The sequence below is a fragment of the Durio zibethinus genome, chromosome 17, assembly GCF_047325235.1.
Source record: "Durio zibethinus cultivar Kanyao isolate XHJ-2024 chromosome 17, ASM4732523v1, whole genome shotgun sequence".
NCBI lineage: Eukaryota > Viridiplantae > Streptophyta > Magnoliopsida > Malvales > Malvaceae > Durio > Durio zibethinus.
Genome location: NC_143178.1, coordinates 9503258 through 9556671, shown reverse-complemented (window position 1 = coordinate 9556671; position 53414 = coordinate 9503258). Strand labels below are relative to the sequence as shown.

The 53414-nt window shown below is 30.6% G+C and overlaps 3 protein-coding genes across 3 annotated transcripts; all 3 read left to right on the top strand.

The window, feature by feature from the left end:
* Positions 1-11237: 11237 nt before the first annotated feature.
* On the top strand, positions 11238-14475 carry LOC111281529 (Double Clp-N motif protein). The gene is made up of 7 exons (XM_022869270.2): positions 11238-11669; positions 11768-11803; positions 11956-12065; positions 12757-12936; positions 13947-14074; positions 14161-14196; positions 14395-14475. The coding sequence occupies exons 1-6, from the start codon at positions 11467-11469 to the stop codon at positions 14191-14193; spliced, it is 690 nt and encodes a 229-aa protein (XP_022725005.2). The 5' UTR covers positions 11238-11466; the 3' UTR covers positions 14194-14196; positions 14395-14475.
* Positions 14476-14618: 143 nt separating this feature from the next.
* Positions 14619-16983, top strand: LOC149514015 (cleavage and polyadenylation specificity factor subunit 1-like). Its single transcript, XM_022879310.2, has 2 exons — positions 14619-16088; positions 16676-16983. Exons 1-2 carry the CDS (start codon positions 15764-15766, stop codon positions 16732-16734), a joined length of 384 nt encoding a protein of 127 aa, XP_022735045.2. The 5' UTR covers positions 14619-15763; the 3' UTR covers positions 16735-16983.
* A 2925-nt stretch (positions 16984-19908) lies between these two features.
* LOC111288419 (cleavage and polyadenylation specificity factor subunit 1-like) lies at positions 19909-27737 on the top strand. Its single transcript, XM_089746447.1, has 6 exons — positions 19909-20524; positions 22103-22256; positions 22891-23026; positions 23460-23605; positions 26290-26370; positions 27469-27737. The coding sequence occupies exons 1-5, from the start codon at positions 20520-20522 to the stop codon at positions 26317-26319; spliced, it is 471 nt and encodes a 156-aa protein (XP_089602573.1). The 5' UTR covers positions 19909-20519; the 3' UTR covers positions 26320-26370; positions 27469-27737.
* The last annotated feature ends 25677 nt before the right edge of the window (positions 27738-53414 follow it).

Below are 53414 nucleotides of genomic sequence, written 5' to 3'. Positions count from 1 at the left end.
CAACAGACAAGAAACCATTGTCAAGTGATTCCCAAGAATTCCATAGGATAATTTCAGGCATACGCGGGAGAAAGCACTTCAATAGCTCCAAAACAGTAAATAAAGAAAATCCAATTCTCAAGTAGCGATTTGTAACCTAAAAAAATTCAAGAAAAAATCCCAAGTGCCCATTAACTAGTGGAGCCCTCACCAATCCTCTATTGTTGAACCTAATACCATTTCTTTCATCATCATAATCCAGTCCTAAAACCACCATCACCCATCTCATTTTGTCTAAACCTTTGAACTATCGAAACCGAAGCTTGTCGATAATGAGGTCCCTCTCCCCAAAGTCACCAACAAAATCTTATCCAAGGGTTTTAAGTATTACAAGAAGCACGTTAATGCCACATCCACCAATAAGGACAAAAACACTGACGATGAACTTAAAGCTTGGAATATTGATTTTGTCAAAGTGGTTAAATGTAAACAATTCAGAGAAAAGCTCCATACTACAATAAAGATAAGATAGAATTAGTGGCAATTTTGACAAAGAACCAAGACTAGAAAAAGAATTAAGAGAAAGTTGGTCTGAAAACTACATGTGAGAAATACGAAATTGAATCAACAGTATTAAAGCTTGAAGTGATGGAGGAACATAATTAATAAATGGAAAAATCTTCTTCCCCTAATTTGGTATATATCATCGTGTGCTTTACTTTTAGATTTTATAATTTTTTTTTATCATGATGCTTTATTATTATTATTTTTACTTTATAAGATGCTAAATGGATTTTTTTTTCTTTTTTCTATATAGTTTGATCTGAATTTATTCTTTTTTTCTAATATGATTGTTTATTTATTTATTTATTCTACAAAATGATTGGAGAATTTTTATGGATTTAATTTTTAAAATGGAATCTACCAAACTATTGAAAAATTTCATAAATCATTTTCTTTCAAAAAAATAATAATAAGAGAAAAAAATAATTTTTATCCTCTAAACTATTAAAGGATTGTTTTCCAAATTAAGTCCCACCAAACTATTGTGAAACTTAATGAAATTCTCAAAAATCTTTACAAATAATTTTTGTAATAAAATCTCATCAAACTATTGGGAGATCTTCCTCAAAATAAGTCATACCAAACTATTGAGAGATTTTACTAATTTTTTAAATAAAATGAATTAATAAATTTGACAACAAAACCTTTTTTAGAGTGAGACACTAATCTTTATGAATATTCTTGATGTGCAAGAATTATCTTAAATTGCTACTCAACTATTAGGATAATTTTAAGACTAATTTTCAATATTTAATATTTTGGTAAAAGTATAAACCTTTTTAAGGCTTGGATAATTCAGAATCAACTGATACCATTTTTGGATGGGTGCTATAGAGGTACTGTAACTTTTCCATGCATAACCATACTCCCAAATCTAAACTTTAGTTTCATAAATTAGAATCTACTAGTTAAATATACCAAAGTCAATCTTGAAACTCCTCTTTAAATAGAACAGATTCAATTAGGTGACCAATCGTACCTAAACAAAAAAGATTGGTGGTGACTTCTCCAATCCATGTCTAACAATAAGTCTATAGTCTATACATTATGATAGTTTGGTGACTCCAATAGGGATATTGAGAGTCAAGCCAATAAATTATTTCTTATTATCTAAGCCTTACTTAATAAATTTGAAACTATTTTTTTTCTTTCTTATTTCTGTTTTTTCATTGCTTATATTATGTTAGTTATTCACCTGTATATATGTATCATTTATTTGCGTATACATAACATACAGCTCTATACCCGAGCTTTACCTATAAAAGAGAGTGAAGTAAATATGCCCTCGTAAGATTTTTTATCTTCGTATGGGACTACGAAATACTCTCACTTAGATTGAACCATTTTCACTTGTAGCCTATGATGGGTGAAGATCGGAGTGCTTTACTAGTCTATGATGGACTATGATATAAGGAACAATTTAAAAACCTTTTAGAAGTAATTCAAATAGCATATAGTTAACTTTAAGAGCCTAACCATAGATAGAGCTATTTCCTTCCACCCTTTCTAGTTAACCAAAATTTAGGGTCATGTTGTTAATTTACTTGCTTTGTAGTATTTATTCTTTATTATTTTTTTTAGTGAGGTGGTTAATCGATTTTGTTATCTTTTTTTTTATTTCTTTTTTTATGTATATTCATAAACATACATGCAAATTACATATTATGCTTACTAACCCCTTTTTTTTATTGTGTATGCATGCATTCATGCATCACTACATTCATTCTCATGCATAATCTGATAGGTCCATAAACATTATTCTAAATTTGCACTATAATTATAGGAAATTAAGGTTAGAGGATAGCTCAATACTAATACTACACTCTGGCTAGAGCTAGAAAGATGGAGTAAGACAATGTGGACTAGTTTGAAAGGTTAGAAAAGACCGAAAAAGTAATTGAAGGGAAGCTAAGCAAAATCCTTGAAGCTTTGAAAAAGATAAACACAAGAAAGGCAATAGAAGAATATATCTCACATGAAGATACTGAGCCACTATATCTTCTAGGTTTCACTCCGCATCAGGCCCAAACCATTCCAAGCTTTTAACAACAACAAACCACATTACCAAATTACAACCAAAGGAATGTTCAGAGCTATACCAATCATGTCTTTGCTGAAAAAATAGGTGAGCCCATGTAAATTTTCAAAATAGATGAAATTAAAGAAAAAGTAAAATTACAGATGGTTGTGTCCCCGAAAGACTCTAAAATCAATCAAGCTATAAATATGATTGAGGATAGATTATAGGTTGTAGAAGGCATTGATTTTTATGGATCCATAGATGCTATAAACCTTTGTTTGATTTCAGATGTTGTGATTTCTTTAAAATTTAAAGTACCAAAATTTGAGAAGTACGACGATACTAAATGCCTCATTACACATATTATAATGTATTATCATAAAATGATAGCATATACCAATAATGAGAAATTGCTAGTACATGTATTTTGGGATAGCTTAACCAGGTTTATTGCAAAGTGGTATGTTTAGTTATACAAAACCCGTATTAAGTCGTGAAAAAATTTAACTCAATTTTTCATCAACCAATATCGTCACATTATAGATATGACCTCGAATCACCTTTCATTATAAGGAATGGAGAAGAAAACATCTGAGTCTTTCAAAGAATATACTCAAAGGTAATGAGATATAACTATTCAGGTCTAACCACTCTTAACCAAAAAAAAAAATGATGGTTTTGTTTATAAGCACTTTGAAGTCACCTTATTATGAAAAAATGATAGGAAACACAACAAAAAACTTTATTGATATAGTGATCTCATGGGAGATTATTGAAAAATGTCATCAAGAGTGACAAGCTTGAGGAGAGAAAAACTAATAGTGCCAAGAAAGGTGAGATGCCTAAGAGAAAAGAGGATAAAGCCTAACCGATGAGTCTTAAGGGGCAACAACCCATAAGTTATGCTTTATATTCATCATATGTTTATCCTACTTACTATCCAATAGTCAATAATGTTGCATAAGTTTCTTACCAGCCTTATTTTTCAACCGTGAACAACATCACTCAAAGTCTTCATCAATAAGCTTTTCAAGCACCTGTATATGGGCCTAATCCTATTACTACATCAGTTTTGAGGTTTAACAATCAAGCGAGTGGTTTGAAAAGATCTTGGGATAATTAAGAGAAAGCTCGCATTGATCTTATTTTCATAACCTATACTGAGCTATTTTTAGAATTGGTCAAGAATGACCTAATATCCCTAGTCTTTTTGAAACCATTGAAGCCATTTTATCCTAAATGGTATAATGTTAATACCACATGTGAGTACTATAATGAGAATGTGGATCACTCCATAGAAACCTCTATAGAAACCTGTCATGCTTTCAAACAAAATGTGCAAAGTTTGATTCAAGCAAGCTTGATGAGCTTCAATGAATTAGGTGAGCTGAATATCCATAAAAACCTTTTACCCAACATCCAGAGGCATGACTTTGGGAAGGCTAATTAGAACTAATTATCATTTTAGGATTCTTTGAGAATATGGATTTCTTTTATGTACTTGGATTTTATCTTATTTTTCATCATTTTAATAAAAATGATAGATATGATGCATTTTCATAACATTCTTCTTTTATGTGAATCATCATTATTTACTTTTACCTTCTTATATCTTTTTTCATATCCATTCTTTAATTCTAAATAATGAATGTTCAGATAGTTATGACAATAATTCAGGATTCGACTTTGAAAATGCCATTTGATTGATAGATGAAAATTGTTGATTCATTAGAATTGCTAAATAAAAAAGACAATTCTTAGAAAAAATTTTAAAAGTAATGCAACACATGATCTTTGCAATTGTCTATTCACGAATTTGCTTTTAGTCAATAAATATTCTTCATTGAGAGTATTCATATTCGAAATAAAAAATGACCATATTTCTTTTGTCATTAAAAAAATAAGTAAAATTATCTTTTACTACCCCATTTGAGCCTGTTAAAAATTTCTTTCAAGGAACTCTAACCAAGGATCACTCTCACATTAGGGACTAAAAGTAAAAAAGTTTGTTTATCCTTAGCAATTTCAAAGGTAAAAGCCTTTTATGCTCAATTTTTTTTTTAAATGATGGACCAAAAAAAAAAGAAAAACAAAAGAAAAAAAAAGGGAAAACAAAGAAAATGAAGAGAATTTGTTAGGGCAAAATGTCAATGTGCTTCACATAAAGAAATGATCCTTAGTTTGATTCTCTTCAAATACAATTTGGGCTTGTTTTATCCTTTTTTTTGGCACTTTTTACCCTGGCCTATATTACGTTCATTAAAAGTCTATTTTGATCAAATGTGAATGCTCGATTTAAAGAATCATAAGTTGAATTAAGGTAGATTTGTTATTGAATTGAGACTTTGATCAAAGTGTCATTGATGAATAAAAGATGAAAGAGAAATGAAATGAAAAAAATAAAAAAAAATGTGAAAAAAAAAAAGAACACTTAAATTAAAAATCTGAAAGGACAGTTTAAGTAAAGATAAAAACTAAAAAAAAACTTCATGTGAAGATCCCAAAAACAAAGATGATGTTAATGGTATCATATGTTTTAAGGAGAATTCTGAATTGAAGTTTAAAATTATCTGAATGATCATTATTTTGGATGTTAATATCCTATTTGAATAAATCATAGCATTTTACCTTGGTACATTATTGAGTTGTTCTTGACCCTACCTTTTGTTTTTTTAATAATAAAGACCTATTTTTCTTATTTTTCATTAAATGAACATTCCTTGAATGAACCAAAAAAATGTATCATGTCTGTGACTGGTTTGAATGATGGCAAGTAAATGAATGACATTGTCATAAAGAGTTCTTTATTCTTTTGAAAGAAATCTAAGATGAGATAAATGAAAGAAGTATGAGAAAATGATTTATAAGGGGGTAAACAAAATGACTCAGTGATGAATTTGGTAATAAATTAAGTAATACGACCTGTGAGTTATAACTAGATAAGAAAATTGACATAGATTAGTTGATAAAATTTACTTTGAGATTATTAATACTGAAAAGCTAAGGACTGGTGAAGTCTTGAGAACCTTGTCACCATAATTGAAATTTTATGACATCAGCATTATATACATTGTGTTCACATTTGCATCCTAGATAAGACATGTATTTGTATCATTACAATATCATCATCACTCATTTTCGATCTTGGTTCTGTTCAGATCATTTTTTTGACTCATGACATCATCTCAATAATTCATTTTTTACTTTGACTCTGTCTTGGTCGTTTTATCTTTAGACTCTGGCATTGTCTCGATCATTCATCTATGGCCTCAATTTGATCTTGTTTGCTTTCAAACTTGTAACATTGTCCTAGTCATCCGATCTAAGCTCAATTCAGATCATTTTCTTAACTCATAGCATTGTCTTAGTCATTCATTTTTTACCTTGATTTGATCCTGGTTGGTTCATTTTTCTAACTTTCAACATCATCTTGGTCATTCATCTATGACCTTGACTCAGTCTAGGTTACTTTAAAACTCGCAGCATCGTCCCAATCATTTATTTTTGCCCTCGACTCAGTCCTAATCACTTCATTTCCTAACTTGCAGTTTAATCCCGTTCACTCATTTCAATCTCGACTTGGTCTAGATCATTTTTTTGACCTTTGCAAAACTTCAAATCTTACGAATCTTTCTTTCTTGTGAACCTAAAATCTTTGTGAATCTAGAACCCTTGCAAAACTTGGAATCTTGCAAATCTTTTTTTCTTGCAAATCTGAAAGTCCTTACGAACTTAAGATCTTTGCAAATCTAGAACCTTTGTGAAACTTTAATCTTTCTTTTCTGTGAATCTGAAAGTCCTTGCAAACCTGAGGTCTTTGTAAATCTAGAACCTTTGTGAAACTTGGAATCTTACGAATCTCCCATTCTTACGAATTTGAAAACCTTTGTAAATCTTAAATCTTTGTGATTTTGTTAAACTTGAAATATTGGGATCTTTCAACTCATGTTATGAAACCTCACAAATTTTTAAATGTCCAAATTGTGAATCTTGGGATTTGAGTTGAAATTTTAAACTTTATATTTTTTTTGACTCGTAGTTCAATCTCGATTACCCATTTTGATTTTAGCTCAGTCCAGATCATTTCATTTATTGTTTTGTAGTCCAGTCTCAATCATTTTCCTATTCTAGTATACTTCGATTACTTTTTAAATCTTGACTTTCAAACTCGAACAAAATGGATATCTTTTATCTTTGCGTAGTTCTTGTTTTATAGAAAATGCATAAAGAAGGATAATTGTAGTACCCTATTTTGTCTAATTTTTTTTTTAAGATTGGAAATAGACTTTCGGTTATGAATTGAGCTCAATTGGGAAACTTTGAGCCTAATAAGAAAAGTTTTTAATTTTAATTTGATTTAATTTTATTTTTGTTTAATTTTACTTGTCTAAAAACAAGACAAATGGGGAAGTTTGAAAAAAAAAACGTTGAAGATTTTGTATAAAATTTGGTCTTGATTTATGCAATTACGTTGAAGATTTTTCAGGAAATTTCAATGCTTAATTTATGCAATTAATTCACATTCAATTTATTGACTAAAATAAAAAAGGATTGAATCATATAAAAAACTAATCGAAAGCAGAAATGGGGCAAACAAGGATCAACAGACAAAAAACAATTACCAAGTGATTCCTAGGAATTCCACAAGGTAATTTCAGGCATATGTAGGAGAAAACATTTCAGCAACTCTCAAACAGTAAATACGAAAAATCCAATTCCCAGGTAGCAATTTACAACAAAACAAATATTCAATAAAAAATCCCAAGTGCCCACCAGCTAGGGGAGCCCTCATCAAGCCTCTATGGTTGAACCCAATACCATCTCATCCATCCCCATAATCCAGTCCCAAAACCACTATCACCCACCTCATTTTGTCTAAACCCTTGAACTATCAAGACCCAAGCTTGTCGACAATGAGGTCCCTCTCCCCAACATCACCAACAAAATCTTATCTAAAGGTTTCGAGTATTGAAGCACGTTGATGCCACCTCCTCCGCAAAGACAAGAACACTGATGATGAACTTAAATCTTGGAATATTGACTTTGTCAAAGTGGTGAAATGTAAACAATTCAGAGAGGAGCTCCGTACAATAATAAAAATAAGATAGAGCCAATGGCAATTTTGACAAATAACCAAGACTAGAAAGAGAACTAAAAACTGCATTTGGGAAATATGAAATTGAATCAGCAGCATTAAAGCTTGAAGTGACGGAGGAACAAAATTAATAAATGGAAAAATCTTATTCCACTAACTTGGTATACATCATCACGTGCTTTACTTTTAGATTTTATAATTTTTTTATCATGATGCTTTATTATTATTTTTTTTACTTTTTAAGATGCTAAATGGATTTTTTTTTTCTTTTTCTATATAGTTTGATCCGAATTTATTCTTTTCTTCTGATATGATTATTTATTTGTTTATTTATTTTACAAAATGATTGAAAAATTTTTATATATTTAATTTTTAAAATGGAATTCATCAAACTATTGAAAAATTCTATTAATCATTTTCTTTTAAAAAAAATAATAATAAGAGAAGAATAAAAATAATTTTAATCCTTTAAACTATTGGATGATTGCTTTTTAAATTAAGTCTCACCAAACTATTGGAAGATTTAATGAAATTCTCAAAAATCTTTACAAATAATTTTTATAATAAAATCTCATCAAACTATTGAAAGATCTACTTCAAAGTAAGTTCTACCAAACTATTAAGAGACTTTACTAATTTTCTTAAATAAAATGAATTAATAAAGCTGATGATGGAGCTTCTTCAGAGCAAGACACTAGTCTTCATGAATACTCTTGATGTGCGAAAATTAACTTAAATTACTACAAACTATTAGGATAATTTTAAGACTAATTTTTAATAATTAATATTTTGGTAAAAGCATAAACCTTTTTAAGGCTTGAATAATTTAGAATCAATTGGTATCATTTTTGGATAGGTACTGTGGAGGTGCTATAATCTTTCTCACGCATAACCGTACTTTTGAATCTAAACTCTGGTTTCGTAGATTATAATATACTATTTAAAGATACCTAAGTCAATCTTGAGACTCCTCTTTAAATTTGACAGTTTCAATCAGGTGGTTAATCACACCTAAACAAAAAAGATTGGTGACGACTCTTCTAGATCATGTTTAGCGGTAGGTCAACGGATCTATACGTTATGACATAAATATGATACAAATACATGAATTTTAATATCTTATATGATATAAATACACTCAAGTCTAATTTTAAGCTTCAAAGTTGGGTAAAATATAAAAATGACCAATGTAACATAAACTTTCTGTCAATTTATTATCTAAATAAATAAAATTTTCAATTTGGTACTCCGACTTTCATGATGTCATCTACTTTGATACTAAGACTAACGCCATTATCCAACTTATTAATGTTGCATAAATATCCAATAATATGAGTAAAAAAAGTTTAATCAGTACCATATCATCATCAATTACCACTTCAATATTAAAAGAAAATTTTTAAAAAATTCTAAAAAAATCACAAAAATTCAAAAAAAATTTTCAAAAATTTTAAAAAATTGTTAAAAATTTGACATATTTAAAAAAATTATAAAAATTTAAAAATATTTATATAATTAAAAAATTATAAAAAATTAAAAAAATCTTAAAATTTTAATAAAATCCAAAAATCTTTCTTAAAACATTCATAAAAAAGAAAATTTTTATAAAATAAAATTTCCTAAATTCCAAAAAAAGATTCGCTAAAACTTAAAAAAATCTAAAATTTTTTGAAAAAATCTAAAATTTTTTGAAAAAATCTAAAATTTTGAAAAAAATTATAATTTTTTTTTATAAATTATGAAAATTTTTCATTTTTTTGAATCCTACAATTTTAATTTTTTATATATATTTTATGCAATTTTCAAAATTTTAACAAAATTTGGATTTTTATTAAAATTTTAAGTTATTTTTATTTTTTATTTTTAAAAAATTTTTAATTTTATATTATTTTTAAGAATATTTTAGATTTTTGAAATTTTCTAATTTTTCAAAAAATTTTAGATTTGTTTAAAAAATTAAAATTTTCTAATTTTCAAAAATTTCCAAAAAAAATTTATTTTTATTTTTAATTGTTTTATGTTTTTTTTTTAAATCTGTTTTCAAAATTTAAAAAAATTTTATTTTTATTAAAGTTTTTTTTTTTTTGAGTTTTAAGATTTTATTGGATTTTTTTATTAAAATTTGGAGTTTTTTTTTTAATTTTTTAAGCTTCCATTTTTTTTAAGTTTTATAATTTCTAAAAATATTTTATATTTTTTATAATTTTAAAATATTTCACATTTTTAAATGTTTTTAAATATTTTAATTTTTTTTAGAAAATTTTTTAAAATTTTTTAAAATTTTCTTTTAATACTAATATAACTATTAATGATATGACACTAATTAGATTTTTTGTAATATGTCAACATTTTATTGAATATTTATGTCACATCAATAACTTAACTAACGACATTTGTTTGAAATGCCAAAATGGATGAAAAAATGAAAAGTCAAATATCAAACTGCTAATTTTATCTTTTTAGGTACAAAGTAACAAAAAATTGTGTAGTATATGAGCTATTTTTATATCTAATCCTTCAAAGTTCAAAATTTCTATGGGTCTATGCCAAGTGGGCCAAGGGCTAACCCCCACATGTAGTAAATATTTGTCGGTTATTGAATTAATATTTGATATAAGGTGACTATTTTTAAAATTATAGTGATTTGCTTATGATAATTATATTATTGTATTTTGTAAGCATTTGATGATTTTATATGATGATTTGATTTCCATGTAAAATTATGAAAAACTTTCATTACCAATGTGAGGTGATATGTAAAATTAATAATAACCAATGTTATCTATTTAATATGTATTAAAAATTTGTTTCCTTTTAAAATTGTAATTATTTTATATCATAAATTTTTATATTTTGAAATTAATATTCATTATAACAAGTTCAAAAATAGTTTGTGTATTTTACTTTTTTAATATTTACAATATAATTTTTTTTGGTTATGATTTTAATAGATTAGTTGTTTTTTAATTGAAATATTTTTACATAATTTGTATTATAAAAATTAATTTACTTTATAAATAAACATATTTATTAATTTAACAATTTATTATATTTTATTATAAAATAAATAAAATATTGCTATATTTTACAAATTAGTATTTTTAAATAACATTAAAATCATTAACTTATGTAAATATTACAATATTAATAGTTACTTTCAAATTTTTAAATAAAAAAATATTTAATTTTTAATAGACCAAATACAATAATTTTTAATTTTTCAATGATTATATTATCATAATAATCTTAAAAATGATATCAAATATTACCTAAAATCATTTTTGATATTCCACAATTTCTTTTTATTTCTAAGTGGAGATTAGGATGTTTAGATTTGAAAAATTAAGATGGTTTATATTATTTAAAAAATAAAATCTAAAATAGTTGAAAATGAGAAGAAATAAAAGTTTTATTAATTTAAAATATTATTTATTTAAGTAATTAAAAATAAAACAACTTATTTTCTATTTTAAGATTGAGAAAATAAAAAATTTGAATCAAATAATCCCAGACAAACTCAGGAATTTCACACCATCTTACTCCAGTGGGTCATAAAAACTATTTTAGTCCATTCCAACATCAGCCGCCAAGGCCTACAAACGCTTTCTTTCCCTTTAATAGCCCCCGGAAGCCTAATATCCAAACTCAACGTCCATTTCCTCGGCTCTATCTATACGCACCGAGAAAGTGAGTGCTCGCTTGTCTCCGCCGAGAGTCCGATAATCTGAGGCGCCACTCAAAACCAAATTCATACTACTTTCACCATTCCTCTCAAAATCTTGAATATCATTTTTTTTTAAAGTTTTAAATGGCTACCCAGAGGCTCTCTTTTTTCCCAATTGCGATTTCTACTAGCCAATCTCTACCTTCCAAACGCCACGGTTATTGTCTCTCTCTTCCTTCGAGCTCTCTCTATGGCAACAAGCTTTTACTTGAAACCTCCAATTTGAGCCGTTTCGTCGCCAAATACCATCCCTCAACCACTGCAACGGTGTCGTTTAGCCTCCCAGCGTATGTTCCAACCAACTTCTGCAAATTACTTGTTATTATATTTGATAATTACCGATTATTTTGAACCTTTTTTTTTTTTTCTTGATTTTCTTTTGCAGGAAACCAGAGAGGACATCTTCCGAGAAATCCCCAAAGTGAGTTAATACTATTGAATAAAGATATGCTCATATCTGTCTGTTTACGTATTGTACGTGTAAATATTCGCGTAGATTTTATTTCGTATTAATGGTTGAGGTTTTGTTTACGAGTAATTAATTGTTTGGAATTGGGTGATTCCGATGGTTAGATGGTCTGCCAGATCTATAAAGTCCTTCGCAATGGGGGAAGTGGAGGCAAGGAAGCTCAAGTATCCAAATACGGGGACTGAATCACTTCTTATGGGAATTCTGGTTGAGGGTTAGTGATTTCTTTTAGTATTTCAACTCACTACGTGCTGCTGTATGCCATCATCGTATGTCTTGCTTCAAAAAGTAATTTTGAAAATTTTCTTGCGGAATTCTATGAAAACCTGTTTTTGTTGGGGACTTATGGTGAAGAAGTGTTGCTTGGTAGCAGCCTTATTTGTGATTGATTCCCCTAAGAAATTACATAATTCCGAAGGTGAGTTAGTGTATATTCAAGGGGGACTCTATTTTGAATAAATTTAGCAATTACTCCCTCAATTCAATTAGCAATGGTGGCAAACAATTATTCTCAGTTTTTCACTACTGCAGTGTCCATCGTTAATTTGTTTGGGATTATCACAGTATGCATTTTGAAACAGAAATGTAGTAATAAGTAGGTGCTCTTAATGCTGTAGAGGTATGTAAGAAGTGTGAAAATCTTCTGCTTAGGAATTTTAATTTGATGAGGGTAAACCCACCTCCTCAGCCCTCATCCAGAGAAATGGAAAAAGATATCTTAAATGAGTTAAAATGGACAAAAAACGTGTATTATCTGTGAACTTAAAAGATGTTGTCAATGCAAGGAAGTCGTACTGTATTACCGTTGCCCTTTTAATCTCTTTGATGGTTGAAAACTTTTCAAATGTTTGTGTGACACTCTTTTTCCTGGTAATGTGTCTGTAATGCCTTTATTTTATGTACAGGAACAAGCCAAGCTGCAAAATTTTTGAGGGCTAATGGAATCACACATTTCAAGGTGCGAGAGGAAACAGTGGACTTACTTGGAAAGTCAGATATGCTTTATCCCGGCCCTGTACGTCCTCCATTAACTATACAAGCTCAAAGGGTCCTTGATTGGGTTGTTGATGAAAAACTAAAGTCAGGTAAAAGAAAATTTCTGATTCTTCATTTGTTATATTTATCATGCCATACAGAAGTTTAGACATAGAGTTGGTTACATCATATATGTAAGGATAGATATGGAAACATGGTGTAGCATGATAAATGCAAATTAAGTATGGTTAAGGGCCCCACAATATTGTGGTGTGGAGTTGATCTAATTCTTATAGGTTTTATTTTTCAACTTTCAACTGGAATTGGTTTAAAAGGGAATTATATTGAACTGATGGAAGATTGTAAGACTGATTTGAAAATTAAAACTAATACATAAGTATTAAATCAACAAATGTCATGTGAATAAGTGGAATATTAGTCGCTGCTACTGACCTATGGAGGTGATTTGTGGAAATTATAGATCTTGGGTTCCATAGGAGTCAGTTTGCCTTCACAATTATGGTTTTTGACATTTTCAGGAGAAACGAGGAGGTTGCAATAAAATATTTAGTTTCTTTTTAAAGAAGTTACAGATTGCAAAAATTTATTGTCAAGCTAGAGAAATGACCCACGCGCCTGCGCTTCATGTTTACTAATTTCCTGACAGTTGAGTGGAATCTAAGTCTCTAAAGAACGCAGATTATGATTCTTAAGGATAACTGTTCTAATATTAAAATTTAAGGATGGAACTTGCACTTGTGTATCCTTTTTGCATGATGTGTACAACAGGGTTGGCTTATGATAATTTTGAAGTTCATGATGTACTTGTTTTATAAAATTATGCAATTAACAGTTAACACTGACCCGAACCATCCTATCTGCCACAATAAGATCTCTAAAGGAGGTAATATTTACCTGTGACAAACTCCACACTTCTTCAAGAGCTTCGTTCTCCTCCTTTCTACATGTTTCTAAATGTTTGAGATTTGGTATGAACTGAGCAGGCTTTTGCGAATAATGTAGTTTTTTTTTTTTATATGTTATTCCTTATCGTGCCATTATCTCATCATCTTTGAACTGTAATTCCTATATTTAATCAAGATAATTGTGCCAATTTCAGGTGAAAGTGGGGAAATAACCACAACTTACTTGCTTCTTGGTATTTGGTCAGAAAAACAATCAGCAGGCCACAAGATCTTGGCCAAATTAGGTTTTAACGATGAGAAAGCCAAAGAAATTGTGAAATATGTAAGTCAAAATGCTTCTCTTTAACATCATAGAGCAATAGCCTTAGTGGCTTTGTCATTGACGTGTTATTATTTTCTTTCGTGCAGATTAATGAGGAAATTGTTTTGAATCATAAGTAGGAGGTAAAAAATTTTCTGCGTTTTCGAAGTTTGTACCATCTTTTTGATGCATCTTCCAAATGCTAGATGCTTCTTGAGGGAGCAAGTAATGCAACTTATGAGGGTCTTCTGCCCTTGTTAGTGGTTCAAAGTTTAAACATGAATACTTATTGTTTTTTTGGGAATTAACTGAAAATGTTCAGAGCTTTAAACTTTTCTCAGGAATGTGTGCATAACTGTTGACGAGGCATTTTCAAGCTGCTTATCCAATTTGTTTAAGCTAGATGTTCATCTTTGCATCAATAGCGGATTGTATTCACAACCTTTTTTTTCCTTAATTAATCTGAATGACTTGGCGGAGGAAAAAAAATGTTCCTAGCTGTTGAAAGAACTGCTCTTGGTCTTGGGAATATCCTAGGAAGGAAGGCAATCTCTCCTCCAAGATGGATGGACTTAATCCAATAGCCGAAATAGTCAAAGAAGATGGCATAGAATGAAAGCTGGGAGGGAGGTGAAGATCCTTTTCATCAGTATTTAAGATAACCAGACGGACAGAACAGAATCCCTTATGAAAGAAAAAGCTTCTCATGAATCGGGATAGGGTGCAGGCGATGCCGAATTGAGAAACCTTCCTACCCAATAATCTTTCTAAAGTGCCTAAGGTGCCTTTCTTACCCTGGCGAATCTTTTCCCATCTCTAAATAAAGGGCGTGCAGTAACTTCCCATGTCTGTAGCCGATAGCCAATTCCTGGCTATCATGATTGACTCTATGCCTTGCCTTCCTGCTGGCTGGTTAGCTGTACCCCGGCGATCTCTTATTTAGTTGGTTGGTCTGTCACTGTCTCTCGACTCTCCGGTTAGTAGGTCAATCAATATCGGTTCCTCTCACCAGAATAGAGAAATGGTTAATGATACAATCATCTAATTATATTATTTCATCATTAAGATTCATCCTGTCCAAATAACTAAAATCTCCAAATGGAAGTGAAAATATTATTGAACCGTCAGAATTATTTCAATATCTTTTTTTTTTTTTTAAATTCTTATCCACTGGATGTTTGTGAATAATCCCCTTAGTTTGGTCATGGTTGCTCAAGTTCTTGGATTCTTACAAATTAGAGGCTGTAAAAAAAACGATAAAGTTTAATCCATTTTCTTAATCTAATTTAGGTAGCATTTTATATATTTTAAAGATGATCGTGATAATTTAATTATTAAAATAATTTTATTATTCATGATTTTAAATCATTTTATTTGATCCATAATAATTAAATATTATTGTGCTGAAAATCAAATATAATTATGTTACAATAGATACGCAAATGAATAGTTTTAATATTATTTAGAGATAATAACATAGCTAGTAAATGTAAAATATGAAATGTAAAATAAAGATTCCGTGAACTGAGACCATCCGTCCATCCCTTCTCCGGCCAAACCCACACTAAATCAACAAAAGGGTTTAAGACTTGTAGTTCACTCTACTCTTCCCTTCTCACTTCCCAAAAATCATAATCCCTTCTCTATTTTTCAATCTCCATCCCTCTTCTTTCTTTGTTCCCAAAACCCTACATCTCCTCGACATCGACAATGAGCTACGCGACCTACAAGATGATGCACTGGCCCAACGGAATCGAGTACTACGCCTCCGGCTTCGTCACCCATTGCATTGTGGATTTCACGTCCCAAATTCCTCTCAACCAGACCGAACATCTTGAATCCGAATGGCCCTCAAGGAGCGGCATTGGTACCGTTTCGAATCTCATCGTCACCGCTGCTAACATTCTCAAAATCTATGCGGTCAGGGTTCAAGAAGAGGGCAGCAGGGAAGCCATAAACTCTACGGAAGTCAAGCCTGGCGGAGTTATGGATGGGGAGTCTTCAGGGTTTCTCTCGAGCTTGTTTGCAGTTATAGGTTTGGTTCCAAATCCATAAAACCTTTAAAAATATGTACTAATGCTATATCTATAAGATCAGCCTTTTCTTTTTCTAAGTAGTACTCATTTGTTCCCTCTCTCATGTTTTTTATAGTGTAGATGCTGGTTGCTCAGGGAGTTTTTAGAATGAATTGGATAAGTAGCAGATCCCTTATATTGTGTCTGGTTATTATATTTGCTGCTCTATCTTTTGGTTTCAAAAGCTAAAACAAAACAGGCTTTAGGATGTAAAAGCAATTTTGTATGAATAAAAATATTAAAAAATTTGACTTTCATGGATAGTCAAGACGCATGTGACTTTACTTCTCTATGGAACTGTCATGTTTGAATTGCTGTTACTTGTTTACCATATCATATGCATTTTAATCAACATGGTTTTGCTTTTTCACGATTTGCTTTTACCTTACAGCAAAATATAATTGATGAGAGTACCAAACAACGGAGCATGAAAAATTTTCCCTTCTTTCTCTTTTTGTGTTGTTTTTAAGGTCATGTCTGGTTGTGTGGTTGCTGACTTGCTGTACTTCACTTTGCGATTTTTTTTTTGTTTAAAATTCCATTGCAGATTGCACGGTAATGTTGAATTCCTGGAGGTTTTATCTTCATGAGGTGGTAATGGTGTGAGAAAATACTTATTTATAGTTGGTTGTAATATTGTAATATTGTATATTTATATTTGTATCTCTAATATTAAGTATTTGTATATCTAGAATTAAGGATATAAAATTAGGATAGATAATCCTTTAATTATAGATTCAGTTTTAGGAAGATTTAATTTTTTTGTTTACCCACTAATTAGTTGCATATAAACCTAAGTGCTTGTATAATTTTTTTATGAGCAGTTTTTCAATATACATTCAATTTTACTTTGAATTTTTCATATAGTTTTATTTCTTAGTTTTTTTCACATGGTTTCAAAGCTTTAGGCTTCTCTTGGGAAGAAAATTTTTTCAGCCTTCATTGTTGAATTCTATTTTAGGCTTTTTCATAGCCAAATCTTGTTAAATTTTCTAGTCTTATTTTTTCCTTCTTTGGCCTTCATTGCTTAGAATCGTCTTTGGTTAAACCTTTACTATTAAGACTTATTTTAGTCCTAAGAAAGATAACCATGCCAGAGATAAGAGAATCTGCCGCTATTACCCAATTTGAGGAAGTGACAACTGGTAAAACCATTGGAGTACTATAGAAGTCTTGGGAGCAAAGAGACTTGGATAGAGAAATGATTGAGAAACTAAGAAGTCTATTGAAAACTCTTGAAAAACCTATTGAGATATTTTCTTTGGGTAAGATCACTGATTCAAGTAAAACTTTTGGATCTCATGGATTAAATGTCTCGGTTAAGCCTATTATGAGTTCTTGGGTCATTGACTAAAGGATCACAGACCAAGACACATTCTTCATAAAAGTTTAGCATATATACCCTTTGTCCTAGTAATAAGAAAATTATTATTGCAAATGGTTTACTTACTACAATGGTAGAATTAGGAGATGTTCAAATTAATCTCTCGTTTGTTTTTTAAATGTTTTTCATGTTCTTGGATTGTCTACTAATTTGATATATATACAAAAACTTACTAGAGACATAAATTGTAAAGTGACTTTTTATCTTTCCTATTATGAATTTTAAGACCAGAGTTCAGGAAAGAGAATTGGATTTGCTAAGGGGAATGATGGACTATACTATCTTAAGATATCAAACAACACAAGTTATATCAAGAATACTTTACCTTTGTCATTTATTTCTGAAAAATTTCTCAATAAAGACAAAATCTGGCTTTATTATTTTCGTCTTAGACATTCTTCTTCTGAAATTTTGAAAAATATGTTTCCTTCTTTGTTCAAAGGATTAAATGCTGAAAATTTTCATTGTGATATTTGTGAACTTGCAAAGCATAGATGTGTGTCTTTTTCAGTTAGCAATAAAAGAAGTTCTACTCTTTTTCAAGGATTTAATAGCGGTCGCGATCACATTTTCGATCTCTTCGCGTTTATCACATTTTCGGATATAACAAATATCATTACGATCATCGAGGTCATCGCGATCGTGAATTTTTTTTTTAATTTTATACAATTTGTTATAAAATATAATAATTATAATTATAATCATAAAAACTCTTATTTAATGATTTTCAAAATAGTTTATGATACTATATTTTTTTAAAAAAAAAAAAAATTATTCACAATTTTAGTTAGATTATAATAAATAGAATATCCAATAATTACACAAAAATAAAAATAAATTAATAAGAATTAATTTAATAGCAAAAGAATTGATAACAATATAAATACCAAAACAATAAAAAAATTATTAAATTTCAAATATAAATTTATAAATTAATAAATAACAAAATCAAAATATAATGTTTAATTTTAATTATTTTTCGTTTAACTTATACAAAAAAATTTATTAAAATTTTTCATCTAAAATCCCTATATATATCATATTAAATTATTAATCTCTTAATTTTTTTAATTATAAAATATCAATCCTTCTAACTAAATTTTATCTAAAAAAATTTTAAAAATTACAAAATTTTAAATTTATATTTTAATAAAATTAATTATAAAATTAAATAAAAACCACTATTCCCCACCATGCCACCAATGCACCCCACCCCCCACCCTACCCCCAACGCACCCCACCCCACCCAATCCCACCTCTTCACCCACTGCCCTATTTGAGACAAGACCTAACACCCCACTTCAGTCCCTGATTCTCTTTCAAACAGTCCCCAAATTTTCCTTAAAATTTCCCTTGTTCATCTTCAACATTTTTTATGGCGTCATTCCCTCAAATCAACTCAATCAATTCCTCTTTTTTTCTACATCTCTCTCATATACCTTGATCTTTCTCACTTAGATTCTCGCAAACATAAAGATTAATATTATTCTACAAAAAATTTATAAAAAAAATAGGTAATTTAATTTTTTCATACCACCTTTGATTTTGATTGTTGATTGAGGGTTTGAGGTTGATTTGAATTTGGGTAGCTGTCAATTGAATGGTTGATAATTGATACTATTTTCTCAGATAAATTTTGAAACTGAGAATATGAGAATGAGATTGACTAATTGAGTTATTTTTTCTTTTGACTTTTGTTTTTACTTTTGCTTTTGCAATCTTAGTTGTTTTATTCTGATTTTTGAGAATATTGATAGATTGGGTTGAAACTTGAAAGTTATTTTTTTAATTTGTATTGATGAAAAAATGAGATAGCAGTAATAATGGTCTGCTATGGCCGCTATTCTTTGTTACACTATTTTTTAGCGACCGTTACACATCGTTTTGAGCGTGATTAAATTTTTCAACAGCATTTTTCTTGATAACGGTGGCGGGTGGTGGCACTGCCGTAATTTCGTGATCGCTATTCCATTATAGCACCACTATTTGAATCCCTGCTCCTTTTTACTTGATTTATAGTGACATATAAGGTCCTTCTACAATTTTTAATATTTTTGGTGCAATGTGGTTTGGTTTTTTCATAGATGATTATAGCAAGGTCTCTTGATATTGTTACTTAAATCCAATTAGATGTCAATAGTGTATTTTTAAACTTCCAAAACATGATCCAAAATTAATTTGGAGTGAAAATCAAGAGATTTAGGTCTAATAATATAAGAGACTATTTCAACAAGAGTCTATCTACCTATTTCCAAAATGAAAGGATTATCTATGAGTTATCTTATGTTAATACTCCATAGCAGAATGGAGTAGCAGAGAGAAAAAATAACCATTTATAGCCTTAACCTGAGCTTTACTTTTTCAAAAAAACATACTTAAATCCTATTGGGGGGGAAGCTATTCTCACTGCCACACACATTATAAATAGATTACCTTCAAGGGTTTTGGGATTTAAAACTACTATGGAACTACTCTCACAATTATAACTTAACGTTAATACCACAATCAACCTCACACCTAGGATATTTGATTGTACATCATTTGTTCATGTTCATAGTCATAATAGGGGAAAGTTAGATCCTAGAGCAATTAAGTGCATTTTTGTGGGATATTCATCAACTCAAAAAAGGTGTACGTGCTATCATCCTTCTACCAAAAAATTCTATGTGTTCACAGATATCACTTATGAAGAAAGTAAACCATTTTTAACTTAACCTTATCTTTAGGGAAAGACGTCATTCATGGAAGATAAGGATAAAGACTTTTTTTTTGCTTAACTTGTCATCCTCTTCAATATTTTCATCCGTTAATTTTTTTGAATGTAAACCTGTTTCTTTTGAGTCCAAATCAAACACTGAATTTGAGTCTGAATCCATTCCAAATACAGAAGATGTGACAAAAGATAATATTGTTCTTGATTCTATGAAGGAATTACAGGTGTACTAAAGAAGGAAAGTTTCAAATCTTGAACCAGTACAAGTTCAAGAACTTGATCCTAACTTTGAAAATGAGGTAACTACAGTCTTTGACTCTGTTTCTCAAAATAAGCATGAATATCTTAAAACTATAACTAGTGATTATAATCTACCTATTGCCATTAAGAAAGGAATTAGAGAATTAATTAAGCATCCACTATTCCCAATCTCTAATGTTGTATCATTTGAAAAATTCTCACCATCCCACAAAAATTTTCTTGTGAGCCTAAACATTATTTCTATTCCAACTATATTATTCGAGGCATTATCCAGCGAAAAATAGAGCCAAGCCATGAAAATAGAAATGAAGGCCTTAGAGAAAATTAAGACATGGGAACTTGGAGAAGCTAATGAAGATGCTATTGTAGATAAAAAGATGTACCGGAGATTAGTTGGAAAACTCATTTATCTCTCACATGCAAGACCTGATATAGCATATGTTGTGGGTGTAACAAGTCAATTTATGCATAGTCCTAAAAAAGTGCACCTACAGGCTGTCTACTATGTATTACACTATTTGAAGGCTAATCTTGAAAAGGTATCTTATTCAAAAGAAATTCGGGGTTGGTCTTAGAGGCATATACAGATGCAGATTATACAGGTTTAGTAACTGATAGAAGATCTATCTTAGGCTACTACACTTTCCTAGGTGGTAATCTTGTGACTTGGAAGAGTAAAAAACAGAATGTGGTGGCAAGATCAAGTGCTGAAGTAGAGTTTAGAGCAATGGCTCAAAGAATTTGTGAACTACTATGGGTAAAGATTATCCTAGAAGACTTGAAGATTAAGTAGGATGGACCAATGAGACTCTATTGTGATAACGAGTCTGCAATAAACATTGCACACAATCCTATACAGCATGACAAAACAAAACACATTAAAATAGATCGACATTTCATAAAGGAGAAACTAGACAGTAGGTTGATTTGTACATCATATGTATCAAGCAAGGGTCAATTTGCAGATGTGTTGACTAAAGATCTCAATAGTGCAACGTTTCAAGAAATTATTTCCAAGCTGGAAATGAAAAACACCTATTCACCAGCTTAAGAGGGAGTGTGAGAAAACACTTATTTACAGCTGGTTGTAATCTTGTAATCTATAAATTTATATTTGTATCTTTAGAATTAAGTATTTGTATCCCTAGAATTAAGAATAGAAAATTAGCATAGATAATCTCTCAATTATAAGATCAATTTTAGGAAGATTTAATTTCCTAGTTTACCCACTAGTTAGTTGTATACAAACCTAAGGTGCTTGTATAATTTTTTATGAGTAGTTTTTCAATATACATTCAGTTTTACTCTTAGTTTTTCACACAGTTTTATTTTTTAGTTTTTTTCACAAATGGCTTTAGGAAAAGAGATTCGATTATCTTAGCCTTCCAAGATGCCAAAATTTCGGTCATGGATTTCAATGATTCAATCCATGGACTTCGAACAACATAAGGATATATCTTGAAAAAGGCTATTCATACCCATACTGATGTGTGGAAGCTTTGTCATGCTCCTAGTTTCTAAATATCTTATCTTAGGACTATTTATCCGTTTTATGGTCTGTTTTCCTATATTGGATGCTGACACTCACTCATTGATGATGGTGACTTCTTTTCCAGCTCAATGCATTGTTTTGAGGCCCTAGAGTGGCTACATTTGAAAAGAGCGAGAGAATCATTTGCAAGAAGTCCGTTGGTAAAGGTTGATCCTCAAGGCAGGTGTGGCAGCGTTCTTGTTTATGATTTGCAAATGATAATACTTAAAGCTGTTCAGGTCTCTTTTTGCTTTCTGTATTTTTGACTATTTTATATTTACTTTCTCTATGTCTAATAATGCTATGAAAAAGCATTCATGTGAAGGGAGAAAATGCTAGGTGTTGTTTTTTTTTTCAGTTAGTGCATTTAATGTTAGTCTTTACAATGTGGATTGTTGATTTATAAATGATAGAAAAAGTTCTGCTGTTTGTTTGACAGCATCTTGAGAATAGTAATTGCTACAAACCCTATATTCTGAGAAATTTTGTATATTCAAACTACTATTTCTGTGGATTGGGAGTATTGGTTCTCATCATCATGCTTTAACGAGAATTTATTCCCATAATACAAAAAACAGAATAACTCATGAATTGTTGGCTGGCCTGGACAAAAAAAACTAGCATCTTGTTTTTCGAAAAAAAGGTTTCTGTTAAAAGATTATATTCTTAGCAAATTCTGTGCACAGGTTATTTAAATTGTTTGGAAATCGCACACTTGTACATTTAAAATCACAAAAATCAACATTTTAAATTTAAATTCTCGAGAAATGGGAGGATCCTTGTGTTTGCTGATGTTACAGGTGTAAAGCATCCTTGAGAAAACTTCAGTAGTTGTCTTTTTTCAAATTTTGATATTGGATCTTTATTTATCAGGCTGTTTCTGGGTTTGTTGGAGAGGATGATGCTTTTGGATCTGGAGGTGCAGTTTCTGCTTATGTTGAATCATCTTACATTATCAATTTACGAGATTTGGACATGAAGCACATAAAAGACTTTATATTTGTGCATGGTAAGTTTGAAAAACTATGTCTCTTATTAATTTTAAGATTGTCCTGAAAGTATTTGAGCTGTAACAAGTTAGTGCCCTATTTTTGGATTAAATTTCAAAAAAATCAGTTAGTAGTCTGGAATTTGTTAACTGTCCATATGGACCTCTTTTTTCCTTTTGCATTGTAGTTAAATTTAATGACTTTATAGTTTTTATTACACTGTCACTTTTATATTGGCTACTTGAAATTCCGTTTCTCGGAATACTTGCTAGAATTCTTTTTATCATTCATAATGTCACAATTGAAAGGCTTTTGGTCATGCTAAATACAGCTGATTTGTTTTTGAGACTTTGGCCAATTGCGTTATACCTTTTTTTTTAAAAAAAAAAAAACTTTATTTGAGCTACTTTTTATTTCCTTAAACCTTTCTTTTATTTAATATACATCATCTAGGTTATATCAAGCCGGTGATGGTTATCCTTCACGAGTGGGAACTTACTTGGGCTGGGCGAGTCTCCTGGAAGCACCATACTTGCATGATTTCTGCACTTAGTATCAGCACAACTTTGAAGCAGCATCCCCTCATATGGTCAGCAGCTGTATGTTCTGAACATGATTAGTTCTTCTGTAAGTATTTTATAGCTATCAACAGATTAATATATTTTATGGACCCTGAGCTACAAATAAAATTTTCTAAGGTAAACTACTATTGAATAGTCTTTTGCAAAAAAATCCCTGCTGCCTTGAATCCTTGCTATCTTAATTGAGCTATGACAGTAGTAAGTTCAAATAACTGTGTTTACCGTGGAGTTCAGATCTTGCTAGTAATTATTGATAACAAAATTTCATATAAAACTGACATCATATATAAATCAATGTCTTCCTTCCCTCCATAAAAAGGAAAATCGGCTCCTGGATATGTTCCCAAGGCATATGTGTATGCTTTGATTGACTGCCTTTTCTTTGGTTATTCATTTGAAAAATCGTTGGTTTGTGCGTAATTCCTTGAATGGCGAAAAATTCAAGATCAACTGAAGTAACTTCTGTTATTGAAACCATTATCGGTGGATACCATAAAAGCATAAGGTCAACTTCTTTATGCTAATCTATGATAACAAATTTTGAGGTTTAAATTAAGTGTAAAATTCTAAAGTCTTGTATTTTGTTGTTGTGTTGGAGATTTGTACATATTCTTTCTTGTTATAATGTATAAATACCTAGATTTACCGTTAGATATAAATTAAAGGAGTCATTATTAATTTTTTTTGTTAAGGTATGATTGATCACTTGATTAAATTTATCATATTTAAAGGGAAGTCTTAAGATTAATTTAGGTATTTTTAAATAGTATATTCTGATTTACAAAACCAAATTTTAGGTTCGAAATACGGTTACATGTAAGGAAGGTTATAGTATTTTTACAATGCCCATCAAAAAGATGATATCAGTTTGATTTTGAATTATCCAAGCTTTAAACATGTTTATAATTTATCATAATATTTAATATTAAAAATCAATCTTAAAATTATACTAATAGTTTGATAGTAATTTTAGATAATTTTTTTAGATAGTAATTTTAGATAATTTTCTTACTTTAGGAGTATTTATGGAGACTAATATCTCATTCTGAAGAGGTTTCGTCATCGAATTTATTAACGCATTTTATTTAGGAAAACTAGTAAAGCTCTTCAATATTTTGGTAGGATTTAATTTGAGGTAGATTTTTTCAATAATTTTGTGAGATTTTATTTGAAAGATATTTATAATTTTTTTTTTTTGAGAAAGTTCATTAAATTTTTTAATAATTTGGTAAGATTTAATTTAGAAAGTAATCCTCCAATAGTTTGAAAAATAAAAATTATTTTTTGTTATTGTTTTAAACTTATTTATGAAATTTCTCACTAGTTTAGTGGATTCTATTTAAATCTATGAAAATTCTCCAATAGTTTGATAGAATTCATGAATTAATTTGAAAATATTTTATTTATTTATTATTATTTTTTTAGAAACAAAAAGGAATTTTTGCAAAATATTTAATAAATAATAAGTTACTCAATGGAAGTAAATAAATGATAAAATAAAATGAATAAAAAAACTAAAAATAAAAATAAAATAAAAAACTTAAAATATAAAATAAAATAAAATTAAAATTAAAATAGAAAAAAAATCTATGATTGGGTCAGGTCAGCATGTGGGTCGGTACGTGGGTCAACAAGTCTACATACGGGTCTCGGTCCTTCAAAACGATGTCGTTTGGCACCTTATAAAAGTCAACTTCCTTTGTTTTTCTTCAGAAGCCCTTTGCTCTCTCTTTAGCCCCAATTCTCTTTCTATTCTCTCTAAAATCCCCTTAAGAACATCATTGAAAATTAGAAAAGTTTGTTGGTTTCTAGAAAAATTATCGGAATCCCATTGAAAAATTCAAACCTCGTTGGAAAACTCGTTGAAAAATTCAAATGTTCAACCAAAAAACTCAGTTTTCCCAAAAAATCCCAGAAATTTTTAGATTTTCCTAAAATTTTTCAGATCCCTTCAAAAACCTCCCATAATTTCAATCATAACCCCAGAAATCCAAATCAAAACCCAAAATTCCCAATAAATTTTAAAATCAAAATCCCATACTTCCCAGAAATCTATTTCCAGAGTTGTAACAACCATATTTTTTTTCACTTATTCTCCTCGTGTCCAAAAATCAACCATGTCTTGTTCAATCATATTGCATCCAATTTATAGGCATCTTTAGTCAATTTTAGGAATCAAGCAGCACCAATCTAAGCTTGAATCATGGGATTGAATTCTGTCCTAGCATGATTCCAAGCTAGGTTTTTCCTGATTTGTCTGGATTGAATTTGAAAACCTTTGATTGTGAATTAAACCTTTGATTGTGTATATGGAATTCATTTAATCAAGATTTCAATTTCCTTAATTGATCGGTAGTTAAAAAAAAAATTATGATGATAATGATGATGATGATGATGATAATATAACTATAATAATAATAAAATATAATACAATACAATATACTATACTACAATAATATACTATACTAAATGCTATACTATAATAACAATAATGTAATATAATATAATAATATAATACAATATAATAATATAATATAACAAATAAAAATAATACTAATAATAAAAATAATAATAATAATAATAATTGATCCGATTGACCTCGCACACAGATAAGTGTCTACACTTCCAAAAGTCATTCTTATGATTATTGATATTTTTCTTTTTTCAAAATCTTTCTTATGATGCTTATAAGTTACTTGCAGATCCATCAGCAATTGAAGGTGTTCTTATGATTAGTGCAAATACAATTCATCATCAAAGTCATGAAGATGCCTTCTCATTGTGTAGGCACTTAAACTAGTCTAGCACCTTTTATGGGATTATTTTTTGTTTCATTCCCTTTTTAGATTTTAATTTAGTGATGCATGTTATCTGGGATTTCAAGTTCATTTTTAATACTGTTATAACTTGCAAGTCTTTGTTTTTGCAGTCAGCATCGTGCACTCTTGCTTTGAACAGTCAGCCACACACTCTTTTTGTGATTATGCGATTTTAATTAATTGGTTTGTGCATGTGTATTTGTATAGAATCTAGTTTTTGAAATTGAAAATCTCATAACATTAGGATCTTCTTTCTAACTTAGGCACCATTTGTAATCTCAAAAAATGCTCTTTCTTAATTTAGGCTTTAATAATGTGTATTATAGCTTAAATAAGTTTCTAATAAGTCTTATATCAAATAAATACCATAATCCAAAATGTTCTTGGAATTTAATCTTGACTTCTCTTGAAATTTTTGTTGTTGTGTCACCTTAACAGTTGCAACATTTAATATGCTATACAACAATGTTGAAAATGGTTAGAGTGTGTTGAATCATGCTTATGCATGGATGTGATAGGATTATAAAGCATGTCCAAGTATCTTGTCAACATCACTCGATTTCTATGAGAAAAATGGTGGATTGTATATGATGGTATATCAAATTAGTGCCTTAAGTTGTTCTCATTTTGTGTGAGCATGCTTATCACTAGGTTATGTATACTTATCTAATCAATCTTGAAAAAGAGCTGTTTGACTAATGTATATGCTTTAACTTTTGCTTGTTGGTTTGACAATAATGACTAATCACTACATTAATTGATTAATACCTCACTTTTTTTCACAATGGTATATTTTATTATAGTGGTTTTTTAGATAACGGTTAAAAATGTTATGCATCAATATTTTTTACATTTGATGTCTTGGGGAGAAAGAATAGTTCCATCTTGTTGTTGTAACTGTTATGTAATTGTTTGTTCTAGTTAAATCTAGAGGACTGAGATGTGGTTGTATTATGTTTTTATATTGATGAATCAAGTTCTGAAATGTTGATTCTCTTTAGCTTTTTTTTAAAGTCCTTTTTTGGTTTTTCACACTGATTGTGGTTTTGTTTTTCATTTCAGTCAAGAGCTTTCAAGATCAAGTTTCAATATAAAACTTGATGATACTAATGCAACTTAATTTGTGGTTATTAAATGATGTATCCTTGTTGTCAACAAAGACTGGAGAACTATTACTGCTAACCCTTGTTTATGATGGGCGGTAAATGTTTTTCATTTGAATTTTTTTTTCTGTATTAGTTTCCTTAAAGATGTAAAAAAGAACTCAAGTCTTTTTGGGTATGATGTCACAATTAATTGAATTGGTAGCTAATCATGGTTTTGCGTAGCAATCTTCATCGTGGTGCTAATAAGGGAAACATAGATTAATGAGGTATATAGGTTATTACATTGGTTGATAGTTAAAATTATGAAAATCTAATCTTCATTATTTCTTGATTAATTGACTTTGTTTATTTTAGTTAAATCTCTTATTTTTATAATAAGGAGGGATTTGGGTAATTACACCAAATCCATTAGATATTTTCTCATAATGTGTAAAGAGTAAATTACTCTTTTAATTAGCTATTTTTAATGCAGGAAAATCTTGGGTTTTAAGGCTAAGAATATTTAATCTTTAGCTTATATATTTTTATGCAATTCTAACATGGTAATAAAAAAAAATATAGAAGAATAAAATGGTTTTATTCTAAAGATTTCCTCATAGTATCAGAGTACGATCTAAACTTTTAAAAAATTTCAATTGGAGTCCAACATGGCTAGTGGAAGGGAAAGCCCAACATCGGAGGTTACCTCTATCCTTGGAGCTAGCATTTCTCAATCATTATAGAACATTACCATTCTTATTTGAATATGTTCTTTAGCACAAAAAGGTAATTTTTGAAGTGCCTTGAGCATAAAACTAAAAAAATTAAATTCATGGATTATGGATTTAGGAGCTTTCAGACATATGATTAGGGTTGCATCTGTATTTAGTAAATACAACCTATGTCATAAAAATTTCATAGTTTAAATTGCTGATGGGTCACTTACAAAAGTAGCCAGAATAGATTTTGTTATTATTTTCAAAGAGATAATACTTGATTCTATTTTGTTTGTCTCAAATCTAAGTTACAATCTATTACTTATAAGCAAACTTACAAGAGACCTTAAGTGTATTACTAAATTTCTTTCAAATATGTGTGAATTTCAGGATTTGGACTCGAAGAAGATGATTGGCAATGTTAAAATATGTGTAGGACTCTATGTCCTAAGAGCTAATAATTCTAAAAGATAACATCAGAATACTTCTTATGTGGCTCCATCTTGTAGTAATAATAAAGATAGAACTATCATGTTATGCACTATCAGTTAAGTTATCCAAATTTTTTGTACCTTAAAAGGTTGTTTCCCTCATTATTCAATAAAAATCCTAACAACTTTTATGTGATGTTTGTCAACTATCCAAACATATCCGTACCATATATCTTATTCAACCTTACAAATCATCCCATCATTTTTCAATGATAGTGACTTTTGAAGTCTTTCTAGAGTAAATAACATTACTGGCTCTAAATAGTTTGTCACATTTATTAATGATCACATTATGGTTACTTGAGTATTCCTTATGAAAAAAAACTTAAAAGTGGGCCAGCTCTACTAAAACTTCAACAATATGATCCAAACTTATTCAAAACCAAAATTCAAGTGTTACGAATTGACAATGGGAGAGAATATTATAATTCAATCCTTGGATCATATCTAATGAAGCATAATATAATTCATCAAAGCTCATATGTTAATACTCCTCGGAAGAATGGCATTGCTGAAAGGAAGAATTGACATTTGTTGAAAGTTGTAAGAGCTCTCATGATGGCAGTCCATGTACCTAAGCATTTTTAGGGTGAGGCTGTTTTTACCGCTACATATCTTATAAACAAAATACCTTATCGAGTCTTGAAATTTCAAAGTCCTTGCCAATTCCTTCTCAGTTACTATCCTCACATTCGATTCATCTTGTCTATTCTCATTAAAGTGTTTGGATACACTGCATTTGTTCTTACCAGTCAACAAAACCAAAGCAAATTAGATCCCAAATCCATCAAACGCATATTTCTTGGATACTTGTTGACATCAATTTTGTCCCCAAAAATAAAAATAATAATATTATACGAAATAAAAAAAAATAAATACCAAAAAAATAATACAAAACAAAAAAATACAAAAAAAAATAAAAAACAAAAAAAAAAATCGAGGATGGCAGTGGTGCCATCCCCGGCACCACTGCCACTAGGCCCATCACCCATCCCTTACCCATACCCTGTTCATCCTACCCTATTATCAGAAAATATAGAAGAAATAAAAGAGACAGCATAAAAGTAAAACGACGTCGTTTTGAGCATAGGATCAAAACGACGCCGTTTCAAGCATTAGAGGATCCGCGCGTGGACCAAATTCGATCCGAGATCCGCGTAAATCGACCCGCCAACCCGCATCAGTCACCCTCCAGTCGGTTTGGACGAACCGCCAGTGAACCGATCTGAATCGCTGGATCTCCCGAACCGTCCATTGAACCGAACCGGTCAGATCGGTCCACACCAACATTGACCGGACCGTTGACTGATCCAGTTCAGGTAAATAAATTTTTTTTTTTTAATTTTCTAATATTTTTATATATATTATTATTTTTGTTCTTTTAGGTATTTTTACATATTTATGCATGATAAGTTCTTAAATTTGTTATGATAGATTTTTAATTGTTTTAATAATAATAAAATTGAAAACAAGTAATAATTAAAAATACATATTAAAAATGCTAAAAAAATTATTATTATTTTCCTTGCTTAGATGTTGGAAGGAGTAAAAAATATTTTTCTAAAGAAATAATTTCTCCTAGATGTTGGGGAATTATTATTAATAAATTTTCATAAAAAATAAATATAAGAAAATTTTAAATTAATTTTTAAAAATCATTAAAATCGAACTTGCTTCGAAAATTCGCTTAAATGTTGAAGATTTTTAGAGATGTTCGTATTTTCTTAAAAACGAAACCTTAAACACTAATTTTTAATTTTCAAAATCCTAGGTTTCTAAAACCCCTAAAATCCAAAACCTGCTAAAATCCAAACCTCTAAAAATCTAAAATCTCTTAAATTCGAACCCTTAAAATTCGAAACCCCTAAAATTCAAACCCCAAAATTCAAAATCCCTAAAATCCAAACCCTTAAATCAAAACCTCAAACCCCAAAACCCAAATCCTAAAATCTCCGAACTCTAAAATCAAAATCCTAAACCTTCCATATCCTAAAATTCAAGCCTTAAAATCTTATAAACCTTAAAACCAAATCTTCAAAACCTCTACTCAAGCCCTTACTCAAAACCTCCTAAAAATCCTAAGGACACGTGTGAAAATTCCATTTGAAACAATTTATTCCCAAATGTCGCCTAGATGATGGGGTATTTAGGAAATTTTACTTCGTTAAGTCTTCTCACACGATTTTTTAATTTGCATTAATAATAAGATTATTAAATAAAAAGTATAATAGTAAATTAGGATCTTAAATATAAACAGTCACACCTAAGCTCTGTCAATATGTTGGAGAGTTAGGGTGGTTTCATTATACTTAAGAACCCAACTTTAAAATTGCATCTCATTCTACATAACATTCATTGGCATACATCTGTCAACGTGTTACCATTGGTAATTATTTACATTATTCTGTCTTTAATTTTCATTTACTATTTGATGATAAAATATTAATACTTTTAAAAAAAATTATGATATTATAAAATAAAATAAAAATAACATTTCGAAAGAAATAATTCTTGGTATTCTGCCTAGATGTTGGAGAGTCACTAACAATTATTTTCTATAAAGATTGTTATTTCTTTTTAAGGATTATTGTGTTAAATCTTAAGCGAAAAGAGTTATTTTAAATTCTGCCTAGATGTTGGAGAGTTTTAAGATAATTCTTTAACTTGAAGATTTTCTCAATATTTCTAAATAAAAATTTTTAGCAAAATTTTATTTTTCCAAATGAAAGGAATTAGTGTTAAATTTCAAATTGAAACCATTTTTATCCAACACCGAAAATAGCGCGTAATTAAATGGTACCAATTTTTGGGCGTTGTGGGGGTGCTAATCCTTCCCCATACGTAACTGACTCTCAAACCCAACTTATTTTTTCGTAGACTGAAATTTATCTTTTTGATAAACTTTAAACTTCTTTTTATAGTTTTATTAAGAAGATAAACTTTTGGGTGGCCAATCACACCCTAACAAAGATTGTTGACGACTCCTTCATTTATTTCGATTTTAAAACACCATTTATGTCTAGCGGTCCCAAAATCATTATGACAGCTTGGCGACTCCACTGGAGAAAATTTGAGAGTCAGGCTAAAATTTTAATTATGCGCTATTAGCAATGGTTGGATTTAATTGGTTTTATTTAATATTTAGTTTAATTCCCTTTGTTTTAATGTTTCAAAATATATATATATATATATACAAGTTAATAAATAGAATAAATTACATGTTAGTTGTTATTTTGATTTTGTTATTTTGATTTATTTGGATTAATACATTGTTTCACACACGCTTTGCATATTCGCTTACATGCATGAACTCTATACCCGGGCTCTTCTTTTTTAGGAGGAAGTGAAATAGCTATGCTCTCGTGAGGTGATAACGCTAGTGAAACACTTTCACTCAGATTAAACCCTTTCCGTTAGTAACCTATAATGGGTGAGGATCGAAAAACCTTATTAGTCTATAACAGACAACGATGTGAGGAATAGTCTGGGAATTGTTAGATGCATCAACCTTAACCTAGCATATCGTAAGCCATATGAACCTTGCCGATCTTTTTATAGAAATAACCAAAAATGGATAATGAAAGAAAAGCATTTTCTTAAATAAATAAATAAATAAATTTTCTCTTTACATGTAGTTCATTCATTTGATAATTGTTCAAATTTTACAATTTCATAAAATATTTTAGAATAAAGTGATTTTTTTTAAAAGCATTATCCAACAAGCCAACAAAAAAAAAAACAAAAAAAAAGGGTTTTCAAAAAAATTAAAGATTTTTCTTAAATTCTTTGTTTATTGGCCCAATAAAAAAAATCAATTTTCATGTCATAGTTATTTTGTTTTTCCCTCTAAATTTTTTTTATTTTGTTTCATCTTTTACATTCATACATCATAAAAAATAATACATGTATCCCATTCCATATGCATCATAAAAGGTAGTGTCAATTTCACTAGGTTGATATAATACAAGCATTGTATTCCATGTAAAAATATAACATGCACTTGATAGGTTCATGCATTCTATACAAGTATGCTGTATTAGTCATAATAATACATCTCATCATTCATGTAAACATGTCATTGCATTTCATGCATATAAATTCATAAAAAGTAAGGTCGTATGGAACAAACGTTGCATTTCATATCCCACTATCCCTGCAATATAATATTCCTTACATACACATTCATAGTTGATAAAAATTTTCATTTGGGTCATTTGTACATATAAAAATTCATTGTCATAGGCATATACGCATTTCATGACATTATTTAGCCATCATATTCATGTATTCATACTTCGTGTGTCATTGTTTTTGTGATATTCATTCAATAAGGGTAGTAATCTAGAATTTTTTGTCTAAGTCTTGGAATAAGTTGTCTGTCTTGGTGGGAATCAGAGTCACGAAAATGAGAGATCAATTGGAAGCAAAGATTAGTGCTTTGGAGTTGAATCAAGAGAAATTATGGCTTGAGCTTCGAGAGATGAAATGACAAATGGCTCAATTGATAGAAATGATTAAAAGTAGTGGTATGGTTGAGTTAGTTGCTCCTCAAAGACCATTGTCACTTCCGTCAAGTCAAGGCCAATTGGCTCTCGTTAGTTCCAGCACTTTGCCAGAGCATGCTAAAGCATTGGGTGATTTAAACAATGACTAAGGTTTGGGCAAACTTAAGAGAGGAATGGGTGAACTGGCCATGCAAATAATTGAGCTCAAAAGTTTGATTTTCAAAAATAAGCCAGCTGGCTTCAAACAACCTCCACAAACTATCTTGAGTCCAAACTCGCACCCAAATCCTTCTTATGACCATTTTCAACCTCATTTCCAAGTACCTAAAATTAGGCCCCCAATTTTCATGCAACCACCAAGAATTTCACACCTGAACCTATATCCACCATCTCATATTTCACAATCGCCTGTTCAGCGTGCTATACTGTCACTACCTTTTGAACCCAATCTTCGACCCAAAGTTTTTCAATTCACCTCAAGACCTTTTCGGTAAAGCAAACCAACCATAGGACAAAAAAACTTTGATAACACCAAAGAAAAAATTCCTATTGATTTGATACCCATGTCTTACACAAAGTTGTACCCATTACTTCTTAAAAAATATCTCATTGCCCCAATCCCTGCTGAACCTCGTAAACCACCTTTCCCTAAATGGTATAACCCTAATGCCTAATGTGAATACTATTTTGGTGTTGTGGGCCATTCTCTGGAAGACTACACAGCTTTGAAACATAGGATGCAGGGATTGATGAAAGTCGGATATATGAGTTTTGATGTCAAAATGAAGCCAGTTATTCACGAGAACCCTTCTTTGATTCATGTCGAAATAGTAGGCAGTGTTGTAGGCAACAGTAGGGTTAGTCAGGATGATGAATAAAAAGCTTTTTAAACAAAGAGTTATCCTTCCTAGTAATCATAGTCAACTATTTTTTAGGTGAGACAAAAAGAAGTGGGAGTAGGTCTGGCACTTTTTGGCCCCAACCCTAAAATGATTTATGATGTGTAAACTTAATACTTTTGGAATGAATGAAAACTTTTTTGGCCTGAATTTTTATGAATTGATGCATCTGTTTACCTTTAATAATTGGAACCAGTGAAAAAAAGTGACAGTTGTGAATATACTTTCATCAAACTTTTTAGAGGAAAGAATGTCTTTAGATAACTTAGCCAGAATATATGATGAAACTTGAGTTTTTTCCTTCTTAATAATAATAAAATTTGACTTGCACATCATGCATCATCTGTTTGAATTAATTGTTTTTCATGCTAGTTGAAGATAAAAGATGATGATTGTGAACATGCTTTTGTTAAACCTTCAAAGCCAAAAGATTTTTTATAATAAAATTCTTGTTGTGCATTTTTTACTTCTGATGATTAATAAAAGGTTCAAAGATAGCTATCATAGGAAACAAGTTCAGTTGAGTCTGCACACTTATAACACTCAAGTTAGTACCAGAATCATGAAAAATAAAGATGTCAGTCGAATGGACAGAGTAGAAAAGGCCCAAGCAGAGATCGGTGAAACAGTTACGAGAATGCAACAAAACGTGAACAAACAACTGGCAGAATTAAAACAGATGATAGTGGATTGACAAAAGGAAAAAGAGTTGTTAAGACACACAGGACAAGGGAGGAAATAGCTGTCGAGACACCATTGTATCCATCTGGGTTCACATATGTTCAAGATCCCCATATGTCACAAGCACCTTCAACAACTCATCAACCTTATATTGGTCATTTTATCAAGTTACCATCAGTTTAGACGAATCTCAATCCTGGGTATACTCCTCACGACTTCACTATTGTACATAATATGGATGATCATAAAAAATTGAAGAAATTGAAAAGGGTGCCAGATCCATCAGAAGATATAGTGATGAAAGATAAGTATGATCTGTTGGAAGAGAGATTGAAAGCAATTGAAAGCCATAATGTGTACGAGAATATTGGCACCAGTGAACTTAGTCTAGTACCTGATCTTGTTATTCCATCAAAATTCAAAGCCCCAAGTTTCGAGAAGTACGATAAAACGAAATGCCCTCTAATACACATTATCATGTACTATCAAAAAATGACAGACCACACTCATGATGATAAATTATTGATCTATTACTTTCAAGATAGTCTCACTGGACCTGCAACAAGATGATATGCTTAGTTAGATCGAAGTAAGATTTGCTCTTGGAATGAATTGGCTAGGGCCTTTCTAGCACAATACAAGCATGTTGAAAATATGGTGCCAGATAGGTTGTCCTTACAGAACATGAAGAAAAGATCAACTGAAACATTCAAAGAATATGCACATAGATAGAGAGACATAGTAGCTCAAGTACAACCACTCTTGTCAAAGAAAGAAATTACTGTTTTGTTTGTCAATTCTTTGGACACTCCATATTATGAAAGAATGATTGGGAATCTCTCCAAAAAATTTTTAGACATAGTGATTTCTGGTGAAATTATAAAAAATACAATTAAGAGTGACAGGATTAAGTTAAAAGATGCGACAGATGTTGAAGAAGAAAGTACATCAAAACAGAACAAAAAGGGACATTTACCTAATAGCTTTATCCCGTACAATCCTTATCTTGCTTATCAACCCCATCACCTTGCCATAAGCCATATCTCTCAAAACTCATATCTTTGCCAACCAAGCCAGCATTTAAGCTTTTTAGCAAACTCTCATCCTTAAGTGGTCATTCATGATCTTGTTCCTACATTTGAATCCATCACCCGACTAACAAAAAATCGAAAGAGACCAAGGAATAATCAAGAGAAATTACCCATCCCTATTTCTCACCTTTCGCCTTTGCTAATAGAAGGTCGATATCTCACTCTTGTGCCTCTGAAAACAACATCAAATCCATCAGTAAGGAGTTACAATCTCAATGATAAGTGTGATTACCATATAGGGGCAATTGGCCATTCAACTGAAAAATACAGGCAGTTGAAAGAAAAATTTAAAGATCTTATCAAGAATGGTATTCTGACTCTGGAGGTAATAGAATAATAGAAGTTGTTGATTCCATTCAATTGTCAAATGTGAGAAGTTGAGATGAAGAGGGAGGTGTCAAGTTTTAAAAATCAGGATAGGATGATTCTTTTTTTTACTATGTATGTAGGACATGTGCATTGTGTCTCTAGGAGTTATTTAACTTATTTTGGAAGAATTGAATACTTTGGATCTTTTTCATGAAATTTTTCTTTATGCATTTGTTTGGATAAAAGTCCCACATCAGTAACTTCAAAAAAAAAAGAAAAAAAGTTTTATTTTGTAATAAAGATGGAAGGATTCTTAAAGGAAATGGTGATTACTATTAGGAAAAAGCTCATCAAATACCTCTACACCTTTTCAAATATTTTCATGTCCGTAATCACTTAAATGATTGGACTCATCAACCATAACCTTTCAGGGAATGTGAGTTTGAGTTCAGACCTTAAAGGGTCGATAATCTTTTTCTAGGCAAAGAACAAAAGAGATTAATTTTGAAAGTTTATTTTGAATTTCAAAAATCAGATATTCTTTCAAATTTTTCAATTGATAGTCCAATGTGTGTCAAAATTTTGCTATGACCATGATACAAAAACACTTGAGCCTTTTTCTTAAATAACCTTTGTTCTATGTCTTAAGGCACATTGAGAAAAAGAAAAAAGAATCCCTTTCCGCCTAAGATAATTTATTTCATACCTTTATACCTTTTCTCTTCCTTTCACCAAGAAAATGCCAAAAAAATTTTAGAGCACAAAAAGCCTTTTTGAACTATGTGATCAATCCTATATGACTTAATCGTCATTAGAACCTTGAGTAAAAAAAGGATGAGGCATCAAAAATAAAATAAAATAAAAAAAATAAACAAAAGAGACATATTCAATGATTTGCTCTTCTAGCCAAGTGATTATGTTTGAAATGATGAATGGCCATCTTTCTCTATCCTTCTCGTACATAAAAAATTATCCATTTGCTACCCATTTGAGCCTATTAAATTTTTTGTTCCAAAATAAACCCTAGCCAATGATCATTTTCCACATTAGGGGGCAAAATTAGGATACAAAAGTATCATATAATTGAAAACATCTAACATGCCCCTCGAAGGTGAAAGTCTGGGATAAAAAGTGAACAAGGCTTTAATTGACATCTCAAGATTTAGGAAAGTGAACAGTTAAAGATAAAGTTGGGTATTTCTAAGAAAGAGTAAAGAAACTTTGGAGATAAGAACCTGAGGCTTCAATTAGAATTCAAAAAATAAAACAAAAGAAAATATGTACCTTGAAAATGAGAATTCAAGGCAAAAAAAAAAGGGGTGAGTAAAGTTGCTGAAATTAAAGCCAAATGTTTCAAAAAAAAAGGGGGGGCAAAAAAAGAAAGTCAGAGAATGCTCATCAAGATCCTTGGCCTAATCACCCTGAATAACATATTTTGAGCCTATGTATCCTTTCTTTCAGAACCCTTAACCTCAGCCTACATTACACACCCTAAAAAGCCTATTTTGATCAAATATGGATACTTGGATTGAAGAACAACATCCTTGAATTTGTATATACTTGTTGAATTTTTCATTAACAAAAAAAATATAACTCTAAGGTGAAAACCCTAAAATGACAATTTAGAGTTAAAGTCATTTTTGAGGCCTCATAATGAATTTCAAAGTTTCAAGGTTCTATCCGAAATAAAAGGTCTCGATACAAAGCCTTTTGAAGGACCAGCACCCATTAAAGAGCTTCCTTTAAAAAAAAAAAACCAGCCTTATCTTCTTCTCAAACTGTGTTTGAAAAGTAATAGCTGATTTTGACTCACATTGGAGTATCGTGTTTTCAATAAAATAAGTGTTTTTAAAAAAATTATCGTTTTTGTGAGCCCAAGAAAAATCCTTGCAACCTTCGTCGAGCTTTTCATAAGATATGTCCACCAGTAAAAAGAGTTGAATTGTTAATTACTCTCCCATCCATAAGCTTTCCAAATAGTAATCATCAATTTTCAAGAGAATCAAAAGTTTTGAGTTTTAAATTTTTTTCATTCAATTACAAAGATACTTTATGTGGGGTAATTTTTGATCACTTTTCAAAATTTTCAAGATTATTTAAGCATTTTGTACATAATATTGAGATCATTTTTGGGTAAAAATGAAACAATAAAAATTTTAACAAAAATTTTTTAAAAAAAAAAAAAAGGGTAAGAAAAGTCTTTGCGTTTGCATCGCTTGCATCTGCATCACAAGAAAGACATTTGTATTTGTATCACTTGCATTGGCATTTGTATAAGACATTTGCATTCACACTGCATCCTAAGAAAAGGTATTTGTAGGGGCATCTACATGAAAAGGACATTGTCATTTGCATTATGGACAAGTCAAATGTATCAAACATTTGCATTCTTACGTTGGCATTGACATTTCCATTAGCGTCATTTGATGAGAATAGACATTTGTATCATGTTTGCATTTATCAACTTTGTAAGTATTAAAAACAAAAAAAAAGATAAAAAAAAGGGCATGTTTTTAAAGTTTTAAAGTCTCGGTTTAAGAGGAACCAATTTCAATCAAGATTTCAAAGCCTCTGTTTAGAGGGAACCTTCCTCAGAAAAGACCTTTAGAGTCTCAAAAATCTCTGATCAAGCGAAAGCCATGTTTTAAAAGATTTTCAAATTTTAAAGTTTCATTGCCTCTGATTATGAGGAACATTCAAAGATTTTGAGATTTGTAAGACCTCCGGGCATTATTTCGATTCGCGGTGTTACCCCGATCGATTTTTTTTTATCTTTTAACTTGTGTTATCCTAGTCGATTCTGTAAGACCTCCGGGTATGATTTCTAAGACCTTCGGGTATAAATTTGATTCACGGTGTTATCCCAATTGATTCTTTATCTTTGACTTATGGTGTTATTCCAATCGATTCTGTAAGACCTCCAGGCATGATTCTATAAGACCTTCGGACATGATTTTTAAGACTTTCAGGCATAATTTTGATTCGTAGTGTTATCCCGATCGATTTTTTTTTCTTTTGACTTGTGGTGTTATCTCAGTCGATTCTATAAGACCTCCAGGTATGATTTCTAAGACCTTCGGGTATAATTTCTAAGACCTTCGGGCATAATTCGATTTGTGATGTTATCTTAATCGATTCTTTATTTTTGACTTATGGTGTTATCCCAATCGATTATGTAAGACCTCTGGCCATGATTCTGGAAGACCTCCGGACATAATTTTTAAGACCTCTAGGCATAATTTTGATTCGTGGTATTATCCCGATCGATTTTTTTTTTATCTTTTGACTTGTGGTGTTATCCCAGTTAATTTTGTAAGACCTCCGGGCATGATTTTTAAGACCTCCAAGCGTAATTTTGATTCACGATGTTATCCCAATCGATTCCTTATCTTTTGACTTATGGTGTTATCCCAGTCGATTCTGTAAGACCTCCGGACATAAATTTGATTTGCGGTGTTTTCCCAATCGATTCTTTATCTTTGACCATGGTGTTACCCCAATCAATTCTGTAAGACCTCCGGACATGATTTTTAAAACCTCCGAACATAAATTCGATTCGCGGTGTTATCCCAATCGATTCTTTATCTTTGAGTTATGATGTTATCCCAATCAATTCTGTAAGACCTCCGGACATAATTTCTAAAACTTCGGGCATAATTTCGATTCGTGGTGTTATCCCGATTGATTCTTTATCTTTCGACTTGTGGTGTTATCCCAGTCGATTCTGTAAGACCTCCAGGCATGATTTTTAAGACCTTCGGGTATAATTTTGATTCACGGTGTTATCTCGATCGATTTTTTTTTTATCTTTTGACTTGTGATGTTATCCAGTCGATTTTGTAAGACCTTCGGATATGATTTCTAAGACCTCCGAGCATAAATTTGATTCACGGTGTTATCCCAATCGATTCTTTATCTTTAACTTATGATGTTATTCCAATCGATTCTGTAAGACCTCCGGACATGATTCTGTAAGACCTTCGAGCATGATTTTTAAGACATCCGGGCATAATTTTGATTCACTGTATTATCTCGATCGATTTTTTTTCTTTTGACTTGTAGTGTTATCCAGTCGATTCTGTAAGACCTCCGGACATGATTTCTAAGACCTCTGAGTATGATTTCTAAGACCTTCGAGCATAAATTTGATTCATGGTGTTATCTCAATTGATTATTTATCTTTGACTTATGGTGTTATCCCAATCGATTCTGTAGGACCTTCGAGCATGATTCTGTAAGACCTCCGAGCATAATTTTGATTCACGGTATTATTTCATTCGATTGTTTTTTATCTTTTGACTTGTGGTGTTATCCCAGTCAATTTTGTAAGACTTTCGGACATGATTTTTAAGACCTCCGAGTGTAATTTTGATTCGCGATGTTATCTCGATCGATTCTTTATCTTTTGACTTGCGGTATTATCCCAGTCGATTCTGTAAGACCTCTGGGCATAAATTTGATTCGCGGTGTTATCCCAATCGATTTTTTATCTTTGACCGTAGTGTTATCCCAATTGATTCTGTAAGACCTCTGGGCATGATTTCTAAGACCTCCGAGCATAAATTCGATTCGCGATGTTATCCCAATCGATTCTTTATCTTTGACTTGCGATGTTATCCAATCAATTCTGTAAGACCTCCAGGCATGATTTTTAAGACCTCCTGGTATAATTTTAATTTGTGATGTTATCCCGATCGATTCTTTATCTTTCGTCTTGTGGTGTTATCCCAATCGATTCTATAAGACCTCCGACATGATTTTTAAGACTTTCAGGCATAATTTCGATTACGGTATTATCCCGATCAATTTTTTTTTATCTTTTGACTTGTGGTGTTATCCAGTCGATTCTGTAAGACCTCCGAACATGATTTCTAAGATCTCCGAGCATAAATTTGATTCACGGTGTTATCCCAATCGATTCTTTATCTTTGACTTATGGTGTTATTCCAATCGATTCTATAAGACCTCCGGGCATGATTCCGTAAGACCTTCGGGCATGATTTTTAAGACCTTCAGGCATAATTTTGATTCGGGGTATTATCCAGATCGATTTTTTTTCTTTTGACTTGTGGTGTTATCCAGTCGATTCTGTAAGACCTCCGAGCATGATTTCTAAGACTTCCAAGTATGATTTCTAAGACCTTCAGGCATAAATTCGATTCACGATGTTATCTCAATCGATTCTTTATCTTTGACTTATAGTGTTATCCCAATCGATTCTGTAAGACCTCCGAGCATGATTTTGTAAGACCTTCGGGCATGATTTTTAAGACCTCCGGGCATAATTTCTATTCACGGTATTATTTTTATCAATTTTTTTTTATCTTTTGACTTGTGATGTTATCCCAGTCAATTTGTAAGATCTTCGAGCATGATTTTTAAGACCTCCGAGCGTAATTTTGATTCGCGATGTTATCTCGATCGATTCGTTATCTTTTGACTTGCGATGTTATCCCAGTCGATTCTGTAAGACCTTCGTGCATAAATTCGATTCACGGTGTTATCCCAATCGATTCTTTATCTTTGACCGTGGTGTTATTTTAGTCAATTCTGTAAGACTTTCGGGCATGATTTCTAAGACCTCCGGGCATAAATTCGATTCGTGGTGTTATCCCAATTGATTCTTTATCTTTGACTTACGATGTTATATCAGTCGATTCTGTAAGACCTCCGAGCATAATTTCTAAGACCTCCGGGCATAATTTTGATTCATGGTGTTATCCCGATCGATTCTTTATCTTTCAACTTGTGGTGTTATCTCAGTCAATTCTGTAAGACCTCCGGGTATAATTTCGATTGCGATGTTATCCCGATCGATTTTTTTTTATCTTTTGACTTGTGGTGTTATCCCAGTCGATTCTGTAAGACCTCTGGACATAATTTCTAAGACCTCCGGGCATAAATTCATTTCGCGGTGTTATCCCAATCAATTCTTTATCTTTGACTTATGGTGTTATTCCAATCGATTCTGTAAGACCTCCGGACATGATTCTGTAAGACCTTCGGACATGATTTTTAAGACCTCCTGACATAATTTTGATTCACTGTATTATTCCGATCGATTTTTTTTTATCTTTTGACTTGTGGTGTTATCCCAGTCGATTCTGTAAGACCTTCAGGCATGATTCTTAATACCTACAGGCATGATTTCTAAGACCTTCGGGCATAAATTCGATTCGCAGTGTTATCTCGACCGATTTATTATTTTTTAACTTACGGTGTCATCCCAATTGTTTTGTTTAAAAAAAAAATTCACGATCTGTTTTCGGACAAAATCGTTGTCTTTGTCTTTACCCTATTCCTGATTCTCAGTAATGTGCAAAGAGGGGCAGCTGTTGACATCAATTTTGTCCCCAAAAATAAAAATAATAATATTATACGAAATACAAAAAAATAAATACCAAAAAAATAATACAAAAAAAAGAACAACAGAAAATAGAAAAAAAAATCGTGGATGGCAGTGGTGCCATCCCCGGTACCACTGCTACCAGGCCCACCACCCATCCCTTACCCATACCCTGTTCATCCTACCCTACTATCAAAAAATACAGAAGAAATAAAAGAGTCATGGGGCTCGTGCTTACACCCCATGCCGAGCCTCATGCTTTTCCCCCCAAATATGCACGATTGGAGCTCTATAAATAAAGCTTCTAGCCAAAACAAAAAAAAAATAGAGATAGAAGGGGAGTAACACTGTAAAAATAAACTATCAAAACACACAAAAAAATAAAACAAAAACCACAGTCCTCATATAATCGACGAGGAACCCAGCGTCAAGGAGGTACCTACAACAAAAATAAAAAGGTTATTAGTTTGAGTATTTTTTATAAAATAAAAAGAGAAGAAGAACAAAAAACTTAGAACCTCGATCTACGTTGATCGGGGTCATTTTCGATGAAGAGCAGACCAAATCTGGAAAGATCGCGTCGAAAGGAACCTCCCGATCACTTTTGAAGTTTCTGGCCACCGGCGACGGTAGACCAAGCGGTGGCCGGCGCGGTGCTCCGACTCATCGTCGGACCTCTGCCCAGAGCCCTTCTCTTCTTTTTTTTTTTTTTCAAAAACAGAAAAATGAACTGAAACAAAAAAAGTAAAACGATGTCGTTTTGGGCATAGGGCCAAAACGACGCCGTTTCAAGCATTAAAAGATCCGCGCGTGGACCAAACCTGACCCGAGATCCGTGCAAACCGAACCGTCAACCCGCATCAGTCACCCTCCAGTCGGTTTGGACGAACCACCAGTGAACCGGTCTGAACCGCTGTATCTCCCGAACCGCCCATTGAACCGAACTGGTTAGACCGATCCACACCAGTGTTGACCGAACCGTTGACCAGTCCGGTTCAGGTAAATAAAAAATTTTTTTTTTGAATTTTCTAATTTTTTTATATATATTATTATTTTTGTTATTTTAGGTATTTTTACATATTTATGCATGATAAGTTCTTAAATTTGTTATGATAGATTTTTAATTGTTTTAATAATAATAAAATTGAAAACAAGTAATAATTAAAAATACATATTAAAAATGCTAAAAAAAATTATTATTATTTTCTTTGCCTAGATGTTGGAGGGAATAAAAATTTTTTTTCTAAAAAAATAATTTTGCCTAGATGTTGGAGAATTATTATTAATAAATTTTCATAAAAAATAAATATAAGAAAATTTTAAATTAATTTTTAAAAATCATTAAAATCGAACTTGCTTCGAAAATTCGCTTAGATGTTGGAGATTTTTAGAGATGTTCGTATTTTCTTAAAAACGAAACCTTAAACACTAATTTTTAATTTTCAAAATCCTAGGTTTCTAAAACCCCTAAAATCCAAAACCTGCTAAAATCCAAACCTCTAAAAATCTAAAATCTCTTAAATCCGAACCCATAAAATTCAAACCCCAAATCCAAACCCTTAAATCAAAACCTCAAACCCCAAAACCCAAATCCTAAAATCTCCTAACTCTAAAATCAAAACTCTAAACCTTCTATATCCTAAAATTCAAGCCTTAAAACCCTCTAAACCTTAAAACCAAATCTTCAAAACCTCTACTCAAGCCCTTACTCAAAACCTCATAAAAATCCTAAAGACACGTGTGAAAATTCCATTTGAAACAATTTGTCCTTGAATGCCACCTAGATGATGGGGTATTTAGAAAATTTTACTCCGTTAAGTCTTTTCATATGATTTCTTAATTCGCATTAATAATAAGATTATTAAATAAAAAGTATAATAGTAAATTGGGATCTTAAATATAAACAGTCGCACCTAAGCTCTGTCTAGATGTTGGAGAGTTGGGGTGGTCTCATTATACTTAAGAACCCAACTTTAAAATTGCATCTCATTCCACATAACATTCATTAGCATACATCCGTCAGCGTGTTACCATTGGTAATTATTTGTGTTATTCTGTCTTTAATTTTCATTTACTATTTCATGGTAAAATATTAATACTTTAAAAAAAATTATGATATTATAAAATAAAATAAAAATAACATTCCGAAAGAAATAATTCTTGGTACTCTGCCTAGATGTTGGAGAGTCACTAACAATTATTTTCTATAAAGATTGTTATTTCTTTTTAAGGATTATTGTGTTAAATCTTAAGCGAAAAGAGTTATTTTAAATTCTGCCTAGATGTTGGAGAATTTTAAGATAATTCTTTAACTTAAAGATTTTCTCAATATTTCTAAATAAAAATTTTTAGCAAAATTTTATTTTTCCAAATGAAAGGAACTAGTGTTAAATTTCAAATTGAAACCATTTTTATCCAACACCGAAAATAGCGCGTAATTAAATGGTACCAATTTTTAGGCGTTGTGGGAGTGTTAATCATTCCCCATACGTAACCGACTCCCGAACCTAACATGTTTTTTCGCAGACGAAAATTTATCTTTTTGATAAACTTTAAACTCGTTTTTATAGTTTTATTAAGAAGATAAATTTTTGGGTGGCCAATCACACCCTAACAAATATTGGTGGCGACTCCCCTTATTTATTTCGATTTTAAAACACCATTTACGTCTGACGATCCCAAAACTGTTACGACAATACTGCCCGAATAAAAAAGGATACAAGTGTTACTCACCAATAGCAAAGAAATTTTACCATTCCATGAATGTTACTTTTTTTAAAAATCAACCTTACTTTCTCAAAACTGCTATTTAGTGGGAGAACCAATCATACAAGATTATCAACATTGCAAAGATCCTATTACTGAACCATTAAACACTCCTCAAACTTCTTTTTACATCCAAAACATCCAATTAGATCCTTCAACTCCCTTTCAAGTCTAAAAATCCAACTAGACCCTCTAATTCCCTTTTAAGTCCAAAACATCCAACCAGATCTTCCAAGCTCAAAGCTTACGCAAGGGAAAACAAATAAAAAATTAATTGTCTATTCAAGAAGACATAAAACTCATAAGGATCTAGGAGAATATACACCTTTAAAACAAAACCAAGAATCTAAATCAATTCCAGAGATACTTGAAACCAACACAAGTAACATTCGTACTAAATTTGATTCATTTGAATATTTTGATGATCTTGATCAACTAATTACTCTAAGGAAAGGTGTAAGATCATGTACTCAAAATCCAATTTGTAATGTGGTTTCTTATGGAGGTTTATTACCCAATTATTAGGTTCTTGTTACTATACTAAATAATATGCAGATTTTTAATAATATTCATGAAGCACTCATGCAACCAACATGGAAAATGGTTGTTTTGAAAAAAATTAGGGCTCTAGAAAAGAGCAAAACATGAGAGATTTCAAAATTACCTAAAAAAAAAAATCTAGTTGGGTGCAAATGGATTTTTACTATTAAACATAATCAAATGAAAGTATTAACAGATTCAAAGCTCACCTTATAGCAAAAGAATTTACTCAATCTTATGATGTTGATTATAAGGAGACATTTGCTTCGATTTCTAAACTTAATTCAATCTGGGTGTTATTATTATTGGCAACAAATCTAGATTGACCACTTCACCAGCAAGATGTCAAAAATGCATTTCTTAATAGTGACTTAGAAGAAAAAGTTTACATTAAAATCCCTTTAGGATTCAAAAACTAGGATAATTTTGGCAAGGTATGTAGACTTCAAAAGTCTTTATATGGTTTCAAACAATCCCCACGTACATGGTTTGATAGACTAACAAAAGTGATAAAAAGTATGGTTTTTCACAATGCTAGACCAACCACACCATGTTTAACACCATGTTTGTTAAACATTCACCAGAAGGAAAAATAACCATTCTTATTGTCTATGTAGGTAACGTTATTCTTATTAGAGACTATGTGGAAGAAATTAGTAACCTTAAGAACCTCATAGCCAAAGAATTTGAAATTAAAGATTTGGGATACCTCAAATATTTTGTTGGCATAAAGGTAGCTTGTTCAAGGAATGACATCTCTATTTCATAGTGTAAATATGTCCTAGACTTACTAAAGGAAATTGGAATGCTTAGATGCAAACTTGCTGACACCTCTATGGACACAATGAATAAGGTAGGAATGAAAGAAGGAAGTCTACCAGCAGATAAAGGCAGATATCAAAGACTTGTAAAAAAACTTATCTACCTCTCTCATACAAGATCAGATAGCAATTTCTCAATTAGCATGGTAAATAAAGTCATAAACAACCCAATCGAAGAAAATTTGAAGGCTATGCATTGAATCTTAAAATACTTAAAGAAGAGTCCTAGCAAAGGGTTATTTTTTAAGAAGACATCATGTCAAAATGTTAAAATTTACATTGATGTTGATTGGGTTGGATCCGTTACTAACCGAAGATCAACTATCAGTTATTGTACTTATGTGTGAGAAAATTTGGTTACTTGATGAAATAAAAAGCAATCTGTGATGGCTAGAAATAGCACAAAAATTGAGTTTAGAGCTATGTCTCATGGCATATGTGAAGGAATTTGGCTGAAAAGGTTGTTAAGGGAGTTAAGGGTATCTGCAACAGAATCCATAAATATATTCTATGACAACAAAACTGTCATAAGTATAGCAAAGAATCCAGTTCATTATGATAGGACTAAACATGTGAAAATTGATTATCACTTCATTAAAGATAAGATAGAAGAAAAAATTGTTAGATTAGTTCATACTCTCACATGCCTCCAAACTGTAGACATACTCACTAAAGCTCTCTCTCGAAACAACTTTAAAAATTTGAAGTCCAAGCTAAGCATGATTGACATTTGCCACCTAGCTTAAGGGGGAATGTAGAAATCTAATCTTTATTATTCCTTGATTAACTGACTTTATCTATTTTAATTAAGTCTCTTATTTTTGAATAAGGAGTGATTTGAGTATTTACATCAAATCCATTAGATATTTTTCCATTATGTATAGAGAGTAAATTACTCCTTTGATTAGCTGTTTTTAATACATGAAAATCTTAGATTTTAAAGCTGAGAATATTCAATTTTTAGGCTATATATTTTCATGTAATTCTAACATTGTAATAAGAAAAATATAGAAGAATAAAACAGTTTTATTCTAGAGATTTATTCAAAAATTGTTGTAATCTTTAATAGGAATATGAAAATTAAACATGCATAGAAATGGCAATAACGAGGTCCTATTATTTAGAAGCATTAGAATGAGAGTAAGGAGTTCTATTATAGGCACGTCCATGATGATATAAGATATTTGATAAAATTGCTTTCTTATGTTTATTGATTTGTTACTATTTTGTTCAAGAACATGGTTTTTCCTCCTGGAAATTCTTTGTTCTTAATTTAATTTTCCTTGTTTATTTCACTTTAGCAATTTATAAATAAACTACAACAAACTAAACTTAGTTTTGTTTAATAAGTAATTCCATTTTTCTCTAGTAAGTCATTGATGGAGTAAGCTAAGAAAATATATTGCTTATTAAAGACTGCTTGATTTTTTTTCTTGTTTGGAAGTCAAAATAAAAAAATTGTCAACAGAAAAATGCCTTTACTCCCAACGAGACTAATGTTGTATGTTGTTTGAAATGTTAAGTTATAGTGCACATCTCTTTTTCTTCATTTGTAGTCATGAAATGGTAGATGTTTTTATATTGCTTGTTTCTTAATTCATTTTTTTCTCATTCGCAGGGTTATGCAAAAGCTTGATCTTTCCAAGTCTAAGGCTTTAGTACTTACTTTGGTTAGTTAATCTGTTAGAATTTTCATGAAAATGCAGTTATGTATATTTTTCAATATTTTATTTCCATTGACTAGTTATGTTTGGAATTTTGTTGAAATTGATTTAGGACATTACAACACTTGAAAACTTGTGCAATATAGCAATGGATCGGGATAATCAGCTTTGCCATCTGGTTTGAAGGAAGAGGTGTGTATTCTCATCAACATCTATTCAATATTTTTTAAGCTAAGATAAAATTATTATATAGGGTGTTTGGTTCATAGATTTTTAGATTTCAGAAAGGAAAGTGTCTTTGACAAAAAATGACTTTAAAGGGGAATGGGTGATTCCTAGGTTTGTTGACCTTAGGAATGAAAGGTTTTTATATTTAGTTAGAGGAATTTAATGTTACCTGATGAGGTCTTTTACTATATTATCATTGATAACATGTGAATAATACGTGACAAACATGAAAATATAAAAATAACTTATTTAGTTAATATATTATAAGATTTTTTTAATTACAAATTATTTATATATTTAGTTAAATATTTTCAAAACATTTTCTAGGTTTTTGATTATATTGAAACCAAAGAACTAATAAAAATAAATTTTTTTTATAATATATCATTAACAAAGACTAAGGTTTTAATTTTAAAAACTAATAAAAATTTTTAATCTTAAAAACGTAATTTTTGTTGAAATCCAATAACTAATAAAATTAAAATTTTTTATAATATATCATTAACAAAAACTACGTTTTTAATATTAAAATCATAGTCTAATATCCACTTTAGCCTAAAATCTCAAGATAGGATAAAACTATGTTTTTTTCTTACAATCTTAGTGTTTTTATAAAATAGACTACATTTTTTAGCTAACAAATGTAGTTTATCTGTTGATTGTTTATAGCGCCTCAGTCCACTGTAGAAAACTTAAAAAACAATTATCTTTTTTTTCTTTTTATTATTTTTTGAATGAAAGAGTATATCAAAATAAATAGGAATAGTAAAGTTCCTTATTAGGAAATAACCTACAATAAAACAAAAAAAAAAATGATAAAAAAAATAGAATTATTTTATTCTAAAATAGAAACAAATTCTTAAAAATTTGACAATCATAATAGTTGATTAAATTAGAAGAATAAATGAGAAATACTTCCAAAATAAATTAGGAAACCAAGCTGCATTAATGTAGAAGAATCGGATATGCATTAATGTAGGAGAATTAAATTTTTACACTCCCCTCAAGCTGGGTTATGAATGTTATTCATACTCAGCTTGGATTTCAATCCATCAAAAATGCTTCTAAGAAGAGTTTTAGTAAGAATATCTGTAATTTGAGAACTTGTAGGGATATAGGCTAGTTTGACTCACCCATTTTCTATCTTTTCCTTTATGAAATATCAATCCAGCTTTATGTGCTTGGTCTTATTATGATAAACAGGATTTTGGGTAATACTTATAGTAACCTTATTGTCACAAAATAATATCATAGATGTCATAGTATAAACTTTTAATTCTCCAAGTAACCTCATTAGCCAAATTCCTTCATAATCACAAATTCCTTTATAAAACATTGCTTTAAACTCAGTCTCAGCATTGCTTCTAGTTACAATAGCTTGCTTTTTACTTTTCTAAGTGACCAAATTACCCTAAACATAAGTGCAATATCTACTAATGGACCTTCTATTTGTTATTGATCCAACTCAGTTAGCATTTGTGTACATTTTAATTGCTCTGTCCATTGATTTCTTAAAGTGTAAACCTTCATCGAGACTCTTCTTTAAGTACTGTAAGATACGATGAATAGCATTAAAGTACTCTTTGATTGGATTATCCATGTATCTACTCACCATCCTTATTGCAAACCCGATATCAGGTTGTGTATAGGAGAGGTAAATAAGCTTTCTAACTAGTTTTTCGTATCGCCCTTTATTTGTGAAAAAGCTTCCATTTTCATTCCAATTTATTTGTTGAGTCCATGAGTGTATCGATAGGTTTGCATCCAATCATGTTGGTTTTTTTTAGTAAATCAAGCACACACTTATGCTAATACACTAATATTCCATTCTTAGACCAAGCCACTTTCATATCAAGAAAATATTTAAGGAAAGCCAAGTCTTTTATTTCAAACTCCTTTGCAAGAAGTTTCTTTAAATCATATATTCTTTCTTTGTGGTATCCAATGATTATGATATCATCCATATAAACAATAAAAATGATTTTTTTCCTTCATTAGTGAACTTAACAAATATAGTATGGTCAGATTGATATTAAGGGAATCCATACCTTTTCACTGTCTTGGTCAACCATTCAAACTAAGCCCGAGGAGATTGTTTAAGTCTATACAAAGATTTTTAGAGTTTGCACACTTTGCCTATGTTGTCTTGCCTTTTGAAGCCAAGAGGAATTTTCATATAAGCATCTTCCTTTAAGTCACCATTTAAGAATGTATTCTTGATGTCAAGTTGGTAGATAGGCCAATCCAAGCTGGTTGCTAGTGACAATAAAACTTTGATTGAATTGAGTTTAGCTATTGAACAAATGTTTCCTCATAGTCTATCTTATAAGATTGAATGAACCCCTTTGCAACAAGCCTAGATTTGAACCTGTTTATACTTCCATCTACATTGTGCATTATTATGAAGATCTACTTACATATAATCAAATTTTTCTCTTTAGGCATATTTTAAAATTTTCATGTCCCTGCCATCATTTCTTAAAGAATTGCTACCTTATAATCTGGTTCATTAAGTGCTTCTTGAATATTTTTTAGAATTTACACATTGCCAAGGTTAGTAGTAAAGGCTCGAAAGTTTGGATTTAACTTTTCATATGAGATATACTTATAATAAGGTATTGGAAGCATGATCTCACACATTTTTTTAATGTAATAAGAATGTCAAGGTCACCAACTGACTCATAAGTTTCAGTTTTAGATTTAATAGAGACATTACCTATGTTAGTTTCAAGTTCTTAGAAACTTGGATCAGGTTGATTCTTAGTGCTTGGCTATGTACAATTGTCCATTTCTTCTTGCGTTTTTTACATCATTGAGTAGACTATTAGTTTTTTTATTTTTTCTTGCATAACTTTAGGGTTTGAAAGTCAAAAGTTGTTTGAACAGGTTAGGTTTTAGAATTTGCATTGTTGATAGGTTGGGTAGGTTAAAATTTTGGTTTTGAAAAGACTAGTTGAAAATCTAGTTTTGAAAGGGCTGGTTAGGAATTCAATTTTCAATGAGGGGTTGATTAGGAAATTCAAGGGGCTAATGGGGAAATTGGCAAGTTAATAGCTAAGAATTGATATTTTTAAGTAATATTCTCCCCTTGAATATCATTCTTGCTGTAATATGAAAGATTTTCAAAAAAAGTGACATCCATGAGCTATAGAATTTTTTTATGATGGGTGAGTAACACTTATAACCCTTTTAGTTTAGGGAATAACAATGGAAGATGCATTTAAAGACTTTGGGATCAAGCTTGCTATAGTTTTGTTGGCTAATATGAATAAAAGTAATGTAGCCAAAGAGTTTGATAGAAATGGAAGAGATCAATCGAGTTTGTAGATAGGAAGCAAAGAGAATTTGACAAGGTGTTTTAAAGCCAAGAACTTGAAAAGGCATTCAGTTAACCAAATAAGTTATAGTGAGGATAGCTTTTCCCCATAAATGTTTAGACACATTAAAATTCAACAAGACAGATATGGTCAATTTTATCAACAAGCAGTGTCTCTATTGCATTAATGTTTTTTTTTTTTTGGCTTTAGAAAGAAAGTGAAAGATTATACAGGTGAAATAATAGAATCATCAGCCACGCTTCTTCTATAAAGATGATAGCATCACTTTCACATTTGCCATAATCTATGGATTTTGGCATCACAAAGCTAGTTCTGAACATTTAGGCCTTATTCATGATTTCTTGTTAAGTATTTGGTCATGGCATGGCATAGCATGCTACCCATTAAAAGGACTTCTCTTTTAAGGCTTTTAGCCCACAATTCTATTCCAAAGCATTGACAAAATTTCAAACCCTATATATAGTTTCAGTTGATTTTACCAAAAATGAAAAATAGAAGAGAGCTTCAAACTGGATTCAACTTTTGACCTTGTGCTAGTTAATTAAAGTGGCATTTCAAGATTTTTTTTTTTTCTAAAATATTCTTTTTCGTTTTATCTTGTAAGTTTTAGTATAGTTAAATTGTGAAGCATATATATATATATATATATATCTATATTTAAAGGTTGCATTAGGTGCATAGATTTTGAAAGTCATAACAATATTGGATCTATATATAATACTTCTTTTACGTACAATTTAGGCTTTAAAATTAACATAGAAGTTTAAACCTGGATTAATTGAGAACATGAAAGTAGAAAGTGAATGAATCCAGGGATTGGACTTTGTCTACTAATTAATATACGATGATGCATTATTTGTCCCATTATCAAGTCAACTGTGAATCTAACATCTTTCTAAAGTTTGTAGACCTAAGTATTTGGTTCCATTAATTCTTTATTAAACTTATTTATTTTTTTTAATCTAAATCTCTCACATGAATTAAAAAAATGTCAAATGTAAAATCTCAATCTGTGTCTCTAGTATTTGATGAGTTATGACCCCCACACAAAAATTCACCAACCCAAAAACTATTCTCCACTACTACCCTTGTGACTTGAATCAAAGTAATTTGCTACATCCAAAGATAAATGTTAATTTTGATACTAATTATTGGGGTATTTAGTGGTCAAAAGGATATAGTAATTTTTTTATGTTAAAAACATTCAACAAATAATTAAGGGTAATTTTGATATTTACGTCGACCTAACATGTTAGGTCAGTATTGTTCTTATTGTCCTTTAATGGTCCCCTATCACTTATCTATAAATATGAAAGTCTAGGCACCATAAAGGTAACACACAACACTCCATCTTTCCCTTATTACTCTATTTTCAACTTTATTCTTTTTAACTTGTGCGTTGGAATGCAAACGTCGGGAACATTTCCTGCCTTTACCTTTAACCGCTCTTTTTTTTTCTGTCTTTTCAAGAATACCCTGAGATTGAAACTTGACATAAACATTTGGCATGCTAGGTAGGGGTTTTTTT

Coding starts and splice junctions, on each gene's coding strand:
- LOC111281529 (XM_022869270.2), top strand. CDS start 11,467: ATGGCTACCCAGAGGCTCTCTTTTTTCCCAATTGCGATTTCTACTAGC. Junction 11,804..11,955: donor TCTTCCGAGAAATCCCCAAA/GTGAGTTAATAC, acceptor TCCGATGGTTAG/ATGGTCTGCCAGATCTATAA. Junction 14,075..14,160: donor CCAAAGAAATTGTGAAATAT/GTAAGTCAAAAT, acceptor TCTTTCGTGCAG/ATTAATGAGGAAATTGTTTT.
- LOC149514015 (XM_022879310.2), top strand. CDS start 15,764: ATGAGCTACGCGACCTACAAGATGATGCACTGGCCCAACGGAATCGAG. Junction 16,089..16,675: donor GAGCTTGTTTGCAGTTATAG/GTTTGGTTCCAA, acceptor ATTCCATTGCAG/ATTGCACGGTAATGTTGAAT.
- LOC111288419 (XM_089746447.1), top strand. Junction 23,027..23,459: donor AGACTTTATATTTGTGCATG/GTAAGTTTGAAA, acceptor TACATCATCTAG/GTTATATCAAGCCGGTGATG. Junction 23,606..26,289: donor CCCTCATATGGTCAGCAGCT/GTATGTTCTGAA, acceptor AGTTACTTGCAG/ATCCATCAGCAATTGAAGGT.